The 72089-nt window shown below is 41.1% G+C and overlaps 1 protein-coding gene and 1 non-coding gene across 6 annotated transcripts; both read right to left on the reverse strand.

Annotated features, from left to right (window-relative positions):
• Positions 1 to 19815: 19815 nt before the first annotated feature.
• Positions 19816 to 56495, reverse strand: LOC137260041 (uncharacterized). Of its 5 annotated transcripts, none has more exons than XM_067797727.1 (7): positions 56116 to 56495; positions 46092 to 46176; positions 34074 to 34253; positions 24885 to 25023; positions 23062 to 23187; positions 22426 to 22488; positions 19816 to 20591 (listed from the first exon to the last, which is right to left on the reverse strand). In XM_067797727.1, exons 2-7 carry the CDS (start codon positions 46105 to 46107, stop codon positions 20540 to 20542), a joined length of 576 nt encoding a protein of 191 aa, XP_067653828.1. In that variant the 5' UTR covers positions 46108 to 46176; positions 56116 to 56495; the 3' UTR covers positions 19816 to 20539. The 5 variants fall into 5 exon arrangements, with proteins under 5 accessions (XP_067653828.1, XP_067653832.1, XP_067653829.1 ...); XM_067797731.1 differs by lacking the exon at positions 56116 to 56495 and adding an exon at positions 50176 to 50364; XM_067797728.1 differs by lacking the exon at positions 56116 to 56495 and adding an exon at positions 49632 to 49731.
• Trnas-aga (transfer RNA serine (anticodon AGA)) lies at positions 26049 to 26130 on the reverse strand. The gene has a single exon. It is a non-coding gene; the product is annotated as a tRNA-Ser (tRNA).
• Positions 56496 to 72089: the final 15594 nt, after the last annotated feature.

Genomic DNA, 72089 nt, shown 5'->3' on the forward strand with positions numbered 1-72089 from the left:
GAATTTCTTGTTGTGTTTCTACCTTCTGTTGCTGGTTAGGAGGGGTGCTCAACTCGTTATTAGTGCCCTGTACTGAGGACTTCCTCTTAGAGCAGTTGTCAGTACGTTTTATTAGGAAGAAACACATTAATAGCTTCATAGCATTGTTTGAAATACCTGAATACACGATATTACATTACGAGAACGCATACGTGTGTGGAGAGCTACAGGCGGCAAGGCCAACACTGAAAGTAATGTTTCCTGTGCCAGCTGCTGCTGTAAAAATACACTGTTACTCGACACTTTATCAGTGATAATTTATATACATGTGATGGAAGGGATGATTGATAACATACGTGAAAGAAGAGATGAATGATAACATGCCTGTGGTAGAAGAGATGAATGGTAACATACCTGTGGTAGAAGAGATGAATAATAATATACCTGTGGTAGAAGAGATGAATGATAATATACCTGTGATAGAAGGGATAATTGGTAATATACATGTGATGGAAGGGATGAATGATAATATACATGTAATAGAAGGGATGAATGATAACATATACATGTGATAGAAAGGATGAATGATAATACATGCATGTGATAGAAAGGATGAATGACAATATACCTGTGATAGAAAGGATGAATGATAATATATACATGTAATAGAAAGGATGAATGATACTATACCCGTGATAGAAGGGATGAAGGATAATATATACATGTAATAGAAAAGATGAATGATACTATACCCGTGATAGAAGGGATGAAGGATAATATATACGTGTAATAGAAAAGATGAATGATACTATACCCGTGATAGAAGGGATGAAGGATAATATATACATGTAATAGAAAAGATGAATGATACTATACCAGTGATAGAAGGGATGAAGGATAATATATACATGTAATAGAAAAGATGAATGATACTATACCAGTGATAGAAGGGATGAAGGATAATATATACATGTAATAGAAAAGATGAATGATACTATACCAGTGATAGAAGGGATGAAGGATAATATATACATGTAATAGAAAAGATGAATGATACTATACCAGTGATAGAAGGGATCAAGGATAATATACCTGATATATAAGGGGGGCTGTTTACACTACACCGTATAAATGACTATATACCTGTGACAGCAGGGATGAATGATACTATACCTGTTATAGAAGGGAACTATGTGTTGTGTTGTTCAATATTATATTGCCGGTATGTACCTTCTTAAGATAATCTGCTCAACAGAACCGCATTAAAGCAATGTACAACATTATGTTACTGCTGTTTTCTCGGGTTATCCTGGCCTTTCTCGTGGTCCCTGTATCACATTATTTTCAAATGCTGCTTAGCCTTCCCTGCAATTCTGAAACCCTAAACCAGTCAAGTCTTGATTTCCCCAGGGACTGATTCTCTTGTCTCCTTCAGGCTCCTTTTCAAATTAACTGTATTTGTTTGTTACTATGAAAACTATACATGTTCACAGACTTAGCGTAAGTCTATAGTTACACGAACATACCTACAAATACAGTACATTACTGCAAGTGTAACTATCTACAGTGATAGTTTTTCAATGTTTTTCAATGTAATACTCCAGTGATATGTGCACACATTAGTATATTGCTGTGGATCTCACAGTATTAATGTTGCTCTGTCTGTTGCTTCATGATGAGTGTGCTGGTGCTGGTGCTGGTGCTGGTGCTGGTGCTGGTGCTGGTGCTGGTGCTGGTGCTGGTGCTGGTGCTGGTGCCGGTGCTGGTGCAGAGATTTAACGTGCGCCTTCCAACACAACACTGTTGCTTGACTTGTTGTTCTACTTGTTAGCCTGACACGGAAATTCTTGGTTAAGTATTGTAAGCATGTGACATCCCCAATCTCTCACACGCAGTACCTCATGCAGGCTATTGTCCAGGAGAGCTCCACTCAAGGTGTCGGCTCCAAGTGTTATCCCCTTACATTACTTAAGCCACGGATTTGATAGCTATAAAAATTCAAAGTATTGAAATACACTTATCCTTCAGTAATACGTATAAAATCTACTCCAGTCGTCTAGATTTAATATCGACATAAGACTGAAACAACCCGTCTCGCTTTCTGTGTTGACACAAGTTCTTAGCAGACGCCCGCAGAGTACAATAGCTTATTCTTAAACCCAAACAAAACAACACCTACTGTACGACCCACAATAGATAATCCTCGGGGCTAGTGCACCCCACCCCCTCCCCACCCGTCCTTGTCTGGAAGTGCTGATTGATAGCAACTACCTGTTTCCTCTCTTCTATTGTTTTGACCCGAGTGTTGCTAATCCAGAATGTAACCACCACCACCCCCCCACCCCCACCCCCCACCACCCCCCCGGTCACTCATATAAAGGGCATGCCAGTCTCACTTCACCATCACAGTTCAAGCACTTGACCAGGGCGCGAGATACACAGAGAACGCTTCCGTTTTTCTAGCAGTCCGTAAGTAACTTACTTCCCTCTTTTGAACATTTGGTCACGACCCTTGTCGACCCTGGCTAGCTGGGCATACTGATAGAGTAATACTGCATTCGTACAACAACCCAGCACCATGGCCTGGCTGATTCTTGTGCATTTGAGGTTTATGCTGTACTCAGTAAAACCTGTAACATGTATTGATATGTTCAAGTATGTTCAAATATTTGTGAATGTTAGGTCACATGACGAACAAACCCTTTAGCTCTGGTGGTTTTACATATCCAGCAAATCATATCTAAATCCTGAATCATAATTCAATGAAAGGTGAGTTGCATTACGGCCTATTCTTCAATGTACCCGGGTTGTATTTACTGAGGGAGGCTATTTTGGGGAGCGTATCTCCTATGAATATTTTCATTGGCGCGAAAGGTAGTAATTTGCAAGGTCGTGACCCCATGGCCTACGCAACATAGCGCGCGGTGCGGCGAAGTAGGTCATGTGATTTCACGAAGTTCAGGTGGATGTGAGGGAGGTGCTCGTTTCATTTGTTGATAGCAATCAATTGTGATATGAACTCCTGTAAGTGGACTGTTCGTTGTACCGATGTGTACGGTGATGTCATGGCCGTCGAGGAGGGAGTATGTCCCGTGTCAGCCACTACCGAAGTGGGATAGTTCATATAACACGTGGCCACAAGGCCAGGACGCTTTTACTGGGATAGACATCCGAGGATGACACACATGGCTAGCTGTCGGTCCCTCACAAGCAGGTATGTCCACTCAGCCCGTCCTGCAGGGTTGACCTGTCGCCCTGTACAACACGTACCTGTGCTAGCCAACAGATACTCGTCTTAAAAAGTATCTTTTCTAAAACTGTTTCTTGAACTATTTTAGTTTTTCTCATTACGCCAAGTTATATATGTTTGCCTTACGATGTCGTCTCGCCAGGACGACTTTCTGAAAGTACTGGTATTCGACTGTATACTTGTGGTTCACTGCTTGGACCACGGTTTCAGTATTATATGCAGGAGAGGGCGCTGGTGTTAGTGGCTGTACGGGGTCGCCAGATGTTACCGCCTATTTAAGGCACATCGACAGCTGTATGTTTGGGTATTAAATATCAGTCGATTATAGGGGCATTCACTTGAATCAGCTATTGTTAGACAGGTTTATAGACCTCCGCTGAAGCTGGGCGACGTCACCTCGGGTTAGGCCTATGAAGCGGTTCAGTTCACACGGCAAGGTCGATGCCTCATGTACCGATGAAAGGAGCGGGTCACCATGCACATTACGTCACAGTAGAGCTTGTTTAACGTTATGTCGTCTCAGAAGGGACAATCCGCAGGGGCCACTGAAGTGTGCTGTATTCCCCCTAGAGGTAACCTCACTGACGTATTGATTTATATTTGGCTTGAACTGATAGACACGACGACCGGTAAATTATCAGCTCGTGCTGCTTACAGGACAGTTCTAATGCATCCTGCATTAGCGACCAGGTGTCTCACACTGACCGGGGTGGAGCGATAGCCGGGAGCAGTTCCCACATCAGTAATTGTAGTCTGTCCCCTATAATAATCCAGTCAAGGGATATGTCGGTATTCAGGGACCGTAAACACCTATTTCCCATTAGCCGCGGGCGGGTCACCGCCGGACTCCCCGCGGGACCAATGCCCATATATATGACACGTTGAAGGTAGGTTTGACATGTTGATTGTACACATATACCATTTCTCCTTTTCAGTTGCCCGACTCGGTCGGAAGTTTCTACCGGAAGTACGTACTTCTAAATGGTGTTTCAGCCAGCTGTGTCACGTGATCCGCAACTTCTCGTTCTACATGATCACGTTTCCTTGTCACTGTTTCGTCCCGTGTGTTAAGCGAGACTGGACGGAAAACTGATAAGGGCACGTGTTGTGTTAAACTTCCTTGGCGTCGTTCTCAGCAACTATTTCACCTCCTTCCGGTCTTGTGCTTGGCATCTGACTGTCCAACGATCAAGCTGCATTCCAAATCACAGCCAATGAGATACAGTGTTAGCGCTTTTGACCGTCCAATGACGTGGCTATGGCGGATGTCACCTTGACCTTTATGGATGGACATATACAGGATCGCAGTACGCAGACAGGACGTTCTGTTGCCGGGAGGTGGAATATCGCAGTTAATGCATGACTGAGTGAATTCATTCACCGTATCCACTGACGCATGGTCTGTTGCACTTTGGTAATTATAGTTTCAATGCATGTTATATACTATGTTATTTTCACGCACGTCACAACGTCTTATTTTTATTACAAGTTTTTGTCACTATGTCTTATATTCAGCTGTAGGGGGCCACATACCAATGTAGCTTTCTCCTACCCAGTGTGACTCGGTGTCAGTCCCCTGCCCTTGCTCCCACTGTCACACAAACATCCTCAGTCAGATAGTCAATAAGCACGGTGAGAGGGGAGCCCCCTGGCTCCCTCCAGGTGATACGTTCAGACATGTCGCCAACAACCTGCTAACACCAGTCGCGGAGAAACCGCAACAGTAATATTTGGATTATTCCAAGGGAGGTAACCTGAACAAAGGTAAAAATGTGTTATCTTTCCCTATCTCTTGTGTACTCATCTTCCCAGCATGAAAGCCGGGTGTATTATATTCGCCTGCCAGCTCTCCTTGTTAAACTGATCACTCTTTCATGTTGGGACCAGCTTCTATCACTAGTTGTGTCTATACTTGTCATGGGAGGTGGATGTTCAACCCTCTCACCGCTATACAGCAGGTTGCTACTATGTAGGTCAATTCACGGACACCCTTAGTCGAATGTCGATATACACTACCCAGCTCGATTCAGACACTGTTAGGTGAGTAATATACTATTATGTACTAGGCTTACCCCTCACTTAACCTATTCTCTTCATGCAGACGCCCTTATATTCTAATACATCCAAATCACACACCACCAGCCTCCCCCCCCACCCCATTCCCCACGCACACTTCCCAACCTCATCCCGTTTCACGTGACGCTTTCTCGCACCCCAGACCCCACCAAATAAGCCCACAACCACATCCTCCTTGACAAACCACCCTCCAGCCCACATGACTGCGATATGACTGGGGCAACCACCATTTTCCCCCGATCCCCTTCCCCAGACCTTCAAAGCATGTACCAGCAACCCAAGTTCTTTTAGTGGTTACTTTATCCAATCAGACTGATGCTAAACCTTGACTTCAGTCACAAACGTTTTACTTTCCTAGATCTGAACCCACCTGACGATTGGACACGCCCTGGAGCTACCCACAGTTGGTTTAGACACCACCAGCCGTCCTCAGGCGACTACAAGTGATTCCAGACAACTCGACCTCTGCTTGTACACCTTATCAGTTTTTCGTCCAATAATTTGTGTGACTGCATGTTTGTGTGATTGCATGCATGCCTGTGCGAGTTTTGTGAGTTCGGGTGTTGAGATTTTACGAACGCTTGGTGACAGTCCAGGGTGTGTGCGATTTCAGGTGTCGTGGGGTGGAAGCGGGTGGCGACGGTCGACTTCATATCACCAATTTCACGTTTCCTTGTCACTTGTTCGTCCCGTGTGCTACTGGTCACTGGACGGAGAACTGATAAGGGCTTGTGGGTGACCAACCGGCGGAATGACCAAAGCCTATGTCTACCGAAGTCACAATGGGAGCGGACACCCCAAAAGTTGCCCGCTTCTGGAACTCAATGCCGCGCCCGTCTCCTGTATTGACCGCTCTTGACACTGAATAAACGCTAATTTAACTTAGCTCACGTTTATATACTGTCTTGTTATTTTTGTCTGTCAGATCCCACGCGGCTTTTATCCCCTTAGTAAAAGGGCAAGTATAGACTTTAAACGGCCAAATGAAATTTTGTTCAAGTGTCGACATCTATGTCATTACCGCTTTCAAACTGATACCAAATGTTGCTTCAAGGTGATCGTATCCTGCTCCACGTCACAAACAAATGTAAAGGTTAACCTGGTAATCAACTGAAACAGGAACATGTAACATACTTTTTATGACTAATAAGTCATCACAGTGGGCAATGTATTCCACCCTGTTGTATATATAACTGCAGCACAGGAGCACGCAGGTGACATTTTGAGTTGCTTGTAGAAGAAACCACGTTGCTGCTCCGACACGCAGCAAAAATAGATACACAGTACCCACTGTAGGCGTGCACCCACACACGACAGACGTAGATACACAGTACCCACTGAAAGTGTGCACCAACACACAGAGGATGTAGATAAACAGTATCCACAGTAGCCGTGCACACACATACGGCAGACGTAGATATACAGTAATAACTGCAGGGGTACATAAAATACAGAAAGCTTAGGTGCACAGTACCCATTTTAGACATGCACGAACACGTGGCAGACGTAGATATACAGTACCCTATGTAGGCGTGCACAAAAACATGGCAGGCACAGTACCCACTTTAACCATGCACCCACACACGGCAGGCGTAACTACACAGTACCCACTGAAGACGTGCACCTTATCTGACAGGCGTGATCACACAGTACACACTAAAGGCGTGCACCAAACATGGCAGGCGTAGATACACAGTGATCGCTATAGGTGTGCACCACCACATGACAGGCGTAGTAGATGCACAGTGCCCACTTCACAAAAACATGGGACGCGAAGACACAAAGAACCCACTGGAGGTGTGCACCAACACACGGCTGACGTAGATGCACAGTGGCCATTTTGGACGTGCACAAACACATGGCAGACGTAGACACACAGGACCCACGGTAGGCGTCCACCAAAACATGGCAAGTGTATATCCGTTCACCAACAAAATTACAGGCGTAGATACACATTACCCGCTGTAGACGTGCACCCCCACACGGCAGACGTGCACACACAGTACCCACTGTAGGCGTACATCCACAATTGTAAACCAAAAGTTACTGTGTTCTGTAATCTGATTCTTTGAAAAACATGATCAAATGTTATTCGATTCCCGGAAACTGAAAGACTATTCGCTGCGTATTGACACGTAGAAACATGGCAAACAATTGCTTTTGTTGTGTCACCCACAGTGGTGACGTCATTGAAAGCGTATTGTGACGTAAAGTCATGCTGACGTCACAAATAAGCAGCTAAAGATGTTACCATGGGAACTAGCTGAAACGGCCAGCTGATGACACTTCACTGCTGTACCCGTACACGATGTAAACGAGTGCAGACAGTAAAACCCTTTGGCTTACCTTTTTGTGTACAATGTCGATAAACATCATGTGTTGGCCAATTTCCGGGTGGTACTTAGTATTTGAAGCACGGGAATATTTCATTTGAAACCTCCGGCTGACGCCGTCGGTTCCAAATGCATTCCCGTGCTTCAAATACTCAATAACACCCGGACATTGGCCAACACAAGATGTTTATCTCCTAAACGGCACAGTGCCCACTGAAAGCGTTCACCAAACATGGAAGGCGTAGAGACACAGTACCCATAGTAGGCGTACACCCACATATGGCAGGCTTAGATACACAGTACCAACTGAAGGTGTGTACCAAAGGTGGCAGGCCTAGATACACAGTACCCACTGACGGTGTGCACCAAAGATGACAGGACTAGATACACAGTACCCACTGAAGGTGTGCACCAAAGATGGCAGGCATAGATACACAGTACCCACTAAAGGCATAGATCCACCCACGACAGGCCTAGATACACAGTACCCATTGTAGGCGCACACCCACACATCACAGGCGTTTATGAAAAGTACCAACCGAAAGCGTGCACCAAATATGACAGGCATAGATACACAGTACCCACTTCAGGCGTACACCCACATACGGCAGGCGTAGATACACCGTACCCATAGAAAGCCTGCACCAAATATGGCAGGCGTAGATACACAGTACCAGCTGTAGGCGTGCACCCACACATGCCAGGCAAGGATACACAGTACCAGCTGTAGGCGTGCACCCACACAAGTCAGGCAAGGATACACAGTACCCACTGAGGGCGTGGACCAAACATGGCAGGCGTAGAAACAAAGTACCCACTCTAGGTACCAAGGCATTTTAGGCACAGACATTGTAGCCAACTTCACGACTATATATCCATGATACATATTTTCAATGCCGAATTCCTGCTACATAACTATATATTCCCGGTAAGGAAGGCCTGCTGCATGACAAGATACACATGGTACGGCAGGTCGCTATGCGGCCAGGCTGTTATCTCCCAACTGGGAGACACCCATTTGACAGACAGTCGATTGACAGACACTGAACAGGTAAGTGAATTAGGGTAACACCCGCGCCTACAACGGAGCAATCCGTGGTCTTAGTGAGTAGAGTAGGGTGACCCTGAAACAGGTGCGTTACTGAGAAGTAACTTCTTCTCATCTCAAAATTGTTTGTTACGATCAATTACTATCGATTATGAAAACAGGTTTGTCACTCGAAAGTCTGATTGTTTTTTTCTTTTATTGAAACATATTTTATTCATTCAAGAAAAGGGTTGGGCACAAATTTTAAACTTACAAAAGCCCCTGCCCTTTCAAAGAAGTGACATGATGTGGCATTATTTCATATTCAAATGAATCACAATTAAGTGTACTCATCATGTGTCTTAATCTTGCGTGGAAAACATTTAAACATAATGTTTAGGTTCACTATTTTCTTTCACGTGAATAAAAGATTTAAATAACGCAACAGAGCAATTTCTAACAGCTAAGGGAATATTTTTCCACTGTTTAACTGCTAGTGGAATAGCTGATGATACTGAGTCTTGTGCATGGTTGGCTGAAATTATTGGAGTTTCTTAACTAATATAGTTTCTCCGTTTTCCTAGTATACAGGTAGGGAATAAACCTTGAAGAAAAAACGATGTTGTTTGTTTAGTGCTCCAATCATTTTAGACGTCTTTTTGCCGAGAAGGTTAACCCTAAATGTTTATGAAAATCTGCTGTTTCTGTATTGCAGCAATCGAAATTCAAATTAATGTTTTTTCGATCATCTTTCAAAGTAAATAGCATAGCTTCAGTTGTTTTCTTGTGTTATTATTTGAACTACTCCATTTCAATGTGTAGGTAACAAGTAGTACTTTATCTGTTCATCGAACCGTGAATGCTGTTTTCTAAGGCGTCTGGGAACTGCCTGTCTGCGTAATGGGAGGACACCGACCAGGCTAGCACGCCAGCCTTGACAATAGTTGAACTTCGACTTAAATTGTTAATCTATGCACATGCTGGTTTAGCTGCTGTTACCAAAGGCTAAAGGTTAGTGCTGCTTCATCCCCATGAGTTCAGTGTGGTGGTAAAACTACCAGATGAACTCATCACAGGATATGATGCGAGCCTTGTGTTGCTGCTGAATGTCCCCTGTCACACCCGGAGCTTAGGTTCTGAACTTGGGACCTCACCGTGTGGCTTCACATGGTGGACCATGGACCTGACCTGTGAACCCAATTCAGACTGCTGGTACAGACTGATGTGTGTGTCTCCCAGCATACAAATAATTATCAGCAAATAAAGGTACATTTACTATATGAATAACTGGCTCGTTTAATACTGAATTGATTCACAAGCAGTCAATACGAGAATGATATAGTCCGTCACTGAAGTACTCCGATCTCGGGTATCTCGAATAGCTTCCTTCCCTCGAATACAATCAGTGGAAGCCGTTTTGAATGAAACTGGCTAAGTCAGAAAGCTCTCTTTCCCAATGAAGTGAAAACTATTGTGGTTAGATGGTATAGAAACCCAAACATGTCGCGCAGAGATTTGAAATTCTTCTCAGGGTATCAAGTATCGCGTACTCAAATCTGAACTTATCTTTGACAATTAACTCGCACAAATCACTTTCTCCTTGACTCTTAAATATATCTTGTTTAGAACTTCCTACCATCGTTTATCTATAGAAGTAGATAGGTGGCACATAATTCCACCCGAAAAAAGAATGTGTAACCTCAGCGACACGTGTGGGTGAATTTCATTACATTGTTTCCTCTGCCCTACCTTCAAACATCATCGGAAAACCTACATCCCTTTAAGATTAAGAATTTTTAAATTATAAACTAATTAATGTTTAAGAAAAGGTTGGCCATATTTTGTAGTACTATTATGAAAACTGTATAACCTTTCGTGTGAACTATCCTGCTATCCCATGTGCACTTAACTGTACATTTGTATCTCTTATGCCAAGTAACAGGCCTGAGCGTAATATATGTTCTGCTCTGCTGTGCTCTGATTATTTCTCGTGGTGGGCTGGGGAGATTGCATCACAACACCACATGACCAGCGATGAGGGAGCTGACCCTCGTGGCCGGGTAGACAAGGAGAAGGGGGGCCAGAATTGAACTAAATGATGAACAGAAATTTCTCCCATAGTGAGGTAGAAATGCACACCGTTAATCTAATAGGGAATTATCGCACAAATGAGTTGAGCAAAAGCGCATTAACTGACTCAGTTTTACGGAATTCTCTGACAGCATGCATTACGTCACAGACACAGTCTCCAACCTTGTTTATAGTCCACATGGAGTAGCATTCAACCCTGAGAAATATTACCGTAACTGAATGTACCCTGTAGCACAGAATATATTTACCACATTTCTATCTACCGTAAGCATATGTGGCATAACACATGTCAGACTGTATATAGATCTGCAAACCTTGACCATTACATAATGTATATCTATTTTAAATACAAACAATTTCGTATGATATTTGGAGACTGTGTTATTTGAAATAAAGCAATTACCGATCACGTATTTTGTGATAACCCCAGGAGTTTCTTGCGACTGTCGTGCGCTGAACCTGTGAATGGACATCTCAGTATAACGCAGGTACTGAACTGTGCCGGGTTCTCGTGTATATACAAGAGTATAAGCCCCACCTGAATCCAAGGGGGGTTATTAACATTATGGCGATCATACTCAAATATACTGCAATGCAGATGTTCAGCAAGTGCTTCGCGCAATATTTCAAAAGTTATCGGTCACAGTTTACGTAAATAAAGCAAAATGGCGGTATGGATTTCACAACGGCGACACGTGCACTATATATCACCAAACTAATTAAAAGACGACGGAACAAGAAACTGCCCTTTTCACATGGCAAAAAGTCGAAAATACACAATGACTACTTATTATCTAAAATGTATGATCCAGTGAGCTCCTGACGTCACACTGGTGCTACCTTGAACATTCACCTGTCGTCACACTGGTGCTACCTTGAACATTCACCTGACGTCACACTGGTGCTACCTTGAACATTCACCCGACGTCACACTGGTGCTACCTTGAACATTCACCTGACGTCACACTGGTGCTATCTTGAACATTCACCTGTCGTCACACTGGTGCTACCTTGAACAGTCACCCGACGTCACACTGGTGCTACCTTGAACATTCACTTGACGTCACACTGGTGCTACCTTGAACATTCACCCGACGTCACACTGGTGCTACCTTGAACATTCACCTGACGTCACACTGGTGCTATCTTGAACATTCACCTGACGTCACACTGGTGCTATCTTGAACATTCACCTGTCGTCACACTGGTGCTACCTTGAACATTCACCTGACGTCACACTGGTGCTACCTTGAACATTCACCCGACGTCACACTGGTGCTACCTTGAACATTCACCCGACGTCACACTGGTGCTACCTTGAACATTCACCCGACGTCACACTGGTGCTATCTTGAACATTCACCTGACGTCACACTGGTGCTATCTTGAACATTCACCTGTCGTCACACTGGTGCTACCTTGAACATTCACCTGACGTCACACTGGTGCTACCTTGAACATTCACCCGACGTCACACTGGTGCTACCTTGAACATTCACTTGACGTCACACTGGTGCTACCTTGAACATTCACCCGACGTCACACTGGTGCTATCTTGAACATTCACCTGACGTCACACTGGTGCTATCTTGAACATTCACCTGTCGTCACACTGGTGCTACCTTGAACATTCACCTGACGTCACACTGGTGCTACTTTGAACATTCACCCGACGTCACACTGGTGCTACCTTGAACATTCACCTGACGTCACACTGGTGCTATCTTGAACATTCACCTGTCGTCACACTGGTGCTACCTTGAACATTCACCTGACGTCACACTGGTGCTACTTTGAACATTCACCCGACGTCACACTGGTGCTACCTTGAACATTCACCTGACGTCACACTGGTGCTATCTTGAACATTCACCTGACGTCACACTGGTGCTATCTTGAACATTCACCTGACGTCACACTGGTGCTACCTTGAACATTCACTTGACGTCACACTGGTGCTACCTTGAACATTCGCCTGACAGTCATAATAGTCAATGTGTGAGGAAGCACGTAGCCATCGGGACAATAACCCATAGGCCAAGACCTGGAATACCGAGGACGATCAATGACCATCACCATTTCTACATGTCGTGCCACATTTGGATAACAATCCCGTTGCCATTTGTCCGATGTTCATAGACAGACCTCAGTGTGCTCGATTCGTCATCGCTCATTGGCATCATCATCGATACATCGCTCGCAAGGAGCCCCGATATGGACCCTTTTGAACATCTTTGGGACTATCTTAGGCACCAATATCGAGCAGGCTATCCTCCCGTTCAAAATGTACGGGAGTTAGGCAAGCTGTCCAGGACGAATGGGAGAGAATTTCCAGAGTGAGAATTCGACTCATTATTTGACAGTATAAAGAGGATGGCAGACGTTATGACTGCAAGTGCTACCTACATGAGGTTGGTCTGTGACCCTCACGAAATCACAACATTCATTATTTGGTAACCTTGTAACAATTTGGTCAAACGCATTGTGTTGATTTTGCACTGATATGAGATCACGATCAACCTTTTACAACAGTTTCTGTCCATTTTCTTTAAGTTATTTAAGAGAAATAAATTTATGAGACCAGATATACAATTTTAACTCAGTAGTCAGGTTTTATCATTGAATGTGGCATTTGCCTGAGGATTATTGTGAATTTTACAACCACTTATGTCTGCGTCCATTACATATTGTGATATAAACCATATTTGTTACATATTAGCTTTCAAATTGCTGGTGCGGATTAAAACAACAACAACTTCCGCTCACTCACAGTGACAGTTTGGTTGCTGGATTAGTCATACTGACAATATCTTCCTGTTTCGTTGATATTCATACTGCATATAAACTGTTACCAAATTTCATTCACATTAGTTTTGTCTTCAACTAGAAAATGTAAATATGTTAATATGAAACACGTTTAGTTCATATTTAACTATTCTGAAATTGGCTTTCAAGGTATACACAGCAGCATGCAGTATCTTCCCACCCTATCCTACAAGAAATGAGGATAGCGCTGGCTGAATGTGTGTATTCAGGCTCACTCAACTTACATGTTTGCTACTGAAAGGCCTTCCACTAACGTACACCACGTCCAGCTACACTCTGGTATACTTACAACGACTGTATTTAGATGTATTTCAATGACATTTTGGTTGTGGTCATTTAGGTCAATAATTTGTTTTCCAGGATCAGATGGCAAACGGAAAGGCAAATCATCTCTCATTATCATATTGCGACGTACAGCCCACCACAAGGGATCGCCGATGTAATCCTTGAATTGCTCATGCAAAGGTACAAAGTCTGCTCAAATTATATTGACTGTAATGACATCAATGCAGCTAAAGCATATCATAAATAGTTTGATTATTTGTCGGAGGAAGTTCAGAGCAGTTCCCTGTTCATATGAGAAGAAGTGCCCACAAAATAGGTCACATAGTCGTAGTTCACAAGAAGTCTGTGTATCGTGCATTACCCTCATCCTCAGACACGTCCGTCTGTTTACTGTCTATCATACCTTCATTCTCTGACACGTCCGTCTGTTCACTGTCTATCATACCCTCATCCTATGACACGTCCGTCTGTTCACTGTCTATCATACCTTCATTCTCTGACACGTCCGTCTGTTCACTGTCTATCATACCCTCATCCTCTGACACGTCCGTCTGTTCACTGTCTATCATACCCTCATCCTATGACACGTCCGTCTGTTCACGGTCTATCATACCTTCATTCTCTAACACGTCCGTCTGTTCACTGTCTATCATACCCTCATCCTATGACACGTCCGTCTGTTCACGGTCTATCATACCTTCATTCTCTAACACGTCCGTCTGTTCACTGTCTATCATACCTTCATTCTCTAACACGTCCGTCTGTTCACTGTCTATCATACCCTCATCCTATGACACGTCCGTCTGTTCACTGTCTATCATACCCTCATCCTCTGACACGTCCGTCTGTTCACTGTCTATCATACCCTCATCCTATGACACGTCCGTCTGTTCACTGTCTATCATACCCTCATCCTCCGACACGTCCGTCTGTTCACTGTCTATCATACCTTCATTCTCTAACACGTCCGTCTGTTCACGGTCTATCATACCTTCATTCTCTAACACGTCCGTCTGTTCACGGTCTATCATACCTTCATTCTCTAACACGTCCGTCTGTTCACTGTCTATTATACCCTCATCCTCTGACACGTCCGTCTGTTCACTGTCTATCATACCCTCATCCTATGACACGTCCGTCTGTTCACTGTCTATCATACCCTCATCCTATGACACGTCCGTCTGTTCACTGTCTATCATACCTTCATTCTCTAACACGTCCGTCTGTTCACTGTCTATCATACCCTCATCCTCTGACACGTCCGTCTGTTCACTGTCTATCATACCCTCATTCTCTGACACGTCCGTCTGTTCACTGTCTATCATACCTTCATTCTCTGACACGTCCGTCTGTTCACTGTCTATCATACCCTCATCCTCTGACACGTCCGTCTGTTCACTGTCTATCATACCTTCATCTTCGGAGATGTTCGCATTCTTGTTGTCTACTGTGAGTCCATTCCTATAAAACGGCCGATTACATCCATTCACAAACATCAGGAACACATATTACAAATTATGCTTACCAAACACAATTTGACGGAACTGGAATGTTTGCCTTTCGTTTTGCCAGGTTACGTCTACAAGAGAGTATGGTCATTCGTACGTGTCAGTTGTCCGTCTTATTTGTGGTGATATTGGTGTTGGTGTTATATTCCATTTGGTATATGTGTCTGTCATCTGTAGGCTTGTAGCAAACCTTTATTTTGTGCTTCATATTCTTCAAATATCGGTACATTTCATGAATGTGCTTGTGGCACCGACACCCTCCCTCGCCACCTATCTCGACTTGTGCCATTACCCTCTATTGGTGTGAAGACATCATCTAGGGAAGACAAGCTAAGGCACATGTGACTTGATCTCTGTCTGGAGTGAGCATGGCATGTTTCCCACAGTTGACACCAAGCGCAACAGGAGGTGCAGCTACGATACATCATGAGACCCGAGGAAAAGCGCTGAAACCTGCATTTGTTTATAAGCAATTTACCAGGATGTGTATGGAATATAAATCGATACGCGGCGATCTACATAAAGATAGCCCGTGATAGCGCCAGAAGTTTTCCATATTACCATTATGCAACTACTATATAATGTCGCCTCCGATCTGCATCCCGGATTATGGAACAGACTGGAACCGTTAGACCTGCCCCGACACGGGAAGCTCATGGTGCCGCCCCCATGTCGTGCATCAAACGAGAAACTACCACCTGGTTTAGATGCAATCTCTAAAAAGACACTTAAATATATATAATATATATTCTGCCATGGTGGTTTCGGTTTTAGTGCCACCCTCCTTGTCTTAAGAGTGAAATCACCCATGGTACTGCTTCAACGATGTTATAAATTGGCGTCTACAAGAGGGTACTCGCGTTCATGTTTGTAGTATGAAAAATGGAGGAGGGGAAAGTGTGAACTTCAACACAGACACCTTACAATAAGCGAATGAGATATGTGGCCATCTGCTGACTGTCATACTGCAATCAAACCATGCCCAAAGAATAATTGGGCAAAATGATTCAAGTAAAAATACATTCTATCATGTCATGAATGGCTTTATCTAAAAAACAAACCAGCCTCAGCCACATCTATGGTCAGCAACTATGGACATAATTCTTAGATCAGGATCTGCTGTTTTGTCTCGATTCAGTGCTTGCTGTACAGTTCATTGCTGATTACCTGTGAAGATCCGTGTTAGAAATGGTCTTCAGCAACCCATGCTTGTAAGAGGCGACCAAACGACAGCAGGTGGTCAGGCACGTTGACATGGCTGAAACACGTCATCGCATCGCAGTTGCGCAGATCGACGCTCATGTTTTTGACCATTGAAATGCTTATTCCAGATTCGATTATTTACAGACCTCTGTGATATAGATGGAATATTGCTGACTCACTGACTCATACTGGCGTTCTCTGTGGGTTTAGGTGAGGTGGATCAGCCGTGTGGGCCATTATGACCACAAACGTGGCTGTTGTTCTATCATAGTATATGATAAACTGGACGTTGATTTCTGCAGTTCGTTGAAGGAATGCTCTTCCATGGTAAGGTGTACCATTTACCATGTGTTTACGTACGGTAAATATCAAGCAATCAAAATAAACTCGCAATCTTACGGTAAAAACTCAATGCTTATAAGCTCGGTATACCGTTCGGTATTAATTAAACTGTTTTCAATCTGCTCATGATTTTACAAAACGAAGCAAACGCTAAATTCAGAATGTGAGATTATAGTAAGGTGTAAAGTAAAACCCGTTCTCATCAGCAGAATGTGCTGTATACAGATGTAACAATAGGAAACTTAGTTTACAACAGAACTCCCAAGACAATCAAACGAAGTGGCGAGAAGACGGCCTGTAATGTAATGTATATAATTACGTCCTGAGAAGTTCTTAATGTTTGAGCCTCAGGTCCCCAGAGAAATATGCGAGAACGTTCACGTTTGACAAATTTCCTTATTTTCCTCTTTTTACTTACATATACGCCACATATATTCAGCAAAAGTTTAGGAAATCGTGAACGTGGACATTACGATAACCAGCCAGTGTGATAGCGTATGGAAATAGGGATGCAAACTTTCCCCAAGCGATGACTACGAACACTTACAGCAGTCTTCAGTGTTTTATGAATCAGACTGAATATTGTGTGTGCCAAGCTTTTTGTGCAAATGAATTGTCCATATGTTACACTTTCACCGTAATGCCACTTCTTATAAACCGTAAGAGAGCTTGACAGATGAGGCAACAAAAGCTTTTCTATCATCTTCCCTGACCGTTCAACGATTCCAACAATGCAATAAGCAGGTGTTTAGGGGCCATTATTAAACACAAGCAAATTTAAGGCAACGCAGGCGGTGTAGAGAACTATCACTGGAACATGATGTAACATGTTACTCCTCGATCTGGAAACAGTCATTCAGATGTACCCTGATATTTCTTAAAGTACTGCTAAGAAGAAAATCCAGCGGAGCTTCACATGAAGGTAGTGCTGGGGCATTTATTCGTGACCACTAAGTACACACACATCGAAGCAATTAATGAAAATGATTAAAAACAAATGCATAGAGTAAATTTTTGTTTCCATATCATGTTATGTTGTCCGGCAACTTTACGTCGACAATGTTTAAGTGTAAATATGTTTACTGTGGAGTATAGATACACTGAGCCAGTGTCCACTGAAGGTGTATGTATCACTGTGTATGGACTGCCTGTTGACGCCATTGGAAGCCAGTATGCGGAACGCGGAACTTTGCGGAGAAGAAGCAGACACTCTCAGAGACCCCATGAATTTTAATGCTGCTGTCGGAAGAAAATGTTATAATAAGCTCGTCACCTCCTGCAGCAATGTGTAGATAGGCTTGTGATTATCTATAACGGCAAACGTGTAGATGTGTGCATATTTCATAAGAAATCGCAAGAGGCGTGCATCCTTCGTGTTCTAGTGTCAGCATCTGACAGTGTCTTCCTGTCGTTTTTGATATAAAAGAAGTATGGTCAATCACAGGTGATGCACCGTAAGGTTACAGCCGGGGAATGCCGACTGGTTAAGGTGAACGATGTGTCTTGTGTATCTAACCGTTAGGCAGTGTTCATCTGAGACTGTATCTCCATCCATTGGCGGTCTCAGCAAGGTCAAACAAGGTGGCGAATCCAGGTCTCGTTCAGCTCATATAAGACCAATATGTCACAATTCAATTCTGGAAATTCCAAAGTCTAGAATTTACCCCCAAAAAATGAAATAAAAAAATCTCGCCTATGGGAGAGGTATTTTAATATATTCACGACAGCTGCATTTTGAATTTTCGTAAATCCTTTGTCAGAGAGTTTGCCCAGTGCGTATAGTTCCTGGGCCTTTGGGTGTCCAGATTAAATTGTGATGTGTTGTAAGGCTGTAACTATTCGGTTCCATACATCGACAATCGAAACTGCCACCTTACTTTTCATTTTGGATAATCATTATCACTATCTCGGTTCGATATTTGAATCCCTAATTAATGATAAATAAAAACGAATTAATTATTTTAATTATCTCCACACAATCAGAACGTTTAGAGCTCTGAAATATGACGAAACACGACTTGTTGACTCTGGGGTAATTACCCAGTGAGACTTGTCGTCAGTTAGACATGGTTGTTGATGCTGACTCTGACAATTAATGGAAAATGTGATGCTTTAACCTTCTTAAAATGTTCAAACCACACCGCAGTCTTATGTTGCCACCCAATTAACTGTTCAAGCCATACAATAGTTTACTATTTCCATCCAGGTAACTGTTCAAATCATACGACAGTCAAAGTCATCCAGAGGTATATACTCATGGAATATATCTGTTATGATTTTCCCAACACAGAACGTTTTTTAATTAAAATCTTAATAACGGTGTTGTAGAATGGAGATAAACGTGAAGTGTTGAAAAATCAGAGGTATATAGCGAAAATATAATAGCTGTGTTTCTTTTTTTATCTAAAACATCACGCTACGCGTTCGGTTTTAAATCATATTTAGAACTATCATAATTTCGTCATGCACCTCTGATCTTCCAACTATGTATGTATATCCCCTAACTACAGTCTTATCTTACCACTCAGGTAACTGTTCAAACCATACTACCGTCGTATGTTCCCATTCAGGTATCTGTTCAAAACACAGAGTCTTTTGTTCTCACGCTGGTAACTGTTCAACCCATACTACAGTCTTGTGTTGCCACCCAGATAACATTCCAATCCATACTACAGTCTTGTGTTGCCACCCAGATAACATTCCAATCCATACTACAGTCTTGTGTTGCCACCCAGATAACATTCCAATCCATACTACAGTGTAATGATCTCATCCATGTAGCTGTTCAAACCATACCCCCATTATGTAGGAGGGTCATATCTGACAACACACGTACACACCTCCAGTTGATACTGTTTCAAAGTTGCTTTACCCCCTCACTTCTTGACACTCAAGGCAGTTTAGTACGTATTTCTTTAATAAAAGATATATTACATTTCTCTGTACACAAATGAAATGGTAAGTGTTTGACCTTAATGCATAACTGTGTATAATCGCCACGAGTCTCCAGTGGCCACGGCTACTGGACAACCCCTACACCCCGGTGTCATGAAGGATACATAGTCGAGCCGCAGCTGTCTCCGTACAAGTATTTCTGGACATGATATAAAAAGACGCGTTGAGTACAAAAATATGCAGTCTATGTTTAGGAGAGTTCGCGCTAAACATAGGAGAGATGTGGCTATATAGACAGAAATTTCTACGAGTCGGGCAACATGGCTAACCAGGTTGCTATGGCAACATGCTCTGTAATGGGAGACGTCATCGACATTTAGGGTTGTTATGGCACCAGCACTGCCTGACGTTCGTTGAACACAATGCCAGTTACGTCACTGACTCCGCTACCGGGTTTGTTGGTCACGTCTCCCTACCCTCCTGATTGGTAGGAAGGCACACTTATCGCTGCCTCTGTCACGCGGCCATTCCCCAACACACCCGAATATCTAGTCTGAACACGCTGCCATTAATCATTGCGTCCATGGCTTAATGCTCGCTACTAAAGTCAAGCTCTTCGATCTCAACACTGGGTGTCGCATGTCTCCACAGTGAAGCACTTTCGAGATCTCGATGTGCAGCCGGCAACAACGGTTTGATTTATTGCTCCGAAGACAGGTGACTGTCAGTGGTAATATCGCCCGTCAGCCACCTTGGGACGAGGGATATAGCCCAGCCTGCAAACATAATACAAACGTTTAGGAATAATATTCATTGGGGATGAGTCAAAATTATCATGCATTATTCAAGAGGCAATGCAAGCGTAATACATCAAGGGACGCAACTCCTCCTCGCCTCTCAAACCAACCCGTCGCTGAATAAGGGAGCTGTCTGTGCGGATCCAAGACTTTATTCGAGTAAGACGAAATGGTGGTGAATATTTCATACCCGACAACTGTAAACTATCATAAAAATTGTATTACAACTATCATATTATTAGGGATAAAAATTGGATTATGCGAGCCTTTGGCGAGCATAATGCATATTTTTTTATCCCTAAAAATATGATATTAATAATACGGAAACACTAATAATCTCTTTATTATATAATGTGATGCTTAGAATAGTTTAAAATTAGAGCATAATATGTTTAAAGAGAATATATTGTTTGCGTATGAATACATAGCATTTGAAGCGAGGTCAAGGTCAGTGACATTTCGCAACGGCGGTATGTGGTTATGACAGGTCTCACATATAGTACAATCCTGAATATGAACCTAGAATGACTTTTTCGTCTTGCAAGAACAATAAAACAAGATAACATTCAAGAGAAAGTAAGAAATAGGATTTTGTTTACAGACAAACAGTAGTGTGTTTTCACAAGTTCATAAACCGAGAGGAAGTCAACGTTCGAGAACAAACGACCATGTTCAGAGCATGCCGAGATTTAGTCAGTTTCAGGTTCATTCGAGCCTCATATTCTGTACCTTCTATTTGAACAAAGTATTCCGGTTCATCTTTTCCAAAATTAATCACTGCCGTAATAACTCCAGCACCTCTATCGTCAACTCTGACAGAATCGCCAATATTGAACTTGGGGGCAGCCATGTTTCTTTACAAACTCGCCCAATGGAAAAAACCCTAAAAAACTCCCGACGACGTCGACGTCATCATTCAACGTTTACATTGTGGGATTCGCATGACGCTGTTTGGAGTTTTGTGATGCACATTTGCACATTTATTTGATTTGGATACCAAGTTTATTAGATCGGTTTATTGCATCGATGACACTCTCCATTATATGGTAAACTGTTTTATGTTCCTTCCGCAGTGGGGTGGTGGGTAGCCAAGGGTTGACCCTTGCGATCGCGCGTCACTCCGTAGACCCAGGTTCGATTCCCCACACGGGTACAATGTGTGACGCCCACCTCTGGTGTTCCACCGCCGTGATATCGTTGGAATATTGCTAAAAGCGGTGTAAACTAAACTCACTTCTCTGGACATCATGATGGTGCATGTAGGTTTCACCAAGGGAGAAACATATACTCTCCAAAAAAAAGTAGGGGACGATTGTCGAAATTGTGAGACATATGAGATTGAATCAATGTTCATACGATAATAATGAATGTTTTGAGAATGCATCACCACATGGGTTTTATTCTAAGCAAAGCTATTCGTTCAGTTATCCCCCTTGTTAGGTGACTGGAGTATGACATGAAAATTTCAGGTTTCAATTTTCTGTCAGTAGTGCGTGATTTGACCCCTAAAACACTGACCATGCACAGATGCAAGAAAATTATCGGAAAAAATGGTCTACAGTGATTTATCGATCTGCCTGAAAAACGTCAAGATTCATAATGACACCCCATGCACGTGTAGGTGGCCCCCACGTTGTGCACGTGCTTCCCATGCATTGAGTTTGCGTGTGGTGATAACGTGAAATGATGTATACACAAGATGATTGTCTCTGTTACGTTTCTCAATGGGTTTTCTTTCTACGAAAGTTCAGGTTCCCCAACTTTTTTTAAAGTGTATATATACCGAAAGTATACAGTAGGGACAGCGACTCACCATGGTCTGTCCAGCCCCGAAACGTCCGTCATGTCGGGTGGGTACGTCTTGTTCTCAGGGTACCTGCACCAACACAACAAAATCTGTTAGTAGACATGATCATCCATGCACAATCGCCATGCAGTTTCACGTGTCTACAAAATATACACAAGGACATGATAGTATTGGCAGTGGGTGTCTGAAACCTAAAGCCGAGGAGTACTGTGCTTAAGAAGCGGTCTACAAGCTGTGTCCATGGTAGTAGTAGTAGTAGTAGTAGTAGTAGTAGTAGTAGTAGCAAAAGTGAGTTATTGTAAGCAGCATAAGCAGACATAACTATTTTCAGAATACAAACTACCCGAAACTAGGCGGAATTGTTAATCCCACTCAATACTGCTTGAAAATTAACATAAAGAAACTAGATATACTCGTTCAAATTAGGCGAACATACATTATCAAATATTACACTACACACAATCGGGATGCCAGTATGGAAACTGAGTCGAGTTTTTTCTGGTGTTTATATACAAGTATTTTATCTACAACGGCAAGCAAGGGTGTTCGCGACGTCACTGTCTCGGCATCCCCAAGGTGGTGCCCCCTAACGGGTACTAACTGACGCTGTCCACAGAGTGTGTGTTAGCCAGCTTTACATACTCTTGGTAAGCGTAGTAGGCGTCGGGGTAGATGCCTGGACCTCCTTCGATGATGGGAGGACCGTAGTGGTCGTAGTTGTGTTTCTTGGACGGCGTCACTCGGTCCTCGTACACGGCGCCAAAGTTCCTACAAAATCACAAAGTCGTCTGATGGAATATTATGACGCAAAAACGGATGGCACAGTGGGTGCAGCCAGCCGGATATGAAACATTATCAAGGTTTTCAGGGGAAAAGCGGGGCATAGTCTGATGAGACACTCAACACCTCAGCAATAAGTCATAGAAGCAAGGAGTTGACAGGCCATATATAAGCATGTTCTTGATTCAATAATTTTGATTTCAACATATTTTATTCATTTAAGAAAAGGATTTGGCACATGTTAGCCAGCTTTATGACGCCCTCTCCCAATATTTACAACAAATATATTTAAAAGAGAAACAGAGAAGATATACATGAGAGGTCTCGTGTTTGAGAACACAAGTGATTAGGATGAACAAGGGAATCGTTTAGTTTGATTGATGCAATGATGGACATGTTTGAAGATGTTCAGATTTTCTCAATCGAGAGGACTCCATTGCCATGTAAAATAAGGCATATATTTAGTAATTAAACATCTCTTTTGTAAAATATAACTTATGTTAGTTAACAAAGATTCTCTTTGTGTTTCATGATGCAGACAGTCCAAGAAATTATGATATACATTTTCACAAATACATCCACAAGAACATGATGGATCTGTAAGTCGTAGTTGAGCGTGCTTACATTGTATCTTAACCTTGTGTGTAAAATATTTAGTTTACGTATTCCAGATGAAAGGTATGATGGGGCACTATTGCGATTTGCTTCACGATTTCCTTTAAATGACGAAATGGGATCACAATTCCTTGCAGTTGACGGGAGATCGTTCCAGGCTTTTATAGCTGGCGGAATAAACGAAGAAGTTGAATATTTTAGTCTTGTATCGGGAACTGTATAATTGTCAGTATTATGCAAGATATAATGAGTTCTTTTTCCTACAACAGGTATGGAACAAATCATTTAAGAATGAAGGGGCGATGTTATGTTTAATCTTATAAAACAAGCTTAATTTACCATCCTTTCTTCTCTCCGATAACGAGTCGCAATCCAGTTTCATAATAAAGAACTCTACTCGACTGGGCGTCTATTTGTGTGTGCGCGCGCGCACGCACGCACACACACACAACCGCTCCTTCCAGCTGTAGACTTTCTAACTTGTTCGAATCTTCAATCAGACATCAATCCCAGACCTCACATTAAATTCTTGAAAACGTTTTCCTGTTCAATATGTATTTAACCAATCACTTTAGAGACTTTTTCCATAACATTTCCGGTGTGATAAGACCAACTGCCATTTGAAGAAAACGTCAGACCCAAATGTTTGTGAAAGTCTACAGTAGCTATACTAACTCCATCAAAATATAGTTAAAATAATGTTGTAAAGAAAATATCATAGCTGTACTTTGTCGGCATTGTATTTGCTTCTCATTATCGCCCGACCCAAAAATTCGATCCGACTATCAAATTCTGTTTTTAAGAGAGAATGGAACTGTGACTCTCAAAACGTATTTGCGTTTCTGACATTTCTAAGTATTGATTTTCTATCGGAGAAAAAGTGTAATTTCCCCTGAAATCAAGGGGTCAATCAGTCCAGAAGATCTGCATCCAACATGCAAAACAGAAATCGAGGGTGCCCCTAGAGCCCCTGTTGTCAGCTGTGACGATAATGAGAATAGCACAGCTCATGTTGCAAGGTAACTTAAGCAAAATGTGACGTAGACTACAGCTACAGTCTATATACTCACTCATGTTCCCGGGCTCTCATCCGTCTGTAGCAGCAACAGTATGCGATTATGATTGCTATGGTAACGAGGAGGAGAAAAGCCCCGGCAGCGATGGATGTCCCAAGCACGAGCTTCTCGTGGGTCGTCAGCTCCCATGTCCCTGTCACATACAACAGTATTCACCCATAAACAACTTTTGCGAGGTAGGTAAGAAAACACAACATCTTGTATATGATTTGAAAACAGACTTCCGCGCTAAAAATGGTGGTTATGACTTATTTTATTATGAGGAAAACAAGAACAAAAGTGAATTTGAATTTGAATCTTCAATCTGAAAAGAATATATAAGAACGTAACATCAGCAATGCAAAGACAGTATGGTCACCATGACAACACGACCGATCCGATTTCCAACCACAAATAATGAAAATTGTTAAAGAAACTGGCATGCATGAGATATAGAGAAAGTGATGAGAATACCAAGCGTACAGCTGTAGATATAGAAGAACATATATAAGAAGTAGTTTCCGAAATAATAACACAACACAGATCTTCTCCTACATGTTTCAATCGTGTATTGTGATAAGCACGAACTGAACACAGGAATTCTAGTGTGTTGAGTATGATCCCATGTTTGTCACAAGAAGCAGTCTGTTTGCTTTTGGGTTCACCTGGAAACGATGAAGGATCAAATAACTCGAAATAGGGATACGTGCACAATAATAGTGACTTAGATTCAACTTTATCCATCACCTCACGTGGCTTGATGATTGGGAGTGGGTGAGTTTAGTTTTACGCCACACTCAGCAAGTATAGTCGCATTTCAACGCAAGTGTGGGTTGCTAAAAGCCTATTCTACTCCGGATCATCAAGGGTCGCTTGGTGAATGACAGATACTGACATGTAACACTTAATACAAAACTCCCAGCTGTTTCTTTTGTTATGGTCTTCGTGTAAAAAAAAGTGAAAACAGAGAAATATATATGCTTGTCCCATATTTTTTTTCGTCAGTGTACCATCCTCCTCCTTACCCTTTGATCCGTCGTTTCTAATATTTGTGAAGACTGCAAAATGTTTAACAAAATAATGATAAAAAAAAAATTAAAACCATTCCCTTAAATCCGTGGGCAGTCTTTCCATTGTTTATGAAGGTTATGAAATAATGTGAGAAGAAAAAAAGGTGTGCGTCGTCGGCAGGATTCGAACCTGCGCGGGAAGATCCCAATAGATTTCTAGTCTATCGCCTTAACCACTCGGCCACGACGACCACGCTCAGCCCAGGCGAGTGTTTGCTGTCTATTCGTACTGAGCGAGCCGCGGCAAAGACTATAAATAGACCGGTTTTGAACTGATTGTGTCAATTTGTGAGAAAGGGTAGTCGCACAAACTCACTTCTATAATGCACTCCGAAATGTTGTCCATATACATAAAAATACCCCCAAAACCAAACGGTTGTTAAATTACTTAACTAAAATTTAATAGATCTACATCGTCAGAACGACGTGCCCGACTTGCGTGAGCGGTGGGTTGGAATAATTGCACATAACTGTGTAGCCGAGAGCCGCGATGCGGTCCTATACAGTCAAGACATGACCCTGCATCGCGGCCGAGAACACCACCTTCATAAATCCTATTCAGATTCTAGCGGCCGATTACCCCTCGTATTTTCTTGTGATTTTTTAAATATACTTCCCGTGGGTTTTTGACTGAAAAGTCGATAGCGATCTACTCCCAGATAATTTCCCTACACATACATGTAACTGTCATGTTTTTATGTTCATACGTTTATATATTAATGGGCATGTTACCCGTAAACTTTGTGTTTCAACGATAGCGAGCTGACATGTTGACATGCTATGCGCATGCGCCAAATTTCTATAGTCTGTATCGGAAGATGTTCTTCATTAGTGGTATGCAAAACTCACTCTCGTCTCCTGTTTCGCGCGCTCGTACTTAAATTACAATCACTCTTATGTATAACGTATTTATCTGTTTTTGTGCCATGATTTATAGCTTTTCTTTGCAGAGAGGATTCCATTCACATCCAAATGAAAAAGACGTTAGCACATTTATTTTTGTACAATATAGCGCTCAGGACACTTAAGGAAGCACGATCTTGTCGTTTTCACTATGATATTTCACTTCGACACATGTCCAAGAATTTCAAGCATTCTCCAAATTTACATTCTTGTATTGTTAACAAAATCCAAGCAGGCCCAAGTGTAAGATAAGAATGTTTTTACTAGAATTAGTTTTATTTTGCCGGATAATATGAATGTTTGAACTTAATCTGTGAGTGAATTTGATCGTGTTTGTGCAGACGTATTGCTTGTTGCAAGGTAATTTGAATTCAGACGTCATTACACTTTTCTTTCAATTATAAAAAATGAGGGTGTTCTATTATGCATTTTGTTTAGTACCGGAATAATTTTCTATCCATTTTATAAGGTTGTGCACCCGTAAAGATTCGGGATAGATTTGATTTTCAGCATCACTTGTCTGTCGCAAGAGGCGACTAACGGAATCGGATGGTCAGGCTCGCTGACTTTGTCCACACACATCATCGTATTCCATTTGCGATGTTCACGCTGTTGATCACTGGATTGTCTGGTCCAAGCTCGATTATTTACAGATCGGCGCCATATGGCTGGAATATTTGCTGAGTGCAGCTTAAAACTGAACTCACTCACTCAGCTATACGTGGTTGTTCCTCAATGATTTTACATGTGTAGGTTTAAATAAAATATGAATGATATTTTCTGTTTCAGCTTTGCAGAAAGAATACAGCTAAACTACAATTTTAAATTTGAACGTCTTTATCTGTTGTCAGCATCCTAATTTCTGTGAATAACACGGTGTTGAAATCATCTTAGCTTTGTCTTCGTTGCTGTTACTTACTGACGTCAAATTATCTTTCGATATTTATGTATCAGTATCATTTTGCCATTTTGATTAACTAATCTTTGTCTATTTTTCCCCTTTAAACATCACCCTCTAAGCAACAGCATAAATTAATCTGCATCCCCCCTGTAGTATGAAGTTCTGAGGTTACATGTATATGGATTTAATGCTTTCCCCAATATACAATCATATGATACAGATTCAGTTTACCTGCATGGACCCTATCTGGATTTACATGATCTTTTGTACCGCTGGCGATAGTAGTCAAATTTAGCCATATTTGGAAACCACAAAAATCACACGTTTAAAAAATCTGGTAAGTTTGCATTTACTTCAGTTCGTGAGGTAGTAACTGTCTCAGGACAGTACTTTTACACTACTTCAACATCCTTTGAGGACAGAGTTGCTAATTTAAACTACCGATTACAAAAGAAAAAATATATCTAACAACAACACCCCTCTCTGCAAAGAAAAGCTATAAATCATGGCACAAAAACAGATAAATACGTTATACATAAGAGTGATTGTAATTTAAGTACGAGCGCGCGAAACAGGAGACGAGAGTGAGTTTTGCATACCACTAATGAAGAACATCTTCCGATACAGACTATAGAAATTTGGCGCATGCGCATAGCATGTCAACATGTCAGCTCGCTATCGTTGAAACACAAAGTTTACGGGTAACATGCCCATTAATATATAAACGTATGAACATAAAAACATGACAGTTACATGTATGTGTAGGGAAATTATCTGGGAGTAGATCGCTATCGACTTTTCAGTCAAAAACCCACGGGAAGTATATTTAAAAAATCACAAGAAAATACGAGGGGTAATCGGCCGCTAGAATCTGAATAGGATTTATGAAGGTGGTGTTCTCGGCCGCGATGCAGGGTCATGTCTTGACTGTATAGGACCGCATCGCGGCTCTCGGCTAATAACTGTGAAGATAGGACTATAGTCTGTTGATTACACGAAGATTGACAATGTAACACAAACTGTCATTCATTAACATTTTTTCAAAACACAACTTTCATAACATGTTGATGAGCTCATTGCTTCGAATTTTCTTGACATTTTTTGTCCTCATCTGTCTACAGAACATATATATAGCATCGGATGTCAAATATTGACATCTATGTTTTCTTTATTTCTCATTACATTTATAGAGCCTGTAGTGTCAGAATCCTCTGTGTAATATACTTGCGTTGTTTATGTTTCACCAAAACACAATCAATAGTCAAACGCCGAAGGAAATATGAAAAATGATTCTGATGAACATCGATCACCATCTGTACACACCTGATCACAATGATAAGAAAAACTGGATGCCAGATTAAGGCCAATTATATACAGTTTGGAACCAGAGTGGTTTCTGTCTGTCGCAGTTTCTGACAGTTTACATGCATTCTTTAGGCAGGTATTAGCATCTTAAATTACTACATTATGCCTTAATCATGTGCAAGTCTGGTCCGCTAGCCAGTGGCTATGTAGTAAAAACCATGCAGTCGGGCCAATAATTGTAAAATTTCAACAGTCTCTGGTCCGATCGAGTGGCTAGTGAACGTTCAATTTGTGAATATATCACTCTCCTGAACATGCTTTGAAATCATGCAAGATTATGGAATGATACCAAATTATGTGTAAGCAGCGTAATGATGAAACCCTTGTTTCGGACTCGTGTGAATTATATTTAGAGGGCTGGAAACGGTCTGACATAGCTAGCAGGACTTATTTCCAAAATTACACAACTTTGCCATAACATCATATCTGGTTATACACAAACCTTGCCATAACATCGTATCTGGTTATAGTAGAAACCTTGCCATAACATCACATCTGGTTATACACAAACTTTCCCATAAGATCATATCTGTTTATAGTACAAACGTTGCCACAATATCATATATGGCTATACACAAACCTTGCCACAGTATCATATCTGGTTATACACAAACGTTGCCACAATATCATATATGGCTATACACAACCCTTGCCACAGTATCATATCTGGGTATACACAAACCTTGCCACAGTATCATATCTGGTTATAGTACAAACCTTGCCACAGTATCATATCTGGTTATACACAAACGTTGCCACAATATCATATATGGCTATACACAAACCTTGCCACAGTATCATATCTGGCTATACACAAACGTTGCCACAATATCATATATGGCTATACACAAACCTTGCCACAGTATCATATCTGGTTATACACAAACGTTGCCACAATATCATATATGGCTATACACAACCCTTGCCACAGTATCATATCTGGTTATACACAAACGTTGCCACAAAATCATATATGGCTATACACAACCCTTGCCACAGTATCATATCTGGGTATACACAAACGTTGCCACAATATCATATATGGCTATACACAACCCTTGCCACAGTATCATATCTGGTTATACACAAACGTTGCCACAATATCATATATGGCTATACACAAACCTTGCCACCGTATCATATCTGGTTATACACAAACGTTGCCACAATATCATATATGGCTATACACAACCCTTGCCACAGTATCATATCTGGGTATACACAAACGTTGCCACAATATCATATATGGCTATACACAAACCTTGCCACAGTATCATATCTGGTTATACACAAACGTTGCCACAATATCATATATGGCTATACACAAACCTTGCCACCGTATCATATCTGGTTATACACAAACGTTGCCACAATATCATATATGGCTATACACAAACCTTGCCACCGTATCATATCTGTTTATAGTACAAACGTTGCCACAATATCATATATGGCTATACACAACCCTTGCCACAGTATCATATCTGGTTATACACAAACGTTGCCACAATATCATATATGGCTATACACAAACCTTGCCACCGTATCATATCTGGTTATACACAAACGTTGCCACAATATCATATATGGCTATACACAAACCTTGCCACCGTATCATATCTGGTTATACACAAACGTTGCCACAATATCATATATGGCTATACACAACCCTTGCCACAGTATCATATCTGGTTATACACAAACGTTGCCACAATATCATATATGGCTATACACAACCCTTGCCACAGTATCATATCTGGTTATACACAAACGTTGCCACAATATCATATATGGCTATACACAAACCTTGCCACCGTATCATATCTGGTTATACACAAACGTTGCCACAATATCATATATGGCTATACACAACCGTTGCCACAGTATCATATCTGGTTATACACAAACGTTGCCACAATATCATATATGGCTATACACAAACCTTGCCACCGTATCATATCTGGTTATACACAAACGTTGCCACAATATCATATATGGCTATACACAAACCTTGCCACCGTATCATATCTGGTTATACACAACCCTTGCCACAATATCATATATGGCTATACACAAACCTTGCCACCGTATCATATCTGGTTATACACAAACGTTGCCACAATATCATATATGGCTATACACAAACCTTGCCACCGTATCATATCTGTTTATAGTACAAACGTTGCCACAATATCATATATGGCTATACACAACCCTTGCCACAGTATCATATCTGGTTATACACAAACGTTGCCACAATATCATATATGGCTATACACAAACCTTGCCACCGTATCATATCTGGTTATACACAAACGTTGCCACAATATCATATATGGCTATACACAAACCTTGCCACCGTATCATATCTGGTTATACACAAACGTTGCCACAATATCATATATGGCTATACACAACCCTTGCCACAGTATCATATCTGGCTATACACAAACCTTGCCACCGTATCATATCTGGTTATACACAAACGTTGCCACAATATCATATATGGCTATACACAACCCTTGCCACAGTATCATATCTGGTTATACACAAACGTTGCCACAATACACACAAACCTTGCCATAACATCATGTGGTTATACAGATATCTTGCCATAACATCATCTGTTTATAAAGAAATTGTTCTGTTTTACATCTTGATTTATGTATATAATCTGTTGTGTTAATTTTTGTTCAAATATATATGCTTTCTTTCATTTCGACACCAACTTAACTATAGTCTGTCTAACAGTCATACATTTTCCCTTCTGGCTTGTCCGCCTGGACTAATGCTTAGTCTCTGAATATATAATTCTGATTGTAACAAACAAACTTATTTAAATTGAAAAGAAGCCCAAAGCTTACCAGAGATCCAGAACCTGGCGAAATGTAGACTTGCTCTATTTAGAAACCACATTGACCTTCCTGTTGTACTATTTCTATTCTCTGAGAAAGTGTCCATGGAATAGACCGGAGCGGAGGGGAGCGTCTCAAAATCTATTCAGAATGATCTGTCACAGGGCATGTCACCTTAAGAAAGTAACTTGTCCTGACTAATTTTCCACTTGCTCCGATTTAAATGACAAAATCCTAATGGCGCATAATTATGAAAGAATAAATCAGCATGGTATTTGATGTTAATGTTTACTGTGTATGGAGAAGTGATAAAGATCTGGGAAAGATAACTCTTATTATCATCGCGAAATTTAAAAGCGACATTTTGGGCTGATATGAAAATGAAAACCCAGTTTGCAGTTTGAAACTGTAAGCGGAGGAAATTATCTAGTAGCCCGCGGACAAGTTAGATACTATTACTTGTTTGCCCCAAATAAAAACTGACTTGTCCCTGGCATCGCGCGATGGGATTTTTTAACTCCTTATCTCTTTTTGCAAAATAATTATTGTAGAATCTTTTCCGGTTAAATTTTGCAATGAAAAGTTGCTTAAATTCAGCTTATCATCTTGTAATACTATGAAAGTGGAAGATTCCCGTTACAGTTCAAGTACAAGGCATGCGTGTCAATTGTTTGTGTAGAATAGTTCGCTTTCAACAATATTGACTTCCACAGAAAAGGTACATTAAGCTCAACATGGATAACAAAGAATATTCTGTTGTCTTGTGGTTTTTGGTTTGCCAGTATGAATTCATCACTCCTTGGTGTTGGAAAGTACCCATCTTTATATTTATTCTCTTTCATTTAAGAGCAATCCTTTCACTACTTAGATATAGTAATTTTACATAGCAGGTGAAAATGGTCGTTATGATAACGTTGAACACACTCCTCAAAGGCCTTGTATTTAAAAAACAAAACAAAACAAACAACTAATGGGTTTAGTCTATGTTTTTACGAAACAATAGCTACACTTGGATATCTCCAGTTCACAACATTCACTCTGATATTACCAGATCTCTTGCTAAATACTATATCATGTCACAGAAATTAGGTAAATTATCTTGCTCAAGCAACCACATGATCAATGTTTGTGTTCCGAACCGAATGTCTGTTTCTGAAACATACCTGTCTGACTGTTAGATGTTATTTTACTGATTTCGTAAGTGAATTACTGGTAGATATGCGAAAAATAATTAAATGGTAAAGTTCGGGTGCTTTAGATTCTGGCAATTAATTTCTTAACCTTTTAGTTTGAGACAGTGTAAGAAAAATCATTATTTCAGTTTATGGGAAGGTGTTCAGCCAGCAATCAAAGACGGTTGTTCTATAGTCTTCAAACGCACATTAACTTCATGTGCTTTATGAATGTCGTGGTCTATATATACCGAACAGGAAAAGAAACGCGACCATGTTTTCTTGGTCAAGATTTAAATAGAAGACACAAACACGAAAGCTTATGTCTTCGAAATTTGCGTTTCTTTTGCTGTTCAGTATAGCTAAACATGAGAGGTAAACAACAGGGCTGCGTGGTATTATCCAATATCCCGAAATGCATATCGCAGTACGGGTACTTGAATCGTAACACATTACAATGCATTTTATTTGCTAACACACAGTGGTACTAAACATGATAGTTAACAGGGAAGAGTTGTGCAGGACAGGAGCAGTCAGCTCTGCTACTGACATGACACGGTGTACACATATAGTCATACCATTCTTCTATAAACATTTTTTTACATTTTGTGGCTATGGGTATTTGTTGTATTCCTATAGTGTGTGTTCGTGTTTGCGATATGTGTGTCGTGAAATTTGACTGTTTCCACTTTTCCCACAAATTTTTCATGTAAAATGTCCTAAACACTATACGTTCAGTCAGATGAATTGAACAATTTTTCAGATGTTCCAAAATGAGGTCAAATGTATTTCGAACCGCAGCACCATCAACGTTTCTCATTCACGGTCATAATTAGTTGTAAGCTCAGCTGTCATTCAGGGGAGATAATCGATAAATTGATGAAATATGATGATCATGATAATCAAAATAATTAAAATTGCATTCCCGAGATACTTACAACTACACGCTGGTTTCACGGCATTTGACCACGCCCCTGTTGGGAGACAGGTGACATTGGATGGACCAACCACACGGTGTCCGAACTTCCTGCAGCCAATCATGACGTAGGAGCCCGCAGTCACGTTGTAGTTGCTGAGTATCATGTTATCGTCATTGGGAGAGGCGATGACGTCACACTCTGTAAGGAAAACGTCACAACGTATAGGCCTTGGTGTATATTTGAGACAACAGTAGAATGCCTTGCCAGGACTAACCGCACTACTTCGAACAATGTCGTAGTTTCTCGCTCTGTCGCAACAAGAGACTTTCACCCACAAGGTAGGGACCAGCGTCAGTTATGTAAATATGTAAACGGTAATCCGATACACACCATGTTCAAAAACAACGTCTATGGCTTGTGTCTCTGACAACGTGAACCATGAGAATTGGAGTTGCGTTTGGTCACCACTGACAACGACATACGTACTTGGTGCTCGATCTACCCTGTAACGCCAAGCAAACTTTATTCAACGTTCAACAGCATGGTGGAATTCTCTTCAAATCAGGACTTAAAGCAATATTTACGATAAATATACAGTTGGCAGTCGACAATAGTTGGATAATATCTGTACAGGTGGTTGTTTCGTGAAATGACGGGATAGATATCACAAATTAGCAGAACAAGGTATTCAGTATTCCAGAACCTTCAATTTACAGTATTTGCACACAGTAGATTTCCCATATACCGCCCCACATCATGCCAAACGGAACGAAACTGTGATAAGGCTATTCTTACCTTCTTAATATTGACAGAGCGTGTATTTTGGTCCCACATGAAATTTTCTTTAAACAGGGCATAAATAACGCACAGGAACTATTTTGGAACTTTGCAGGACATTCCTGCAACACCCATATTGTGTGTTTCACAGCATGTTGCACAACGTACAAACACAATACAGCTACAGGCATGAGATAAGCCATACAGTCGCGTGCGATACATCGTGGGGCACGCCTTGTACCCTGACGTAATGCATGATGAGAACAAAGAACAGGCTATCAACTAATATCAACAAATATCAAGTAAAAGTAAGGTTTTCCGCAAGAAATGACTGTGCAGATTGCTAGACCTGGATACTGGGTGTATTGCAGGTGCCACATTGAACATGCATCACAGAAACAGGGCATCTACATGACGAACCAACAAGATACCTACAACCCCGCCACTTCCACCAGACAGGAACGAATAACAAAATACTTTTACCACTCTACCCCATCACTCGACAGGAACCCAAAACCTACCTCCACATAAAAAGCTGATCATTCGATGACCAAACGCTACCAAAGTCCTACCTAGTCGTTGTGTAGTATTGGAAGTTTTGTTTATAAACATGACACGGTCTGCCCATGGCTTGCCGCTGCTCAACTCACCGGCTTCGTAAGGCATCTTATTCCGTGGGTGGTCAGGTAACAAATGCACACACCATATTAGACATCATATTTTAGACTGGAGACATTTGTCTACGCCTTGTTAAAGCCATAACTCGACAAGAAAAAGATGCTCTGAGTCGGAAGTATCCCGCCTTTAGCATGCCCGTACCGACACAGGTCGGGGCCCGCCAAACAGCTGCATCAGTGTAGCATCTTCACTGTAATTGGAAGTATGAGCATGTTCCAGATGGATGGAGTGTTAGGCGTTTTGGTCTCAATGTTCACAGTTGTTTGGCGAAGTTGTCGAGGGTGTGTGACCTGTCTATTTTCGTTCAATGCTCTTCAATTTCAGCGTTTCAAACATCCAGTTGCGTTGTCTTTGTGCTCAAAGACTTTCGCTCCTCCCGTGAGGCGACTGGCGGAATGAGGAAATGTAAACACACCTGAAGCATATTTTCCGGAAACAGCAGTAATAATCACAGCACCTTGAGACCTGTACACAACACCTGTCCATGATGAAGGATTAGCCGGCTTCTATGACGCACCTGAGCCTAATCTGATCTCAGTAAAACAGCATCAGATGTCCATTCTCACACGTAAACATTTGGTTTATAATCCATTGAAAGAGCATATTTACGGGTCAGCGGATAAAAAATAGCGATTTAAAATAATTGTGTAATTTCATTGTTTTGAGTGCGTGGGTTTAGTTTTACGCCGCACTCGGCAGTATTCCAGCTATATGGCGGCGGTCTGTATATAATCGAGTCTGGATCAGACAGTCTACTGATCAGCAACATGAGCATCGACCTGAACAATTGGGAACCGATGACATGTGTCAACCAAGTCAGCGAGTCTGACCACACGATCCCGTTAGTCGCCTCTTACGACAAGCATAGTCGCCTTTTGTGGCAAGCATGGGTTGTCATTGTTTTGAAACAAAGGCAGCCCATATGCTGTGTTTATTCCGAGCGCAGAGGTCACCCCGACCTGGACAAATTAAAACGTTTCAGTCTCGCTTTTCTCGGCATGCTCAGTTGTGTAAAAATCCCCAATTGACACAAATACAGTGTTTTCCAACCAGAGGCACGTGCAATACTATATTAGATATTTGCATGAAAACCATTGGATTACAAAAGACTGCAGGAATCACCCGCAAGACAACCTCTACAAGATGCCCTCACACAGGTAGAGGTGTCATAGTATAGACTGACACTTCTACAATATCCCCACTGAGGTAGAGGTATCATAGCACATACTAACACCTCTACACAATGTCCCTACACAGGTAGAGGTATCATAGCACAGACTGACACCTCTACACAATGTCCCTACACAGGTAGAGGTATCATGGCACAGGCTAACACCTCTACACAATGTCCTCACAAAGGTACAGGTGTAATAGCACAGTCAATCTACCGTGTGCACAGACTGACACCTCTACACAATGTCCCTACACAGGTAGAGGTATCATAGCACAGACTGACACCTCTACACAATGTTCCTATACAGGTAGAGGTGTCATAGCACAGGCTAACATCTCTACACAATGTCCTCACAGAGGTATAGGTGTCATAGCACAGTCATGCACAGAATTACACCTCTACACATATCCTTAATGAGGCAGAGGTGTCGCACAGACGCACACCTCTACACAATCTCCTCACACAGGTAGGGGTATCACAGCACAGAATGACACCTCTACACAATGTCCCCACTGAAGTAGGGGTATCATGACACAGATTGACAGCTCCACAGAATGTACTCAGTGAGGTAGAGGTGTCAGTACCGACTGATTCCTCAATGCCCTTACAAGGGGTGGATGTGTCATGTCACACACTGACATCGCTCCACAATGCCCGCACTGAGGTAGAGGTATCATGGCACAGATTGGCGAATCTACACAATGGCTGGAAGGGATCTATAAGTGTTTATATATACACACATAAATAAGACCAGTGCAGCGTTCACATGTTATATACAGGTAATGAAACACCACTCCAACAGAATATATTTTAATATTGGGCTTAGTTTACAAGGTAGAAGCAGCAGTTGGTCCGACAAATCCAATCCAAGGCTGAATAATGTCTCTTTTTCTAGACAATCACGAACGTTAAGTAATACTGTCTCGTCACTGGAATATATCCTGGGCGGCGCATATCAACTCGGCGAAACAACGAGTGAGGGTCCGTGCTTCAGTTCACACTGGCCTGAGGAAGGGATGCGACTAGGTATGTGACGTCATTTTATTGTTAGCCGGTGTGGACTCGGAACTAACCACACATCACCATATACCCTTCCTAGGAGTTACACAGAAATTTTAAGTTTAAAAAACCAAATGGCTTTTAAGCAAATTATTTCAGTTCAGCTTGAAATTTACTATCTTATAATAAGTGCATATTCCATTTTCAGTGTTGGAAATGTTCCTGCCCTTTACATGCTGGAAAGCACACTCTCTCCTTCAGCAAAATGAATTAAACAAGACCTAAAGTCTAGAGAGCGATGCATGCCTTGTTTGAAAACCTATGTTCATCCTCTCGTGTCCGTAGATAGACTGATTCACATGCCATACACTCGCATGCAGGGCCATGAAAGACATTGCATGCATCTTGTAACAAAGGGCCTAAAGGGGCAGCTCTACTGGCCAGAGAAGCACTGTTGCAGGGGCGTCACGGCTCATTTATTTAGCAAATATACTCTAGATTGACTTCCAAATTGACTCTTCCTGTCATTGTTGACCTTTGAGGTTTACTGGTGACCTTGGCGAGACGTTGTGTACATAGTTGCGGTGTCGCGGGATGGGGGTGATAACGTAGGCTGTAGCTAGTCAAACACAGGTGATTACAGACAACCGACCTACACAAGACGTACACGTAGAAGTTAATACGCGGGCTTATGTTTGGACTGCCGTCGATTGTCTGGGTGTGGTATACTACACATATACACGAGGTAATACATCGTCTGTGCAGAGGCGACGTAAACATAAAACTCTAGGTTGTCGCTTCCCCACTACGTCAGCCGAACACAGAACCAGGCAATGTCCCCACACCTGCTGTCACTACAGGTCCACATGTTCACCTGTAGTGGTACAAGCATAAAGTGTAGTTTCACATCACTGTCCCAGGTGTTGCAAGACTTAATGTATGCCGTGTTTTGTGTGATGCTCTGCATGCAGTCTATGGCTAAAGCGACTTCTATATTGTACTAACAGAACTGCACTGACACCATTACACATACTCATGTACCATTCTGTTGTTTCATAGTCAGTAAAGTAACCCTTGCAGTCAGTAAGATGGGTTAGTATCACACTGAATACGGTTTATAATATATATAATACGCATCGAACAGTGCCATTGGTAAACCATGGCAAACCAAATCAAACACCCAAAATCGGAGCTACAGCTTTTGATCATAACATCGTCGTTAGTTTCATACACACAATCTGTCTGTCCATCGATTGCTGTAGCCAAGATTTCAACAAGGAAATATTTTGCTATCATAGTTAAACAAATAAATGCCCTTTCTGATATTAAATGGTAAGCAACCGTTAGATATTAGAATGTTTTTAAATCCGTACAATATTCCGGATATCCGCGAGAATAGTACACCAGTAGACGCCATGTTGACACCTGACAATGCTGAACACGAAGGGATGTAACAGAGACCTTATATCATGGCCGACACGGAAATCTGCCCCGACTGGTGTGTCGACATGTCACATGCTATAATCCACACACCAACCATGTGTGAAGAAGGTCCCTTCCGTCTGTGTGTCACGCAGAGCGGGACCTTCACACTGACATTTCACCTCTCAGGATGACCTACAGCACATGCGGACACTCGACCTCACAAAGACATGAAACATAACAACGTGGACAGCAATACAGTTATTAAACTTTAACATGTGCCAACAAACATATAAGCTCACAAAATGATCATTCATGACGACCTTGAATCAGTGTGTGACGTTTTGAAGAGACGAAAATGGTAAAACAAGTAATACATCGTAAAAGAGTGATTGAGTTCAGTTTTACGCCACTTTTAGAAATATCCCAGGAATATCTTGGCGGAGGAAACCGATGGTCATCACACAAGTTGTGCTTATGTAGGGAGTCGAACCCGGGTCTTCGGCGTGACAACTTAACTCTTAAACCACTAGCCTACTCAACCGAACCCAGTAACACTTGTACTTTGTCGCTTATATGTAGATTTGCGAAACTAAGATGGAAGTAACTGTTAAACCAGCAGTATGACCAAACCGACCTAATAACTTTTCGTAAGAACCAACTGGGTAGTGAGGAATTGGACAGCCATGCACTCAGGCTTGATTGAGTATCACTGTATTCTCAAGATATAATTGGACTGATGCTGGATGTGGAGTTAAAAATCATCGAACCAACCACACAAAGAAACAACGATGTCCAACAATAAAACGTACATGGCCTGTTCAAGTAGATTATAATATATATCCATTAGGAAATCAAGAACGTAAATTATAAACCAAAACCACCCCAATTTTGACACATTTCATTCACACATACACCCTCCTCTTCGCACTTGCCAGACACAAATAAAGAACTTTCCTATACTGCATGTCAAGTACCTAAACTTTGGGACAGTATGCTTTATCCAAATCACCGACGGATAAGACGAATGGTAATGAAGGTGACACCCCGGGGATCGTGTGTTTGGGTTGGGGTGTTAAACCCTTACTTTCTAGTCTCTATAGTTAGAGGAACGTCTCGGAAGTCTCGGCAGATTATACAGTCTGTGTGAAGCGGGCGTTGCTGTCTTGGATCAGATAATGTGGCCGGCATGATAGGCACGGCTTCATGGAGGAAGAGGTCCAGCCGAGGTCGCTGATCGATGTGGATCGCAGATATTGTACAGAACATATTGCCGGACCACAAGATCTTTTTGTGAAAATACACATATCTCTACGTTATCATCACCTCAATATTCAATAGACAAACGAAGTAGTGAAGATTGTGAGGGTTATGAGTGTCAGATCAAATCCCTCATTCTGTATGGTATATTGATAGTGTTATAGGTGGGATGAACTTGGCATTACGATTCGATAAATATGCAAATGGGCTGACCAAGGAAACTGCTTCATGCAACGATTCAGCGTCTGCTGAATCAACTAGTGACATGAGTTTTCTTATGTCGACAATAAACAGTTGGTGCTGCTACAGAAATCATAAAGCATAACAGCCATGTGCTAGTCCTTAAAGCAGTTCCTTTAAAGAAATAACATATTAAATATCGCTGTGTTAAGCATGACAATAGTCTGATTATGGTTAGAATCTCCATGCGCCATGTGGATTAAGAGGACAATGCTGAACATTATATATTCTGCTGGTACAACAGGTTACTTTGTTAGCGTTAGCTAATGCACTAACACAACGGAAGCTGCTGGTAGGTACAGTCTGTTAAGCCACTTAATATCATCACCTCAGTGGGTCGTACAGTATTTTATGCATCTTTTACCTTTTATCATATTTTGAAGTGTTAATCTTTTATTAGAGTACTTTCCTGTACAACATGTCCAGTATACATTTAGTGTATCACAGATCAGTGATGGCCGCACACGTTTATATGACTGACATTTAAATGAAATATCTTTCCTTTCTCTGTATACTGTGGTCGTTCTCCCCAGTTCCAGTGCACCTTATCGTCATTGTCTGTCGTTGTTGGTACGCTGAGTAATTATATAACTAAATATAGAAGCTCCCATGTCTACCTGAGGATGAGGAGAGATAGTGCAAATCAAACAATGCCGACGAAGCCCACACCGACTGACCCTGTATACTTTAGGAGCCGTGCTCAAGGAATGTAGGTGGCCTAACAATATCCCATTAGATAACATCTTTAGTGCAGCTCTAACATTTCCAAACAATTTCAGTGTTTCCATGTCGACCGTATTTCAAAACCTAATTAGCGACATGAAGCGTTTCTATTTTGATTGCAAGACAAACTGTTGTATTACCACTGTACACCATATATTTCAAGTGTATTTCCAAACCTACCTAGCGAGATAAACACCATATATTTCAACTGTATTTCCAAACCTACCTAGCGAGATAAACACCATATATTTCAACTGTATTTCCAAACCTACCTAGCGAGATAAACACCATATATTTCAAGTGTATTTCCAAACCTACCTAGCGAGATAAATACCATATATCTCAAGTGTATTTTCAAACGTATTCAGACAGATAAAGTCTTCTTTTTATTGCAGAGAGTATGTTATATAGTATATCGAACGGGAACTAACATTAAAGGTGCATTTGAAAACTCAGGATGACAAAACAAGTTAGATGCGTGTGGAAATGCACGTGTAATGAATTTGTAATGTCTAACAGAGTTAAGCACAGGAAGTTATTTATCACTTAAGCTTAAATCAGCGTTGAAAAGACCCACAACAGACCTGGAGAAGTGTGGATGCGTGAATACAGTAGCTGAGGCTGTGCCATCACGGTGTATTCTCTTAAAGCGCAAACATTGATAACATATTGCAGTACGCAACATTATATGAGACAGAGTTCAGAAAGAATGAGATACAGAATTTAAGAAAAACTCGTTGAAACATGATAATCAACACTTGTCAACGGATAAATCAAGTTTTGAAATACCAAACTTACGTGATGACTTACTCCTTACCCTATGCTATATGATATGTTTATCTATGTGTTATAAGTGTTCCTGATGGTCAAATGAGTGAGTTTAGTTTTACGCCACACACAGCAATATTCCAGCTATATGGCGGCGGCCTGTAAATAATCGAGTCTGAACCAGGCAATCCAGTGATCATCAACATGAGCATCGATGTGCGCAGTTGGGAACCGATGACATGTGTCAACCCTGTCAGCGAACCTGACCACCTACAAACCTAGTCGCCTTTTATGGCACGTATGGTCAAATCCTGCTCTGCCACTTATCACCGTACAGAGTAGATATCGCTCGTAGAAGATCATGTTCAAGATTTGTTCCAAATGTTGAATGCTCAGTCATCATCTTATTCATTTAAATATTTTTAAACAAATACTAGTACTTATCTCTTTTTATCTTTTTAGTAATTTCATATTTTATGCTGTTAGTTATGTGTACATTCCCAAGCTCTATGATCCAAAACGAATTCCTTCCAAGGTAATTCAGTATTGTTGATATCTGTATTGATGTCTATTCAGTCTTCAGATGACCTTGTCACGTTTGCAACTTCTCTTGAACGACAAACAAAGCATGGTATTGGACGATAAATAGAATCTCACCCTTGTGTCTTTTGTTATCAAATATATCACCACGTGTTCATAAAAGTGGGTTTTCTCAAAAGTGTGTTATGTCAAAAGAAATTTGGGTTGGATTCTTCATGTATTCACTGTTTTCGATGATTGAGGCTTGTTTTGTCTGGCCGTGTTCTGCTCGACAGGACCCTTATCCAATGTCCATCACTTGACAAGACTGAGACTGTAGCCTCTCATCCCGTACACACGTCCCCTTCACCTTGACAATAAACCCTACATACTGGGAGGTCACGACAACAAAAGCCATTGTCTTAAGCAACCTAGGGCTTTACCTGTCTTCCAGCTGTATTTCTACGTACGTCGAATGGAGTGTTTACTTGGAATACACTCAACATTGACAGTGTCCCTGATGTCAATATCTTCTGCTCACAGTCTTCTCGCCTGAGGTGTTTGCTAGGTAACATATACGAATAACGCCACTACATTTGTCAACACTGTGGAGGACATCGAAAATAACAGGAAAATAAACACTGTTCTTCAAGTGACATTGGGAGAATAACGCTGCCTACAACAATACGTGATATATCCTTGTGTTTGTAATGTTGGTGCTGTGTGACCTTCACTACATGCCGTGTGGCGGGATAAGCTGCAGATCACAACGTCTGATGCTGACATGCATCAACTTCACTATAGTGTGTTCAACATATCTCAAGTAGTAGGGTTAGTGGAAAATGTGTACTGAGTGAGAGAGTGAGGAGGTCAGAGGTCAGTTCCCGCTGTTTTATTGGCTGAAGTAAACTGGCATGGTGCTGATAATTCTAAAGCATGCGTGGGACAAATCGGGTTCGACCTCACAATCAAACTTGTCTGTCGTGCCTTAATGACAAATCTCTACGATGCCTAAGAGGCCTTTTGAATATTCACGACCCTGGCCTACTTAGTATACAATAACTGTTTTTATTTGTAGTGATCTACAAGTATTACCTGCTCAAAGGTAAATACTCTTTTGTAATGTTGGTACTTTGCAAATGTTATTGTCACGTGTGTAGTGAGACACATAACATGACAGGGCGCATGCCCAATAACCATACCTGCTCTACAGGATAAATACATGTACGCACATCAGAGCACTTGGCAGACCATTTGAAACAATGGTATTTCAACACTAGTGAAACCCATCCGGCACATCAACATCACTATAGCATTGGTGAGGGGTTATTATAATGGGGGATAATAATCCGATATGTCTCGGAATGCAAGACCACTTAAATGGGTTTGTGCGCCTACTAAATATAATGCTATTGTTTGGTCTGACAACTCTGAAACAGGCAGGAGCATCATCCTATTTTAGACCTGGTATGATTTGGGGTTAGTGACCATATTTCAGACTATAAATGAGCGCAGTAGTGTTTGTACACATGTTACAAAGCTCATTCCAACACAGTGTCAAATATACACCCTTCCTGGGTGTTCTCGTAAGATCGTAATCCTGATCACGCCGAAAACCCGAGGGCATGTCGCTGTAGATGGAATAATGACAGAACATTTAACACAACTTAGACCACCTTCCAATCACGGGGAATTATTTGCAAAACAACAGAATATTTTTACTGTGTTGAAATCCACAATTGAGCATCCTCGTGATTTGATTCATAGAAGTTCCTCAGTCTACACATTCGATATTACCCACAGCTGCTGATGCTTGACCGACAGCTCACGGAAGGTTCATAGTGTTCCTCCGCTTTCTAAACATTCCATATGAACACGATACATCTTCATCATTCAATACAAGTTTTGTCTGACCTTTCAAAAAGGCCGTGGTTTGGGTTCCCCTGGCCCAACAGAAAAGGCCTCACCTATAATGTGATGCATTGATAATTACAATATCTTCTCAACCACCGAGTAGAAACCTCAGATTGTCTACCAGGAAAGTGCCCCCTCTTTCCGTGAAAGTACGAGCCGGTGTAACCCAAGTGGGCGGCTCTAGGAGCAATCACAGCCAGCCTGGGGCTGACAGCTTGGCGCTTCCCGTGAGGAACAACTGCAGGATGTGTTCACCAGTGACACGGCCAGAACACTTCAGCCGTACCCCGCGGATAAAGATAGCTGTTTAGTAGTTGCAGCACGCCATACATACTTTTTATAGCCGCCTCTGGGGTATATGTCCCTGACATGCATTTACAATTTGTTGCCATGGAGACAGTACTCCTAACTTCACAACTCTCATTCCACAAATACCTGCCTGTTGCTGGGAATCTGATTAATTTAATGCGTCAGAACGTCTTTCACTTCAGCTGAAATTAGAGTGTTCTCTACAAGGAAATCTATTACTTCCTAATCACATTGAATATATATCCGTCCATGCATTGTTTAACGCACTGCCGTCTGAAGCCCGTATCTATCTTGTGGATAGCAGGTCTGCAGACGAGACCGATGTACGGAGTTTGCAACGACGTAAGTTCGGAAAGGAGGGGAATCGTGACTTACGACTTAGAAATTTGCGCGATGGGAACTAGGTCCGCTCTAACACACCACACGTGCAGTAACTCCTACTTCCATCTAGGCCAGCTAAGAGGTATTTCATGGGGCAAGCCATTCCTTTTATGATTTTGCGAATTAATTCTCACAGAAGGTATGTGCTGAGACATAATCCGGCCTCCATGACTGGCTGATATCGTGATGGTAACACTGGCATGGAACCAGGGATCCGACCAGCTTCGTCATTATATTGTCATGAGGTCTGCTACAACGTGGCACGTAATGAATGTCGGCAGAATTTCTGTCGGACACTGTTTTCATGCTATCGCTGATACGACACGTGACAGTTGCGCTCATGTCCCCCCAGTAATCACAACAAACAACAGTCCCTACCTGTGAACACTGTCTCAATATAATTCTATACATGAAACAATGAGTACACTGACATAAACATATATACATATATACGATTACCCGGACCGCACCATGCACGTGTAACCGTTATACTCTGCACTATATCGTGAGTTGAGATGTCACCGTAGAATTACATTGAGCTTGCTTTGGCAACCACAAGATTGCACAGCATGTTTGGTTTGGTGCTGGTTGAAAAAATAAGGAAATTATTGCTTAGTGCAACAGCTGGTAGGAAGGTGAGGCGTGAAGTTGATACTCGTGCTGATGTTTACACCGATGTGCTTCAGTGTCAACAACCATGCTTCCCCATGTCATGACAAAAGTAGAAATAGGTTTGACCAATACAGACAGAGGCAGCAACATCCCTGGTGGAGACGTTACTCACAAATGTGTCACTCGGTGAGCAAAACGTTACAGGATGACTGATTGAGTGAACCTCGCCACAGGTGTGGTAAAAACTAACATTCTCCTACCTGTAACATTCGCCATTGTTTCACGCTGTATAATCCAGGTCAGCTTGTAGGCAACAGCCGGCACACTTACTCTTCCCGGCTACGTCTGAAATGGAAATAAATGTTTTATTAGAATAGTTCTGTAAAATCTCGTGATGACACACGCAACAGGGCGGTGTTAATTGCTGCCGGAACACGTCGTCGCTGGGAGGTAACGGAATCCGGGCAAAGTCATCCTGATTGCCTGCCTCGTGTGTACAGGCCAGCGGTTACAGTAGTAGTTCTGGGATACACACCGACATCAGTTGTGGACATTTACATTATTCATACCCGCGTTTATTCATAGATACAGAACCAGGTTGGAGTGAATAGTGCACGCAGCCGACTCCACCATGCTGTAGGTGTTTAAAATATGCTCGTCATGGTGGTTTCCAGCGCTAATTAGGTACCTTAGTATTATCATTGTTAGTATAGCATGACTGAATCGATGTATACATGTATTCGGTTGTGGGAATGGGATGGAATGAAAACCTTCAGAGGATTACAATTTTGGAGCGATATGTCTTGGCGTTGTCCTGGAAAATAGTATGTATGTTTAACAATGTATCTAGTCTTGTCATGTGGCAGTAAAGCTAGATGTCTGTGTGACGATGTATTTAGGTGTTGACGTGTGTAAGTAGAGCTAGACATCTGTGTGACGATGTATCTAGTGTAGGTGTTCTATAACGCTAAGGTCATATCAGCATTCTATACTCAGTAGCAAATCTTAGTATGACTTTCATGAAGTCAGACATGTGAATTAATGTCTGACATTTTTATGATATTGCATAATATTATTACTATTTATTAATACTGCAAGAAAATGATTCCACAACAAGTTTGCAATAAGCCTATTTTCATCTTTTTGGGCAGACAGTAGCGTACCTGCCATTAAGCACTTTAGCCACGTGCCAACACTTAGTTCAAGACGTACCTGCCATTAAGCACTTTAGCCACGTGCCAACACTTAGTTCAAGACGTACCTGCCATTAAGCACTTTAGCCACGTGCCAACACTTAGTTCAAGACGTACCTGCCATTAAGCACTTTAGCCACGTGCCAACACTTAGTTCAAGACGTACTTTAGATCGAACATGGATGATATCCACATATCATCACTTGCACATACCCACGTACGCAAAAACATGCCAGTAAACACATACCTTGTCAGTGAGTAATTTGCTGCTCAAAAGTTAAGGCATTTCAAGACTTTACAAAACATGCTGATAGCAATAAAGTTTACTTCACAGAATACAGACCTTTTCTTGTTGAACCACACAGTTGTCACTTGTACAAATTGTGTGTATAAAGAAAGTAATCAGGAACAATCATTTTAGTATTCAGCATGTGTTCACTACATGCAACACTAGAAAACAATTGGCTTCAGCCGGTATAACTAGCACTAGGCTACGGGGTCTCTTTTGGATAAAAGTCTCTTTTACATAAATGTGTGTATTGACTTCTGTTATCAATGTATCAATTTATCAGTTAAATTTCAGTAACTTCCCTATGAAAATATATTTTATGAAAATATTGAAATACATTTATTCAGGAAATTATAGCAGCAAATGCTGTCTAGAGCCAGCAGTTTTTGAAAATTTTCTAGAAGGCAGGCCTTGCCGATAACCCCCACGAAAGTCCAGTCGTGCGTACACTTCTCTTCTTTCCTGGGTATGCTTCTGGCAGACATAAGTCACAGTCCGAGAACGGCCAAAAATGAATTTCACAGTCAATTACGTGTTCACCACCAGCATGATGTATGACTGACACCTGCGCCTCAAAGAACCAATGAAACGTCGCAAGATTTCTAGTGGCATGGCATTTTGTGGAAGCACTTGTCGGAGTCCTTGAAGGGTGACTGTTGGATATTGTCCCATAATTGCGTCAAGAACTCCTAACTCAAACTAGAGACTACATCAAACTGGCGTTGTCCGACTGGGAGATCATCATGGACCATTCTCTTGGAGAAATAGTATGAAGACTGAATAAATAATCTCGTGTATAGCTGAGGCCATTATCCCATACTCCTTATCCCACCCTAAACCCGAAATCAAAACCAAAACCTCATGGATACAGATCTTAACATAACGCTTACGACGTAAACTCGGGTTTGGTCATCTGCTCGGTTAAGGTGCATCTGAAGTCATCAGTGTGAAGAATATATATCTCTACTAACGTGGTCACCACTGCAGATGTTGTCTGCACTACTGCAGTGGCAGATGTTGGTGACATAATATCAAAAACTTTCGTCTGGCGTGTATTCCATGTGCGGCCAGACGCCGGCGAATGGTCTTTGGTGATATCCTGTTGACACTACAGTCCGTTTAAGTGGAAAGTGGACCGATGGATTGCAGTCTAACGCACTGTCATGATTGTGTGCGAGAAAGAATGGAGGCTGCACAGCACAGGTTAATGAATCAATAAGTTTGTTGGCACTTGTGTACGTGCTTATCGAACACCTGGCTGTCCCTTTCTCTGCACTCCTCCCTCGTAACACATGATGAACTGTGTCAATATTTTAATGATTGTCTGTTAAATAGCTTTCTTTTTTAGGACAAATTCTGCAAAAAACCTCACAGAGATTGGCTGAAGTTTTGTTTGTGATCAGCGCTTAATTGAGTATTATATGTTTGCTACTGTTCATGTTACATCGGTCCATTTTTGAGTTCGGGGGTGGCTGGCAGGTAGATGGTTCAAATCAAACGATCGTTACGTGGCGTGGTTACAGGTGGATGGCCACTCCGGGGACGGTCTGCAACGTTGCGTTGGTGTGTTGCAACTTCCAGCATTTTCCAATTTCCAATTTCCAGAAATGCAAGCCGATTCTTCTAACTGTGTATTTTTCAAACTCATCGACGTCTAAACAATGATTTGGGAGACAAAGATTCGATGTTTAGAGTCACACTAAAGGGCGGGTTTCATGCAATTTTTCCCACGATCTTCTTGCGAGCACGAAAACCACGTGCAAAGAAAGCCTACCGACAGCGCCTTATGTGGGTTACGGATTAAGTGTATCATAAAGAATATTGAAATGCGTGATAATGTTTACTAGTATCTCATTTATATAAAGAAATGTGTTAATCACACTAACGGTTGTTCTTGAGTATATTACATTCACAGACTGTAATCACACACATGCGCGCACCTACAGGCACTGGTTTTATGGCCGACATGAACATATTTTCGAAGAAAACAGGACGTACGGAATACCTTAACTTATTGTGTGAGGAGCCAACAGCACATCTAACCGTAAACCAGTTCACCAACCATGGACGTAATCCTAACAAAATACTGGATGTAGTACTGGAGTGACTTACCTTCACCAAACACTCGGAATGAGCGGTGTTACTCGCGAATACCATTCACTTCAACAATCACTGGTAATCCCCATGTGGTAGCACCCATGTGTTCTATACATAATATACTGGTAACGTAAAGCGATAATAATCAGCCTTCCAAATACTTGCCTATACTTGAATGTCGCTATAATATCGGATTCATTCTTTTGTTAAAATATCTTTACCCGAGGGTGTCCCTGGTATTTAACAGCCAGCGTCGGTGATGTGAGTGAAACTCCCTGCAGGGTAGATAGGTATCGGGCACACAGCGACGCCTGTGACTACGTCGTCATAACATTGCGCAGAGTAAAACAGGTTCTATGTGGAAAATGAAATATTTGCACGCTATCCTGCTCTATTCATGTACCAGACATTGGCAATCACAAGTATCTAACGAAACGATTTTAGTCAGTAGCCTCAGGGAACTTAGTGTGTGAGGTAAGAACCTAATCAGTGGAATGTGTACAGCCATCTATATTCGTACAATGCAATCACAGGGAATCAGCCACAAACACCTCATCAGCAATAAGAATAGACAGGGCAAGTTTGTTTCTGAACATCATTTGCAAATGCACTCCACAATAGACAGACACAAGTTACTTCAACAAATGGAAATGCGTACACCATCTTCCATGGTTCCACTCACTCTACTTTAATTAGTACACAGTGCTCATGAAGGCGTCATGATGCATGCAGTCTTACCCACCCCTCCCATCAACAGTCACTTGCCTTCAACAGCACCCGCCTTGCACCTCCGATCTCACTGACAACTGTAGCCGATTAAGCACCAAACCTGAACAGTGATATTCAGTGTGGCATTTAGCTTGGGCTGAGCTGATATTATGCCATTCCCTGAACAATTTCCAAGCGGAAATCGTCTGCTGCAGCCAATTACCGCAAATCGGAGCGTCACATTTACGACACACGTGCTCAGTAAGGCAAAGGCACATGACCAAAACAGAATGAGATGAAAAGCAGAGGTACCGAGCTCAAGGAGAGTTCACATTTGTTTGACCATGTAAGCTTGAGTAATCACGATCTGTCCAGATCTAGGCTTGTTTGCCCGCTCCAAGGGTCTGGCATCTCGTCTGCCTTGACATAGCGAGACAAAGTGTTGCCAAGTCTGTGCGTGCGATCAAGTCACATCGTTCACTGGATCAGGTATTCTTTAAGCTGAGATCAATGCCCCTGACACATCGTGACACAGACACTGCAGAATATGTATGTGACTTAACTAATCTTCTATCTGGATTGGACAAATACACGTTTGCTTATCTGCGTCTTATGCTTATGTTATTTCAGGGCACATGCAATCGCCGCCATTGCACTTTTGCTTGGGTCTGACACCGTACAATCAAGGTCGACATTTCTCGTATGTACACTATGCTGTATTTATGCAGGGGATGTCAAACCTCCCTTTCATATGAACCAACCATAGTTTCAAAGCTTAACTCTAGCATATTTAACATTGTAACAATGCTAAAATGTATAAAAGTGTCGAACCTTGGGAAAATGTCTACAAGAAAATCAAACATTTCTACATCTAAGCTATCAGATTATACCTCAGCCTTGAGGTTTCTTCAGATGAATAAAGATTTCAGCTTGTATCTCTTGTATTGCCACGTGGTACAACAGAGGGGCTCCCAGTGGCAGTCAGTCTCGGGCACGGTGTTTATGGGTTGGCTACCACCTTCTGAAAACAGTTATTACTGTCACGAGTCCCGGCCGTGGAGATTGCTGTAACTCATATTTAGTCCACTTTCCGACATGAATACTACCCTGTGTTTACGGGCTGTTTAATATACTGTTCTTTCCACGCACGCCATAATTTCAACGTCTAAGTGAAAAAACGAAACACTTTTTCACCGGTGACTCGGAAGAGCAAGAATATACATTATTAGAAGGGCAGCTAAGAAACCAGTTTCAACCTCACTTTAACTCCTTTACGCGGTAACTTTCATATTGTGCTATTTTTTTTAGATCAAGTACAACTTATATTCAACTTGTTTCTAAGTTACTGACATATCCACACTGTGTAGACCAAGTGCCCGTTATATTCAACCTGCTGCTATATTACTGACATATCCACACTGTGTAGACCAAGTGCACGTTATATTCAACCTGCTGCTATAACACTGACATATCCACACTGTGTAGACCAAGTGCACGTTATATTCAACCTGCTGCTATATTACTGACATATCCACACTGTGTAGACCAAATGCACGTTATATTCAACCTGCTGCTATAACACTGACATATCCACACTGTGTAGACCAAGTGCACGTTATATTCAACCTGCTGCTATATTACTGACATATCCACACTGTGTAGACCAAATGCACGTTATATTCAACCTGCTGCTATATTACTGACATATCCACACGTGTGCAGACCAAGTGCCCCTTATATTCAACCTGCTGCTATATTACTGACATATCCACACGTGTGCAGACCAAGTGCCCCTTATATTCAACCTGCTGCTATATTACTGACAGATCCACACTGTGTAGACCACGTGCACGTTATATTCAACCTGCTGCTATATTACTGACATATCCACACGTGTGCAGACAAAGTGCCCGTTATATTCAACCTGCTGCTATATTACTGACATATCCACACTATGTAGACCAAGTGCACGTTATATTCAGCCTGCTGCTACATTACTGCCATATCCACACGTGTGCAGACCAAGTGCACGTTATATTCAACCTGCTGCTATATTACTGACATATCCACACTGTGTAGACCAAGTGCACGTTATATTCAACCTGCTGCTATATTACTGACATATCTACACGTGTGCAGACCAAGTGCCCCTTATATTCATCCTGCTGCTATATTACTGACAGATCCACACTGTGTAGACCACGTGCCTGTTATATTCAACCTGCTGCTATATTACTGACATATCCACACGTGTGCAGACCAAGTGCACGTTATATTCAACCTGCTGCTACATTACTGACATATCCACACGTGTGCAGACCAAGTGCCCCTTATTTATATTCAACCTGCTGCTATATTACTGACAACTCCTGGTACTGGGCGCAGGTCTTCAAAGGACTACCATGTCTAATTGTGCTTATGTTGAAAACCGCAGGTCCTCACCTCTAACCTTCTGGGGGAAAATGGCGACTTTTGAAACCAGTTTGAAACAAAATGTCAACACAAATGTGACCATGTTTGGCTAGCCACCTCCCTGATACGTCTCTCAACTCTAGTCAAACAGTCGCGTAGGGGGAACGAGCCATGCAGAAGTTTATCTACTTGTGACTGGACACACGTTTCAGACTCAGACCATGTACTCAACACCATTGCTGAATCTTTCAGTCTTACTGCCCATCACAACAAAATGTAAAATGTAGCACATGAAGGCATATAAAGTGAGGATCCTCTCACCATCACAGACATGGTGTTTGTTTACATGGACGTACGGCATAAACGTATGACTGGTGAACAAACGTGGAGAAACTTCTGACATTATTCTCACAGTCTGCACTTATTACAATCCCAGTTATATGAAAATGCACATCGTCAGAAAAATACACTGTGTGGCCACCTTTTGCTGTAAAGATTTAGATAGATTTAGATTTATACCTCTGTTTGTGGAGCCTGTTTGTGGGGCTGCGATCGTGATTTGAAAGACTTTGGTGAGAAATGTTACGTATAGGATGTCACGTGAGACACTAGAAAGCTGCTATTGTTAGTCAAGTCTGTAGTTCGCAGCACTGGCGTATTCGATGAAATATTCAGGTCAAAATACTTTGCTGCAGAAAATGCAACATTTTAGTTACGGTGAGAACTATATTTCCTTTGGCTAGTCCCTTTAAGTATTCATGCATGTTTTCTAAATTGATTACGGTTTTGAAGCTCAGGCAAAACTCAACGCATCAGTGAACAAGCCTCAGTTATCGACGTACTGTTGAAGGTTGTACTCATTAACCTAGAGAGCACACCTACACATAACGGCTCACGGAGCACAAGAGGCAGGCATCCGACTGTTTCAGGATACGGTATACATAACCCTCTGTAGGAGCAAAACAAGCTATTCGTACTAAAAATGCCATTAAAGGTGTATGATCTAGGCACGCCTGATGGCAAAGGGACCGAGTAGTCAGAAAAGCTGATCTCTTAAGCACTTAAATGAGAAACACAGGATGAAAACATGGCTTACTGGTGAAAATGTGTCCTTATACTCTCTGTAGCCACATTGTGTGGAAATATATGTCATGCAAAGGATTCCACCGTATACCATTACTGATCACGTAATGTCATCATCGCCATGACGACAAGACGGTCATACAGTAAACAATTACTAATATTGTGATCACAACTGGCAAGTCTTGACACAAGGCATGGCCAACTCAGTCGGCGATATGGAAGAATGCCAGGTTTTTGATGCTAAGATCAAGGTCGCATTGTTCTGTATAATACCATGATTAGGATCAATGGCAGTATGACAAGACGGTGGCCCATCAACGATGTCGCATGTCCTGCAGAGGTCGTTACGGGGTCTGCTGCTCATGGTGGCTCCGCAAATACCCCAGCTGGTTTGAGTCAATTGACGGGTATTATTCATCTCGATGTCAACAAATAAACCACGTTCATCGGTGCTATATCGTCATTCGATTTGTTGACTACTGCGATGACAAATTATCCCCGTCAGAAGCACAAACATTGGATCCATGCAAAACCCTCGTGCTGTATGAATTGTTCTGAGACCTTGTGTACTCGCGTCTCTTCGATTTGGTCTCTGCATGGCAAGAGGCCGAGAAAAAATCGAAACAATGAAATTTACCCAGTCTGTATAGAATCCTGGGACACTGTATCGGTCAGCTCACCCAGATATGCACTGACCCTTTGACCACATGACATCCTGGGTGGCACAATAATCACGCTACTGGTAAGAAGCTTAGCCGGGATAGAACTAGATAATCTATATAATGGTTACACTGGAACTATGGATAGAGGAGTTCACGTGTTAGTGATCCAGTGATCCATATGTATGTGAAAACACAACCAGTTTGGGGTTACTGAGTGGGACTGTAGACTGAGGGAATGTAATCTTACCCTATTAACATGTACATGATAGAACATATTCTGTATGACATCTATTACTTATTCCTTCTCAAAACATGCATGCATTTGACCACGTCAAAAGTCGAAAATTAAAGTTACTGTATATACATTGACTATAAGTTCAGAGTGGATTATTAGGGTACATAATGCAGAACAAGACTTGTCAGGTAATCTTTGCTTTAAATGTATTATTTTGTAATGCTTCAAGTTTCCAAAACTGTAGTAGTAATGTTCGTTACGGTAAAAACGATTTTTCGATACATGGATTAGCATTATACAGAAGGAATTAAGATATATTGTCATCTTCCTTACCACAGTGGAGAATATTCTGGAAATGATAAACCCAAATAACTCTCACGAATATTGAGTTGCAGTCGAGATCTTCAAAGGGCAATCAGACAAGAATCATATCCGTGTAATTTCAAACTCGGGTGATGTTCACTAAAAACAAATGTTTGGAGACAAAAACATTTTCAGAAGTCGACACTTGAACTATAATCTGCGCAATTATTTACAAATGAACCTTTCAAATATGCCCGTTTCTTAAGTGGGTCCCATGAACATATGTACATGAAATGTAAGGTACAGTACAGCCTTTGTGTCATAGTTCTAAAATTATGAATTCTCAAACAAATAGCACCTATTTCACTTCAACAAAATACATTAGGGTGTGGTAAATGCGACATAAATTGTTTCAAGGAACTTTAATGATATTTTCAAACTGGTGGCTTCTCAGCGTACATTTCTCACATCCATGTCCACAAAGTAGTATGGACGTGTGATGGGAACTCCATCCTAGCAACACAACTACAAGGCTGCATCATGTGTAAACAACGGGTCACTTCTCGCCATCCCGGGTACCGCGACTCTTTCGTAACAAACCTTACAATTGATGTAAACTAACGGGCAAAAGAAACAATACCATGTCGAAATCACCGATATTACAAAACGACACACCACCGTTGTGAAAAAGGAGAATGTATCTTAAGAACAGGTGAATGGGCAACATGCACTCAGTCATTTCATTGGAGTAGCAACAATAACAAGTCCATTGAGTCACTGCGGAAATGTAGAAATTCTGCTTTGCTATAGTTTCTTTTGCCGGTTCGTTTATGATATGTTATCAGCAACGCGGTTTCCGCAGGAGGATCTCCACTTGAAATGTGCGTAACTGCGTACACTTGATGTCAGGTTGAAAGGGTTGACAATGAACTTCAAAATCAATAATACTGCACTTAGAACCTGAACAGCTGTAAACGTACATTGGTATGTTGGGAGCAGTGAGGCGTGTCTGGTCTGAGGCATCTTGATCCGGTCCTAATACCTGCTGTTCCCTGCCGTTCCCTGCCGTTATATTCACACTTCACAAAGGGGACAATCATAACATTCGACTTGAAGTAATATGTATTGAGGATCTGTACTGCTGGTTTACCTCTGACCTAGCCTACAAGCCACGACTTACATCTGCACAGGTAGACAGCATCCCAGAACTTCAAACAAGTTAAAGGAAGTGTGCAGCATCTCCATGGTGGTCGTCTGGTAAAGGAAACAAGCAACTAAAATAGTTCAAGTGACAAAACTTACCATTCAATGTATGCTTCTCAAAGGCACCAAACTGCTCCGACTTTAGAATCTTTCAGGTGTACGTAACGAGTCGATATCCTACCAATATTGATACCAAGGTTGCACGACTATAAAGTACGCAAACAATGCCGGTACCCTGGTCTGCTGGATCCAGGTACTTGCAGTGTCACAGACAGGACGACGACATGTACATCAGCACCTTCAGTTGTACACAAGCGACCACTCCGTCTGCTTTCACACAGACTCAGCTACACCCCAGGAAAACAATGCAGGTTAATGGCAATCTGCCCCGAGGGCGGTCTTCATATCGAGAGAGAAATGTTGTCGTCTGCTCACTGCTGGCTTCGCGCCACTCACCTCTCACCTAGGCTATGTCACGTGACCTTCAGTCCAGGTGTTGGACAAGCTGTTGAGAGTTCGTCTCTATGGTCAGATAAACAAACCGTTAGTGGATTTGTGGAGGTTGGGATCCTCTAACCATACAGTTCTGCAGCTTACCTATAAGCTCGATAAATGTATCGACACAATAAATACCTTTGTCTTTGGTTGTTGTTTTGCTGTTGTATGTCCAAACGATATATGTTGCAACATATACGTAATGAATGGTGCACGTGAAGTGTGTTGACAAGTTTGAATATACAACCAATATTAGGCAAGAGTCTACCACAATGTATTTCCCCTGCAAGCGGTTTTCGTTTCTGTTTGTATTTGAGATATTTGTTATTATAATAGAACAAGATTTTTAACCGTCATTTAAAATACCATTTTAAGCCGTCAGTAGATGGTTTGACGCCTTCAGTATGTCATGTATGTAATATGACTATGTCCTTCTTTGTCAATAAAGTATGTAATATGAATATGTCCTTCTTTGTCAAAAAAGTATGTGATATTGCTATTGCGTACTTTCAGAGACACCAAACAGAATGAAAAAAAAATTACTTGTTTGATAAAGGTTAGTACATACACCACACCGAAACGTCGCAGACATTGCAGCAAAGAAGTTGGCTATCCACAGAACGTCGTTTTCCTTCGCCTATACAACTTCTAACATGCCTCCCAATGAACCAAACAGAATGGGAAATGCATAGACGTAATACCAATGTTTGCAGGTAGTCAGCCGTTTGCTGATTCCGTTCTACTTCTCATTACTTATCAAAGATAATACTCAGTTTGACTAAATAAGCTGAATTTCCCCTTCATATTTGGATTGCTTAAACATTTCTGTTTAAAATGCGTTACGACAGGGACACATTTATCATTTCTCTGTTCATGAAAACCCCATGTGGTTGGTCGTCATGACGGTTACATCAAAAAGTGAACCTTTAGAGTTCACTTGTTCCGACTTTATATCTGTTGTATGGGAACATACACTTGTCAGCTAAATGAAAACAGTATTAGTATCTTGACCGCTGTTCCCAATGATGATACAATCAATCTGGACACAACTGAAATACAAGTAGCAAACAACAAAGGTTGGCGTTGGTCTTTCCTGCTGTTAGTTATAATGCATTTTACTTGTTCAGGAGTGGGTTCTCAATGAATGTGTTACAAATAAATGTTTTCAAAGGAACAGTGTTCATCTCATGTTTTGCTTGTTAGTCAACGCAAAGTATTTCAAGGCTATGCACATTTCGTCACTCTGTAATTAAGGAGGCCCGCACAACTCCATTGACTGACATCATAAACATCAGCCTACCCCTCTAGGATGCGTATCGAGATCAGTGAGCCTGATAATCCACCCCGTTAGTTGCCCCAAACTATCGGTAACCCAGATCTGCACGGGTTTGTTCATTTCGCCCTGTAAAGAATGTGTTGTGGATATATGGGAGGGTTGGTTCTTACAACCCTCGTTCAGCAGTGGACGGTGGGGTAGCGTAGCTCGTAGAGTTTTGCTCGTCATGCCGAAGACATGATTCCCCACATAGGAACAATGTGTGAAACCAGTTTTGGGTGTCCGTGATGTTGCTGGAATATTGCTAAAAGCGGCTTGATAGACCTATGCCAAATGATAGAAAAGACCCCATCTTTTAGGATCTCTCAGCAGCAGTAAACGTGTTATTCAGCAATTACCGTGACACCTCCCATCCTCCAAAAAATTTTGTTGATGTGGAACTAGCTACAGGAGGTATCAGGTTACTAAACACTAACTGGGTTCAGTCCACTGTTGAAAAAGTGTCCACATGTTCATATGCATACTGCGTGACAATTATCACATTGTCTAATGGGTGGTGCCAAGCACTGGTCTTCAACATGGTCACGATATGCAGTATGGGTGATAAGACTGGGTGTGTTATATTACCTGATTTTGATGTTATCTCTACATTTTGCCTAGGAGTATTCAGGCCTCATTCACTCGACCTGCGATATGCCTTCCTTAAACAAAATGTCAAGACCGCACTATCCAGACAATTGTCAGTCCCGGTGTGGGTGAACAGACTGAGTGTGCATTATACTATAAACACCTAGTCTTCTCACCACCCCTGTAATCCGGACACTCCAGTTTCAGGACGATCACTGCTGTGTGTGCTTTCGCGTGTATGACGTGGGCGACCATAAAGTAAACGTCCAACATAGCAATGTAGCGTTAATCGTTGCTTTCAAAAGTCGCGAAAACCGTTCGTGATGCTGAAGAGGTCACTAGCCATGGTCAGTTTCACACAGTGGCCGCATCTTTATCTACAGGGTTACCTGTATGTCAGTACAGTAGAGCGAGTGGATTGAACGGGTAATTTTACGATGGGCGTTGCGCAAATACAGGGTCGTGTCTATGACCTGGCCATTCAAGTTCCAGTGAGTAGACTTCCATAGGCCTTTATTCCGATGTGTGTCGATCTTTATTCAGTTTGTGAATATGTCGTCTTTGGTTAACGAATTTCTTTGACCAGGTGTTTAAGATGTTAAGTTGTGTCAAGGTGAGAGTACCAGTCATGACTGTCTCTGGGGTCACTCAGGCACCCAGTTAACACACTTCCTTTCAAAACCTTAGATTCACTTAAGACACTCACTATAGGTTATGTAGATATATGTGATTACACCGAAGATTTATTTCTCCTCTAACTTTGGGAAGCAATGAACTGCACTAGGATCATGCATCAAACTCGTGTGAACAGCTGCGTTTTTCGTAAATTTTCTTTTAATAATTAGCCAGTTTTCACTGCTTTTTATCGGTCATTAAACCCGTGACCACAATATTGTCAAAGTTACAAATTTGTTTAACAATGCGTAAGTTTATGTGCGAACAGTACCTTTAAACAGTGTGGAATATTGTGCTTGGTTTATTTTAGAACAGCTGTCCGAATTAAGTGGCTATATTTACACTAGTGAGTCTAAAGTTTGATGAGAATTATGTTTACGGCGACCCAAAAGTGTTGATATGTTGCCGGGTGTATTTGATATCAAATCTATAACATTTTATACGGATATATTGCTGGATGTATAGTATATTATTCACATATATTGCTGGATGTATAGTATATTATTCACATATATTACTGGATGTATAGTATATTATTCACATATATTGCTGGATGTATAGTATATTATTCACATATATTGCTGGATGTATAGTATATTATTCACATATATTGCTGGAACAGTAGTGTCGTTCACAAATATTTCGCTGACTGTAAAGTTTACAAGCAACTATATTTCTAGATGCATAGCTTTAACATATTTCTCGACATATAGTTTAAGATAAAACCGTATTGCTGGGCACGTTTCCCAGCAACTTGGTTGAGCTATGGTCTTCATGTTCGAAGAAGACACATGGGTTCAGAGCAAGATGCACGACTGTCTCTAGCGGCTGTAAAAATGTCCTGCTGCCACGTCCGTAGGGTATAAAATAAATATATGTGCCATTAAAGTATGAGAAAGACATTTATCCTTAACAAAAACACTAGCGTGTCAGTTGTACACCTTGACATATTCACAAAATATATCATGGAATGCAGTTTTTATAAAGCCTGCCAGTAATAGTTTTAATCTGATGTGAAGAAGACACGTTGAGATGATATTAATGCTATAGCGACATCACCCTTGACAAACAAGGACGGGATGATAAACAGCCCACTGCTATACATATGACCTCTTGTAGTGCGGAAATCAAGAACACGGACAAGCAGAGGCCAGACCTGACTGGACAGCCAATCACGAAGCAGGAACTCTACTGTTTGTGTGACACTGATATGACATCATATGTAACATATATGCCACCAGTGGTGAATCTAGATCTCTGACGGGAGGGTATGAGTGACCAGCAGGTCGATGCTCTGATCGGTACGGGAGTCTACTCTGGCGAGAGAACGCTGGCGTCACAAGTAAATACACATAATGAGCACAAACACATGATCAATGATGTGAGTGATATGTTAGTGAAGTTTGACACCGACTGCAGAGAACCTGTCACATATGTTCAATGGGTACTACTTTCATGTGTTTAGTACACATCAAATGTGAAGATATTACAGCAAGAAACACAACAATGATTCATTGAAACTATGGCAACAGTAAATACGAAGGGCGGTTATTACATCTCACAAACAATAGCAGACTGAGTGAGTGAGTCTAGTTTTACACTGCTTCTAAGAATATCACGGCGGCGGAGACCAGAACAGTAGAAGAAGCTGGGCAGCAATGTTATGAACTGTCAGCAGATTTGTAAGACTTGTAGAATATGTTCCTATCTATGCGATGACTCCGTTAGCGGCACCGCTACTTGACACGGTGGTGAGAAAGATATTACGCCACCTCGTAAATGACAAAAGAAATTTGTGATGTCGAAAAATAGACAGACTGAATAAAACCAACTGATGAAATTAAACAAGCTGAAGTGAAGAAATCATTTACGACATACAACCACCACAAAGGAAGACAAAAAGTATTTTAGTGAGCAATTCCGAGTTGGACTCACAGCGTGGGCAGGATACAAACAGGAGAAAACACGCAATCTATCATCTAAATATACTGGAGCGTTAGCAAGGTTGATAGGAACTCACCGATTTAAATATACTGGAGCGTTAGCAAGGCTGATAGGAACTCACCGATTTAAATATACTGGAGCGTTATACTACCATGGCCGGTAGGAACTCACCGATCTAAATATACTGCAGAGTTACAAACCTACACAACAAGTTGTCACAGAAACAGTCTGAATATATTAAAGACATCGGATTAGCTCACTCTTACATGCAGGGATCGACGTGACCTTGTGTATGGACTTCAAGGTGAAGCATGACATTATATGCGGAAGCGGTGACTAGAACAAGGATTCGGTGAAAAAAAACCCCTCAACTCGGGTATTCTTTCATCCAAAGCAACCCGCAAAGGCTATTTAATGTGTGATTTTTAACGAAATGTAATTGTATACCTCGGTTATTTCCTAGCGCAGGAAATCAGGCCGCCACGCCAAGGTGGAGTGTTTGAACGTAATGCTTACGTACTACAACGACCCATTGGGTTTATTAAGTTCCATTCAAAAGGTAACTAGCTATTAACTCGTGTGAACTTAACATGTAATAGAGATAAGTAATACACATACGGGGAGGTAATTCCTCACTGTGTAGACCCACGTAAGAACATTATAGAAACTAGCGCAGATTATCCAGAAACATCTGAGGCTGTACGCCAATATTTGTTAAACTGACAGCCACTTTTATGGGACTAATTAGTTTTATGGCTCCGGGCGACGGAGTGAGCGTTGTGTGGGGTGATCCCCTGATGCTAAATATCGTTAGCTATGATTAATGGCGGAGTATTTTGCACTGATCATGTATTGATTGTATTCATACCACTACCTTTCTCTCAGCTGAACTGGAACTGGGACTTACAAGGACTTCATATCATAGGTAAAATATATTTACTTAGCACAAGTAGAGTATTCCACACAGACTGAACCTAAACAATGACCAACATTATTATCAGGCATTGTTTCAGTTGGGTCCGTTGCCTTGAATGGCCTTGGCGGCGATGTCGGAGATTTGAAATACTCTTCTACTGTAGGAATGACAGAGATATCGATTATGATGAATGAATACTCAGATGTACTGTGACGTGTCTATTTCCAGATTCAAATAAGACACAAATAAATGTACCAAACCTTTAATCAGACGTTTATATGGTGAAACCAACCAATAACAAACGACTGATAAACATGAATCCAAATAACTTCAGAGGCATATGAGGACCCTGTAGTGAAGCGGTTAGCGCGTCCGCTTGGTGAGCAGAAGGTCGCGGGTTCGATTCTAAAGGGCGTACAAGTCTAACCATGTTTGTAAGGTTGTAAGCCGCAGTCCTATTAATAATACACACGTATACATACGTCATACAAACGAACTATCAAGTACGACGTTGAACGCTCACCTCACGTCAAAGGTAATAGCGGAAGAATGCTAGGGACTGTAAGTGCAACTTTTTATGATATGTTACAAAAGTCGTTTAAACAGTGTAGAAGTTGTAATAGTTGTCTTACACAAGTATGTAAGGTAATAATTAATAGTTTTTGTTACGAACCCGTTACAGATATCACTGTTTGATAATTGTGTAGTAACATCGCGGGAATCATCACACTCGTTGACTTCTTAGGAACGAAGTACTCACACTCACACTCACACACACACACAAAACTAAAACAAAACAAAAGGAACGAACGAACGAACGAACAAAATAAATAAATAAATAAATAAATAAATAAATAAATAAATAAATAAATAAATAAATAAATAAATAAATAAATAAATAAATAAATAAATAAAACTGAAAGAAAAGTTCAACCCCTCAAAGGGCACATCTACATGGTGTGGAGAGACAGTAGCAATTTTGGTGTAGGTGGATCAAATAGTTACAGATTTTTGCTCCGGAAACGAACTTGACCTTTCAAAAACTCGTCTCTAGATTGCTGCTATGAAAACAAAAAAGAAAATGTAAAAAGGCACATCTGGAGGATATGGAGAGTGAGTATACGGGATCTGGTGCAGATTGTTCAAGTACCTTAAGAGTAATGTTCCGGAAGCTATGGGAACGCCGACTTCGAGGGGAAATCAATAAAAATTGTGCCTCTCCACCCTTCGGAGCTCTGTGTGTGTGCGTGAGTGCGTGTGTGGAAGACTATATTACTATATTACCATGAGTTTACCCTTTAGTACAGCCTTGGAACAAAGTTATAATAATGGCAGTAAGGTCAACGACGATGTCACCCCTACCTGTTGGAGCATCAGCACCTTCAAAAGCAGATGGGCCAATCATGCAGGGTGAGGACAGGGTCTTAACACTCCAACGCCGGCATTGATGTAGTGAGAGATGACAGCCTGTACAGGTTAGCTGGTTGTTTTACACCGCACTCCAGCTATATGGAGTGGTCTGGAGTGGTCTGTAAGTAATCCAGTCTGGACCACACAATCCAGAAATCAACATTATGATCTGTGCAGTTGGGATATGAAGATTTGTGTCACCGAACCTTACCATCCTTTCCCATTAGGCTAATGCCTGTACAGTCGCAATATCTTTCAGATGGCATTTGACTCCAGGAGTAGAATGGTCTGTCTCTATTTATATGCTCTTCACAAAAAGTGAGACATTTCTCAGTCTCTTTACATTTTCTTCTTTTGAAATTGCAAATCACGCAATGATGCAATAGAGAAGTGAAATATATGTACACAGGAGTAGCAAAATGAAATAAAATGGTATAGAGCAAAAATAGACATACAAATCATTAGAAGATTCAACCCGTGAAAAGGTCATGGAGAATGTGCGGCATAGATGGAGCAAAATATTAGCATTAAAGCTCAAGTCAGTTTTGGAGAGAGAAGTGGTAATGGCAGAATAGGAATGCAAGGTTTTACACGTCTTTACATTGATCAACTGAGTCTTTAACTTGCTGTTGTGGAATGTTCTGCCAGTCTCTCTGTAACGCCTGTTTCAGTTCATCCAGAATCTGAGGGTGAACATGAAGACGGCACCCACGACTTCCAATAATTGCCCGAGCATGTTCAGTGGAATTATGATAAGGTGACCTGGCAGGCCAGTCTGTATGTGCTGATCTACACAATGTCATTAACAAGTCTTTTTCGGGAATTATCATACATAAATAAAGTTAGGACCAGAGGAATGATTACATGTAGGTTTTAACCGATCAGACAGCATGTGTGAAATGTGGAGCACATTCATGTCACACATTTTTATTTTGTTCTGAGGGTGGTTGTTTTCGGGTGATGTTATCAATGCTATCAGATAAATCAATTTTATTGTCACTAAAGGCCATGTACTCTTTGAACATTTATCTTTCAGTAACAAGCCGACAATAATCGCTATCGAGATCGATAAAGATTTTACACTGAAAAAACTTGTTGCTTATATTTTGTGAGGAGTATATTTAGTAGAACATCATTGGTGAAGTTGCGTTGACCATGTCTTTGCTGACAGTGAAGTGGAAGTGTCTGTGGGGGAAGCATTTAAGATTACACTATACTCAACGAAGCCAATGGGTAAAAAATATAGTCACACTGGGTCCATTACGTTTCTCCACACAAGCAATAGGGCACATTTCATACTCAAATATGATGTGTTGTCTGCTCTATCTTCCTCACTTGTATTTGTAAGTAAAAACTGATTCCATCTTTCTGATTTTCTTAACTAACTTTTTTATCCAAAGGCAACATTCTTACCCAATAGCTACTTTCTTATCTATAAGCAAGAAGTTGATTAGTTGCAATTATTTTACTGACGTTTCAGCAAACGACCACACATGAACTAACAAAGCCAAACATTTCAATGCAAGGGAGGTAATTAGGACGTTACATTAAACACATTGTTCCTGTGCCTGTCGATATGGACATTGCACTTTTAACACCTTTAATATTACACGTGTTTTTAAATGGTTTATTTTTTATTCGATTGTATTGTCGCTGAGGTGAGGAGAAATGGGGATTAACGTGGAATATTTCGCTCACATGACGACGTGCATGTGTGGCAGGTTCTTGTACTATCCACAACTTAAACTGGTCCTGTAGTGCTGGCTCACTGAGATACCATGCCACAGTTGCGTATGTATGCATCACGCAGACACAGTATACTGACTCCGAGCATATCAGTCCTTGTTGTACCCATTTGTGCCGAGCGTCAGGCAGGGACAAAAAGGTACCATATTTTACCGTCCTTTGCTATGATGCGGCCGGGCATCGAACCCGCGACCTTCCGCTCACCCAGTTGACGCTCTAACCACTACACCACGGAGAGCACAGAATACCGACTATCAGCACAATAATGCACAGTCGTACAGGTCGTTAAACAGGAATCCGCCCACCTGGTCACAGCTGGACACGTTCTTTTCGGGAGAGACCTGGAGCAGCCACTGGTCATGGTGGAACAACAAGGGGATGCTGCCTCAATTTTAGGATTTATGTACGTTTACCCAGATAGTAGCTCTGTTGCAACTGATACCCGTGCTCTCCACGGTATAGGTTATCTGGAACACTGTCTATTAGAACTACTGTATAAATTTCCAGATGTTACAGGTTTGTTAGCGGGAGACTTCAATGCTCGTACTGGGCTTTTGTCAGATTACATCTTGTGCGATGATGTCACTGACCATGTTCCTGGTTTACAAGATATGAACCAAGAAAGTGGCGATTTTACGAAAACACGAGTATCGAGAGACACCCTTGTAAATAATTTTAGGGAGCAACTGGTAAGTCTCTGTTGTACATACGGGATACCCTTGGTAAATGGACGTTTTCCAGGTGATCCACATATTTAATATTTTAAGTTTGTGCTGCATATTACTGAAAATGTAATAGATAAGTACTTTGTTGCATTTTGTAGTAGTGTCGTCACAGAATATGAAACTGTGAATTGTAATGTGTGTAATGATGTTGATATCAACAGTTTGTTGAACAGTGATTTTACCGCAGATGAGCTCCTACTGCTACTGATTCCTTGAAATCTGGCAAAGCAGCTGGTCCAGATGATATCGCCCGAAATGTTATAGTGGGGTAAAAATGTCTTACTTCCTTATCTCCTTACTGTTTTCAAGATCAGATCAGTGGTCCAGAAGTATCATATTCCCACTCCACAAGAAAGGAAGCGTTCATAGTGTCAACAACTATCGAGGTATTTCACTTATGGACATTTGTGGCAAAGTTTTTACACAAATTCTGAATACCAGATTAAAAGCCTTTGTAGAATTGTGTGATAAATACCCAGAGTGTGAAGCTTGCTTTCAGATGGGATATTCCACGGTTGATAACATGTTTATTCTCCAGTCTTTAGTACAGAAGTACTTATCTAAATCATAAGGAAGGTTTTATTGTCTATTTGTCGATTTTCAGAAGGCTTTTGATTCTGTCAACAGGGGTCTGTTGTGGCATGTCCTGTATTCACATGATATTCATGGTAAAATCTTCACCATCATTAAGGATATGTATTCAAACACTTTGGACTTTAACATACCAAGGAGCAACATCACGGATTATTTCAATTGTTCCAGTTGTGCTCGACAGGGATGCATTTTAAGTCCTGTCTTATTTCCTTTGTTTATAAACCAGCTGGAAAATGATATACAGCACTTCGGTGGTAGGGGGATCTTTGTATGTGAAGATGTATTAGACTTATACTGGTGGTGATTTGTGTATTTTTGCAGATTCTGTTCTCGAGTTACAATAGAAAATAGACGTTTTACATACGTTATGTAACAAATGGGGCTTAAAGGTCACATGTACTCTAATAGGGAACAAACGCAAAATCACTTGCTGACATCGTTATAAATGAAACCCCGTCATTAAAAATGCTCATTTCGATTTTCAGTTACCTTAAATCAACATTTTTGTCAACAGTGCAAAATTCTCAGCCGCAAACGAAATCTCAACCAATCAGAGTGGCGCCTCTCCGTGACGTAATAGTGGGTATAGAAATGAGGGTCTGTGCAGTATTAGAATGAAGATTTTATGGATATCAACTTCTTTATATGAGAACACAACGTTTCGGAGGTAATGCTTACTCCTTCATCAGGTGAAGGTGAAGGAGTAAGCATTAACTCCGAAACGTTGTGTTCTCATATAAAGAAGTTGATATCCATAAAATCTTCATTCTTATGCATTTCACTTAAATGCCCTTCAAAGACCTGTGCAGTATTCATCTACATTTCAGCTGTTGAACTATTTCGTTTACAGGTTTGTACAAACCTGAAATCGTGAAAGCTGTTGAGAAAAATGAAAGCTATATGTTCTCACAATCTACTATCATTTAGCTTTGTCTCCTGCTTTGCCTAGTTTCCGAGTTACAACACTTGTTTTCATAGACGATTCTATCAAAATCACTTGGTGTCGCTAGGTTGTAGTCCGTGTTAGGTGGTATAAACCTACACGTTATTGGTCATCATTCACTTGATGCTCAGTTAATGAATTTATAACAGGTATAATTAGTGGTAACGCCACTTAGATTACCCGACAAAGGCCCCCATTGGGCATTTCTTTTGTCTGGATCGATCAAAGGATTAACCGATAACACGATGATTGATTAATTAGTTTTATGGGGATTTAAATGGGGGATTTCTCAAAAGGTAGTGATTATGTATGTACATTTACTAATCTATACTGAATACACACTGTCGTGTCTGTGTCTATGTAAAACAACGCCCTTCTTTCAAAGGATTAACCGCCAATACATTGATTGATTGCTCATTATTGGCTAACTAAATAACTTTTTAAAAAGAATGACGCACATTATGCAATTAGTTGCCAAGTGTGCTATCTTGGGTAACCAATGAAAATATGCAGCAGTGTGAAAAACCTGAAACGATACATCACGTTTTCGTATATTAGACTGTTAAAAGACACATCACTTGGGAAATCTGCAGATGAAGTATATATCACTCGTTTTTGTGGATATTGATGGATACATTCCTCGAAGAAGGTAATAGCCTGACATTGCTCCAATAACTTTAATTTCAATATTTGCATTTTTGTTTTTAATACGTTGTCGTAGCTTTCAACAGAATCATTGTTTTCGTCGTTAGGTGTAATGATGCAGACGACATACACTAGGGCGTGCGTGCGAATTATGATTCATACAGGAAAACTATGAAATGTCTACATATTACATTCCTGTTATACATTCGCAGATCGCTTCTTTTTATTAAGTTTCAAAATGCATACAAGTATGATTATAAAGTAATTAGGATTATGAGACCAAGTATAAAGACGTATATTGACAAGTGGCTACATACTGGTGAGTGAACGTTACAAACCAAGTAAATTTAGCAAGTGAAGAAATTTATCGCGCAGTATTTTCACTTCGACCCCGACCTCGCTTAGGTTATGTTACAGGTTGTGTCATGCAAACTCCTTTTGGTAATGATTCAAATACATATTTATGTAGTTTTGATTTTCTAACTTGATGAGAATAAACCATACATAATCTCATTAATTCAAATGGATTTGCCTTCATGATTTTGAAAAATGGCGGCGCCCGGTCGTGGGATGAATGCTATTTAAGTTTGTTTTCACCGACTTACGAAAGGACAATTACTTTCTACTGGTAGTAAAATATGTATTTTATTGATGGACAATAGGAATTTACATGACATTGCTTATAACATAACAATTTCACTCATGGAAGTGAGGTGGAGGTCAATATAACATTGCTGGCAATATAAATGTCACTTCGACCCCCACCTTGCTTCCTTGGAAGAAGTCCTTATGTAAAAAGTTGCGTCATGCAAAATCCCTTTGGCCATGATTCAAATGTATATTTAAGTACCAGTAAAAAATAGTTTTGAATTTCTAACGTGATGAGAACAAATCATAATCTCAATAATTCTAACGGACTTTAGCCCGTGACTTCATGATTTAAAAAAAATGGCGGCGCCCTGTCTGAGGATGAATGCTATTTAAATTTATTTTCACCGACTTACAAAATCAAAATTATTTTCTACTGGTAGTAAAATATGTATTTTATTGATGGACATTAGGATTTTACATGACATTGCTTATAACATAACAATTTCACTCTTGGAATCGGTCAATATAAGGGGTCAATATAATATTACTTACGATAATATTGTCACTTTGACCACAACCTCGTTTCCGAGGAAGAAAGCGATATATCCATGCAAAATCCGTTTGGTCAGCAATGTGTAGTAAGCTGTCTTGATTTTATAAACTTGATGAAACTTGAACTCCATTTTCTATCCTGGAAGCGTGGTAGGGGGCGAACCATCCAATTTAGTATATACCACAGGCTTCCACAAAACTCACTTCACACACACTAACAACCAATGTAAGCACAAACTACGGAGTCAGGTGGAAATCTGTGCATAGTGACACCATCACCCGACCCCTAGGAACAACTGACTGCAACACAACAGTTCGGTATGTCTTTGGTGACGTCGAGAAATCAGCAAAATGACGAGCTTCCTACACATTTTCTATACATTTAACTAAAAACCGTTCCTTCTATGACGTCACTGCAGGGCTCTGGCGACAGAGTTACGTAACCTGTCTGCGGTTTCGTTTGCGGGCGAGAGAGAAGCAGACGGCTTTTTAGCAACTTTTAAGCGCTTGGTATTAATTAACCACAAGTTTTTTTAAAAAGAAAATGGTGTTTCGTTTATGACTAACCAAAGGTCTTTCATATGCAGTGATAAAAAGATTACCCAAAAATGAGTTTAGTGGTCCTTTAAGAGTGAATTTAGGTAAGACTGAAATACTGGTTTTTCGAAACGGCGGTAAATTGCGGAAATATGAAAAATGGAAAATGGGCGATGTTCCTATCAAAATATCAACCTACTAATGTTATCTTGGTATAATTTTTTCAAATAGATTGTGTTGGTCCAAAACAGTGCAAACATTTGTCCAAAAAGCTATCAAAGCTATCGTTTCCATTCGTCAACTAAGTTGTAAACTTCGTAACATTTCTCCTAAGGTTTTATTTAAAATGTCTGATTTACAAATCAAACCAATAATTCTGTATGGTTCAGAGATTTGGGGTGTCCACCAGTGGTTGTTTCTTGAACGTTTTCAAGCTAAATTTTGTAAATTTGTTTTCGGTGTTGGCTCCAAATCTACCAATGTTGCTGTATTGGGCGAATGGGGCCGTTGTGGTAATTATGTAGGTACATGTGTCAGATGTATAAGATACTGGCTCAAACTTCTAAACATGTCTCAAAACAGGTACCCCCAGCAGTGTTACAATATGCTAGTAGGTTTAGATGCAGCTGGTAGAGGAAGTTGGGTTATTCATACTAAGCATTTATTGTATTCTCTAGGTTTTGGAATAGTGTGACAATGCCAAGGTGTTGGTGATGTGGATTGCTTTATGTTTGAATTTACGAGTAGGGTTAAAGACTGCTATACATAAAAATGGTATTTCGAGGTCTCAAACTGTTCCTACATTTTTATGCAAAGTTCAAAGTGTCACTCTTTCCAGGGCTATACCTAAGCACTTTACGTAAAGAATACGCACACATGCTTACCTTGGTTAGAATTGGAGAACTCGATATTATGCAAAATGCAGGCAGAAGGCAGGGTATGCACAAGAACATTCGTTTTTGCCCACTCTGTAGTTTAAATGCTATTGGAAATGAAATTCATTTCATTTTTGTTTGTCCTGTCTATCATGATATACGTCTGAAATATTGTCCTTATTTACACGTGCGTACTATTAATCGCAGAGAGACTCTTGTAAGAATGTTACAGTCCTCTGATATCTCACTGTTAAAAAACCTTGCAAATTTTGTTAAAGACGCTGTCAGTCTACGATCGTCATATCTTTAAAATATATGAACTGCAGCACAGATTGTAAATATTTGCATGTAATATGTACGTATACGTGGGCCTGAGTGCTTATTACTGAAATAAATGAATTATAATCATAGAAATTAGACATGATCTCGAGCTGCGTCAAAATGCCAGTAACAAACAATGATGAGTTGTTGTGTCATATCCATTCCATTCCGTTTTAATCCCCTTAAACTGATGATGTTGAGAAATGAAACGGTGTCCTGGAATCCAGTAGACTTTTAATGAGCGAGTGTAAAGCAATTTATATTCCTTATGATAATAATATAACATCATTAAAACGGAAACACACTCGGCTAATAATCTCTTTATCATTTAATTTCATTCTCAAAATTACTCTTAAAAAGGCGCAAATCGTAAGTGATTTTATATGAAGAGAATCGAGCATTCTCGGAAGAATTACTTAGGTGAAAGCCATTCATGCACCGTGTACGCCCAAGCAATGGAAGCCGCCACGACGCCCACATCGATGAAATGTTAACGTTTTAGGATTCGCATGACTTGTATGGAGTTTCATTTAAGTAGTTCGTGTATTGACCAAATTTGTATATTTATCAGAGTAGGGTAGCAGGTTTATCATAGTGTTTTATTGTACAGAAAACACCCTTTATTACATGACAGATGTTGAACCTGTGTCATTTGCGGTTAGACGAAATGAGAGAGAGAGAGGGCGAATGCTGACTCGAAGACTCGAAGTCTGAAAAGAATAGCTGTGATGAGTCGAAAACATGAATATAGATGACATAATCTCCCGATCTCTGCGACCGTGCACACAGCACTTGGGGTGAGCAACAAGTCACGAACATGTCGTGGATGAAATGGAGCTCTTGTATTAAGCGTCTTTCAAATCTCGAATCTCCGTGAAGAGCCATGCTAAAAGCTCTTCTTCTTCTTCTTCTTCTTCTTCTTCTTCTTCTTCTTCTTCTTCTTCTTCTTCTTCTTCTTCTTCTTCTTCTTCTTCTTCTTCTTCCCGTGTGGACCCGGGGCAGAATGTCTCCACAGCACCCCATTACTGGTCGTAAGAGGCGACCAAATTTGGCAACCTGTATGCCGTGGGTTGCGCCCAGTGTCGGTGGAGGACGGTAGTCTGGTGGCTGAGGGCAGTGGGAGCCTGGACAGTGTTCCTTTTACTCAACACACCACTTTGGCCCTTACTTCACCAAGACGGGTGGTAGAATCGGCCCGATT

Source organism: Haliotis asinina, chromosome 13, assembly GCF_037392515.1.
Source record: "Haliotis asinina isolate JCU_RB_2024 chromosome 13, JCU_Hal_asi_v2, whole genome shotgun sequence".
NCBI lineage: Eukaryota > Metazoa > Mollusca > Gastropoda > Lepetellida > Haliotidae > Haliotis > Haliotis asinina.

Bases quoted from the DNA above. Each gene is read 5' to 3' on its own strand.
- LOC137260041 (XM_067797727.1), bottom strand. The intron at 25,024-34,073 runs GTAAGTATCTCG...TGTATGTGACAG, and splicing joins CGTGAAACCAGCGTGTAGTT to GGACATGGGAGCTGACGACC. The intron at 23,188-24,884 runs GTGAGTATATAG...GTGATTTTGTAG, and splicing joins ATGAGAGCCCGGGAACATGA to GAACTTTGGCGCCGTGTACG.